The sequence below is a fragment of the Macrotis lagotis genome, chromosome 3 (assembly GCF_037893015.1).
Source record: "Macrotis lagotis isolate mMagLag1 chromosome 3, bilby.v1.9.chrom.fasta, whole genome shotgun sequence".
NCBI lineage: Eukaryota > Metazoa > Chordata > Mammalia > Peramelemorphia > Peramelidae > Macrotis > Macrotis lagotis.
The window spans coordinates 299,334,100-299,406,188 of NC_133660.1; the positions used below are offsets into that span (position 1 = coordinate 299,334,100).

At 33.2% G+C, this 72,089-nt stretch overlaps 4 protein-coding genes and 1 pseudogene across 4 annotated transcripts; 1 reads left to right on the top strand and 4 right to left on the bottom strand.

Moving 5' to 3' along the window:
* Nucleotides 1-13,604: 13,604 nt before the first annotated feature.
* Nucleotides 13,605-14,549, bottom strand: LOC141516925 (olfactory receptor 5D13-like). The gene has a single exon (XM_074227881.1). It carries the CDS (start codon nt 14,547-14,549, stop codon nt 13,605-13,607), a length of 945 nt encoding a protein of 314 aa, XP_074083982.1.
* Nucleotides 14,550-23,855: 9,306 nt separating this feature from the next.
* On the bottom strand, nt 23,856-24,800 carry LOC141516926 (olfactory receptor 5D18-like). The gene has a single exon (XM_074227882.1). It carries the CDS (start codon nt 24,798-24,800, stop codon nt 23,856-23,858), a length of 945 nt encoding a protein of 314 aa, XP_074083983.1.
* A 12,484-nt stretch (nt 24,801-37,284) lies between these two features.
* LOC141516928 (olfactory receptor 5D18-like) lies at nt 37,285-38,223 on the bottom strand. The gene has a single exon (XM_074227883.1). The coding sequence runs from the start codon at nt 38,221-38,223 to the stop codon at nt 37,285-37,287; it is 939 nt and encodes a 312-aa protein (XP_074083984.1).
* A 9,696-nt stretch (nt 38,224-47,919) lies between these two features.
* Nucleotides 47,920-50,051, top strand: LOC141519618 (mesoderm-specific transcript homolog protein pseudogene; annotated as a pseudogene).
* A 3,826-nt stretch (nt 50,052-53,877) lies between these two features.
* LOC141516929 (olfactory receptor 5D18-like) lies at nt 53,878-54,822 on the bottom strand. Its single transcript, XM_074227884.1, has one exon. The coding sequence runs from the start codon at nt 54,820-54,822 to the stop codon at nt 53,878-53,880; it is 945 nt and encodes a 314-aa protein (XP_074083985.1).
* Between the last annotated feature and the right edge of the window lie 17,267 nt (nt 54,823-72,089).

Genomic DNA, 72,089 nt, shown 5'->3' on the forward strand with positions numbered 1-72,089 from the left:
GTTTGGAATAAATGGATGGTTTTAAATTTATAAAATCTAGAATAAACCAAACTTTAAGAAAAGTCAGAGCAGAATGTCTTCACTTTCACATATGAACCTGGTAAATTGAATATGTGCCTGTATACATGCATTTATGTATGTATTTATATATACACACTCAAATGACAACATATGCATGTATACCTATAATCACATACTCATATATATATATATATATATTCATACATATAAACATATTTTTTTATTTTTCTTTAATATTTATTCTCATTTTGTACAAATTTTTTTACATTAATAAAATATTCTTGTCTAAGAGTAAATGAAATATCCCCTGACCCCCATAAATATAGACTTGCTTGAGCAATAAAGTAAAGGGGAGAAAAAATTAAAATTAAAAAATAATAGTAATAATTGTAGGTATGGCCAGGTGGTGCAATGGACAGAGCACCAGCCCTGGAGCCATGAGCGCCCAAGCCCACATCTGGCCCTGTACATTCAACAATCACCCAGCCCTGTGACATGCAAGCCACCTGAACCCCACTGCCCTGCAAAAACCAAAAAAAAGAAAAAAAGACCCAAAATAAAATAAAACAAAATAGTAATAATAGTAGGGGTGGCTGGGTGGCAGATTGGCCCTTGAGCCAGGAGCACCCGGGTCCAAATCTGGCCTCAGACACCCAACGATCACCCTGCTATGCAGCCCCAGGCAGGCCAGCCAGCCCCATCTGACCTGCACCCCCCCCCAAAATAATAATAATTATAAAAAATGTTCTTGAGTCTTTGTTCCAACACCAACAAGTCTGTCGCTGGTGGATCACATTCTTTATGATAAGTCCATGGCAAAAGTTACTTCCATATTTTTCCACTCTTTCCATTGCTGATCGCAACTCCCTCCTTTCGTATTTCTCCACTACCATGTACTATTAAACATATATTTAAAGAGTACAGAAATTGTTTAAGGAGATCCTAATCCTTAAAATATCTCTCTCTACTTTTTTCTAAGAACTGATGTCACAAGACAAATTAAAATGAAAACAGATAATTTTCTAAAATTGATGATGTTGAACATGATTTTTGGAGAATTTCATTAACAAGTGTCCAGTGAACTATGATTATATCCACCACATGCCACTAGTCTTCTTGGTATGTCAACAAAATTGAGTAATAAACCCATTAACATAAAAATTTGAATTAGTATTCCAGAGAAACACTTAAATGCTAGAGAACTAATATTTGAGTCAGAAAGACCTGATTTCATATCCAAGTTCGGACTTACTAGCTACATGAGGCTTTCTGAGTCTTCTCTTATTGAGCCTTCTGTTGGGTTCAGTTTCTTAACTTGTTTAAATGTGGAATACAATCTCCTGGCTAGGGTTGTTGTGTGGACCAAATGGGATAATATATGTAAAGTGTTTAAGATAAAATCTGACACATTGTCAGTGCTTTTCTAATGTTAATTATTATTTAGTTAAATGACTTCAATCCGAATTGTGTAACTTCATAACATTATAATCACTAATCAATCCCCTTGCTTCTTTGGCCTGAGTTGTATGCAGCACAGTATATATCCCAAATTGAATGTTAAGTTTTTTCTAATTATTATCAAAATTAGAATGTGATCCACCCGCGACAGACTTGTTGGTGTTGGAACAAAGACTCAAGAACATTTTTTATAATTATTATTATTTTGGGGGGTGGTGCAGGTCAGATGGGGCTGGCTGGCCTGCCTGGGGCTGCATAGCAGGGTGATCGTTCGGTGTCTGAGGCCAGATTTGGACCCGGGTGCTCCTGGCTCAAGGGCCAATGCTCTGTCTGCCACCCAGCCACCCCTACTATTATTACTATTTTATTTTATTTTATTTTGGGTCTTTTTTCTTTTTTCTTTTTTGGTTTTTGCAGGGCAGTGGGGTTCAGGTGGCTTGCATGTCACAGGGCTGGGTGATTGTTGAATGTACAGGGCCAGATGTGGGCTTGGGTGCTCATGGCTCCAGGGCTGGTGCTCTGTCCATCACACCACCTGGCCATACCTACAATTATTACTATTATTTTTTAATTTTAATTTTTTCTCTCTCCCCTTTACTTTATTGCTCAAGCAAGTCTATATTTATGGGGGTCAGGGGATATTTCTCAAATGAAGCACAAATGTTAAACTTGTACCCCAGAGCACAAAATATTATTCCCACTATTAGACACACTTTCCTCATGGAATATCTTAGATAGGTAACTTCATAGGTACTTATATATGCACATATATATATATATATATACACACACACACATATATATATATACACACAAATATGTTCATATGTGTGTGTGTTTATGTCGATGATGAACCTAATGTCTAGTCACTTTCTATATTATAAAATATTTCTTTCTTCTTTCACCTTCATGCCAAATTAAACATTTATCAAGTTTATGAATTTGGAGACATTTGTCGTCATTCGACAATGCAACAAACATTTAATAGGCACTGAAAAATTTTTCAACATTTCAATTCATTTAACAGATGCATTAGTGTGTTCAGATTTTGCAGGAGACAATAAGAAATAAATAACAAACCTATATTCCAGGTAGAATACAACCTCTTTCTTGTGTTTTATAAGGTTTTATTTTTTCTTTTATTAAATATTATTTTGAATTTTTCAACTTTTCAATTCCAACTTCAATCCCTCCCTTATACCCCCTCCATCAGTTTATCTGTTTATGTAAATCATGGAAAATTTATCTATTCTAATGTTTTGTAAAGGATTTGATCAAGAAGAAAGGAAGAAAAGAGGGAAAGCAGGAAGAAAAAAGGAGAAAAATAGCATCCTTTGTTCTCTATATAGACAATATTTATTTCCTCAATCCTCCTCTTCAACCAGGCAGATGGGATGTTTCCTCAAAAATTCTTAGATCATTGTATTGTGGAATACAGTGAAATCATTTGCAGTTTTTCATTGTACAAGTTTGATTTTACTATGCATAATGTCTCCTGGTTCTGTTCATTTAATTGTGAATCAGTTCTTTCTTTTTTTGAGTGACAATTTGGTTTATTTATTTTATATTATTACAGTAATCTTGTTGGGAGAGTAAACATAAACCCTTCCCCCCCAAAAAAACCCAGAAATCTCAAGAACAGTGAGAGAGAAAAGTGTACTTCAGCCTATGGTCAGATTCCATCAGTTATGTCTCTAGGATGAGTTGCCTTCTTTATCATAAGTCCACCAGAGAAGTTGCTTCAATATCATTTCCCACAATTGCTACTACTAGCTGTCATTTCCCTCCACTATTTCCTCCCCAGTCTTACTTATGATCTTCTCTCTCTCTCCTTTCATCCTTCCCTTCTCAGAAGCGTGTTGTATTTGAGTACCTTCTCCTATGATCTTCTCTCTCATCTATCAACTACTCCCCCTTCCCTCCCCCTTATTCCTCCCTTAAACCATTTCTTTCCTCTCATTTTTTCCCTAAGGTAAAATAGGTTTTGATGCCCTATTAAGTGTGCATGTTATTTCTTCTCTGAGCCATTTATGATGAGAATGAAGGTTCATTCATCCCCCTTTGCCTTCCCCAGTTCCATTCCATTGCAAAAGCTTTTTCTTGACTCTTAGGTGAAATATCTTAATCCCTTCTTCCTCTCCTTTACTCGTCCTCCAAGTACTTTCCTTTATCACTCATTGACTTTATCTTTTTATTATATTATATCATTATATTCTACTCCTTCCTGTGCCTTTTCTACATATGTTTCTTCGAACTGATCCTTTAAATGAGAAAGTTCATATGAGACATAAGTATCTTCTTCCCATGCGAGAATACAAACAGTTCAACATCATTAAGTTCGTCATAGTTAGTCTGTCTTATTCACCAACTTTGTGGTTCCCCCAAGACCTGTACTTGAGGATCACACTTTCTGTTCAGCACTGGTTGTTTCCATAGGACAGTTTGAAAGTCCCCTGTTTCATTGTAAGTTCTTTTCTCCTTAAAAAGGATGTTCAGTTTTTCTGGTTAGTTGATTCTTGGTTGTAATCCAAGTTTTTTTTTGCCTTTAGAAATATCATATTCCAAGCATTCCAAGCCTTTACTGTGGATTCTGTGAGATCCTGTGTAATTCTGAATATAGGGCCATGGTAATTGAATTGTTTGCTTCTGGAAGCTTTTAGTTTGGTTTTTTTTTTTCTCTTTGAATTGGGAGCTCTGGAGTTTGGATATAATATTCCTGGGAGGTTTTCTTTTGGGTTATCTTTCAGGAGGTCATAGGTGAATTCCTTCCATTTCTATTTTACCCTCTGCTTCTAGGATCTCAGAGCAATCTTGCTGTATTATTTCTTGAAAAATGAAGTCTAAGGTGTGGCTAGCTATTGCAGTGAATAGAGCACCAGGCCTGGAGTCAGGAGTACCTGAGTTCAAATCCAACTTCAGACACTTAATTATTACCTAGCTGTGTGGTCTTGGGCAAGCCACTTAACCCCATTTGCCTTGCAAAAACTAAAAAAAAAATGAAGTCTAGGCTCTTTTCGTGGTCATGACTTTCAGGTAGTCCAATAATTTTAAAATCATCTCTTGCAGATCTATTTTCCAGGTCAGTTGTTTTTCCATTGAGTCATTTCACATTTTCTTTTAATTTTGGTTCTTTTAGAATTGTTTTATTGTTTCTTGATTTATTACAAAGTCATTGGCTTCCTTTAGTTCCATTCTACTTTTGAAGGAGTTATTTTCTTCAGAGAGCTTATCTCCTTTTTTAGCTGGCCAGTTTTGCTTTTTAAGGTATTCTCCTCTTCGTTTGCCTTGTGGATTATTTTTTTTTTCCATTTTGCCTAAACTGTTTTTTAACATGTTACTTTCTCATTATTTTTTTTTATTGCTTTCACCAAGCTGTTGACTAGGTTTTCGGGATTTATCTGCATCACTCTCATTTCTCCTCCCAATTTTTCCTCTACCTCCTTTAATTGCTTTTCAAAAAATTTTTTTGAGTTCTTCTATTGCCTCAGCTCATTTTCTATTTCTCTTAGGGGCTTTGGATACATTAAATTAGACTTTGTCTTCTTTGTCACACTTCTTTGTCACATTTCTGAGTGTGTATTTTGATCCTCCATGGGACCAAAATAATTTTCTATGGTCAGATTCTTCTTTATCTGTTGTTTGCTCATGTCCTTAGTCTTTGACTGATTTACCTCACTTCTGAGCATTGGGGTTATTTTTGTGACATCCCATTGGGACCTTAATTCCCCCAAGGTCTTATGAGAGGCTCTGGTTGCCTTCTTGCCTGTGTTTTGGTATGTGGATGACAACAGCCCACCCCCTTCCACACTCTGGAGCCGTGAGGAGGGTCTCTGCTCAGCTATGGTAGTATGGGAGCCCAAGCTGTGGCCTGGATCTGAATGTGGGCATACAGCCGAGTCCTTCCCCAAGGAGAGCAGAGAGACCTCTGTAGTCTCTGCTGATCCCCTTATTGTCTGTGGGATGGAAGCTCTGTAATTGATAGGTGGCTTCTCTGATTCTCATAGCAGACTCTCATTGCAGGACTGCTCTGAGACCAGGACACCGTGCTCAGTCTGATGTGGCAGAGTCCTGTTGATCCCTGGGACAAGAAGTCTGGAAACAATCCCCTTTGCCTAAGATCCTGGTGCTTCACGGCCTGTTCCTGGTGGACTGGAGGGGGTTTGCTTAGACACAACTGTGCTGCACTGAGGCTGCACCACAACTGTTTCCAACCCCCAGTCCTAGTGGAACAGACCTTTCCTACAGAACTTCTAAGTTGTCTTGTAATAGGAAATTTTTATCACTCAGCCTTTTTGTGGGTTCTGCCCCTCTGTATTTTGACGAGAGCCATAATTTGATTGCTTTTGAGTTTGTTTTGGGAAAATGATTATGGGTATTCCTGCCTTCATACCACCTTTAAGACTGTGCCCCTTCATGCCACAATCTTGGAACTACCCCCTGAATCAGTTTTTGTAATTTAGTCTATGTTTTTTGTTTGTTTTTAATAAACTCTTTCTTTTGGTATATTTTTATTTCCTTAATAGTATTTTATTATTTTACCCATTTACAGGTAGAGATTATTTTCAACACTTATTTAAGTTAGATTTTAAGTTCCAAATTTTTATCCCTCATTTTCTTCCCCCTCCCCCAAGACAGTAAAAATATGATATAGGTAAAGGATATGAATATGGAAAATAATATTAAACATATTTCCATAGGCATGCTATGAAAGAGGAATAAAAAGAAAAAAGACTAAAGAAACATGGGAGAAGAAAAAGAAAAAATATTCTTCTATCTGCATCCAGAGGTCATAATTATTTCTCTGTTTATTATTTTCCATCAATAGACGTTTGATATTTTCTTGGATACACTGTACTGCAGAAATGATTTAAGTCGTCTATGGACTATTATTGAGTCCAATGTGCTTCTAGTTCTGCTCATTTCACTCAGCAGAAATTCATAGAAATCTGTCCAGGTTTTTCTGAAATATGCCTGTTCTCTTTTCTTGTAGATCAAGAGTATCTCATTATTTGTAATACATCACGAACTTGTTAAGTCATTCCTCATTTGATGGGCTTCCTCTCCTTTTCCAATTTTTTGCCATCACAAAAAAACTGCTATAAATATTTACGTTCATGTAGTTACTTTTCACCTTTTTTATAATCATCTTTTGGTGGATACACACCAAGAACAGGTATTTAGGAAAAAAAAGGTAATCATTGTTTTATAACTTTTGGTACATAGTTCTAAATTTTTCTTCAGAATGGTTCCATCAGTTCACAACTTCACTTACAATGCATTAGTGATACAAGTCTTCCAAGTGTTTGCCAACATTAATTATTATCCTTTATTCTCATATTATCTAATCTGATAGGTTTGAAGTGGAAGCTCAGAGTGGTTTAATTTGCATTTCTCTATCAATAGTGATTTAATAGAATATTTTTATGACTTTAGATAACTTAATTCTTCATCTTAATACTACTTTAAAAATTTATTAATCAGGAAATGTCATGTATGCTTATAAATTTAATTCTTTTCTCTATATATTTTAGACATGACACCATTATCAGGAACATAGAATGTAACTTTTATTCTCTCAGTATTCTTCTTTTCTAATATTGATCAAATTGACTTTATTTGTACAACTTTTTAATTTAGTATAGGCAAAGTTATCCATATTGTAATTCATACCATTCTCTAGGTATTGTTTGATCATAAATTCTTCTCTTCTCTAAAGATTTAATTGAAATGTTTCAGAAAACAAAGAAGCTGGGATTACAACCCAGAATTTACTAAAAAAAATTCAGCATATATATATATATATATATATATATATGTGTATATATATATATATATATATGTATATATATACATATATATCGTCTTTGGAAAAGATGGATGTTCAACAAAACAGAGGACTTCCAGAATTTCTAGACACAAAGATCTGATGTGAAGAGAGAATTCAATTACAAAATATACATTTCAAGAGATTCATAAAAACACTGAGTCTACATGGTACTAAAAACTGATTACAAGGAATTTCTATCATACCATTCAGTCCTTTTATGGTAGGACTCTTTCAATACATTTTCTACCACATCCAGGTGGCACAGTAGATAGAGCAATGGTCTTGAAGTCAGGAGAATGGGAGTTCGAATCCAGCCTCGACACTTGACTCCTACTAGATGTGTGACTTTGGAAAAGACACTTCACCCTGATTCCCTTACATCCAAGGTCATCTCCAATTACCCTGATTCATATGTCTCCATTGGACCAAGATGGCTCTGGAAGAGAAAGTGAAGTTGGTGACTTAGCACAGCACCCCATCACTTAAATCCAATTCATGTGCTAGTCCTGACATCTCCCTGATTTCATGGTCTCCTTCAAAAATGAAGGACAAACATTTTATCTTAATACTTTTAATTTGTGTACATTGTCCTTTCTTCTTTTAGAGTGCCAACTCCTTGTTCTATTTTATTTCACTTTTACTTTCTAAAATAAAACATTCATTTACATAACATAGAACAATAAAAAATGATTGAAATTGGAATTGCAAACCTACTTTGTACAATTAATTTGCTATCACATTCAAATATATAACAAAAATATGCAAAAAATTAATTTTAAACTATTTCTTGCCTATCTAATGTCTTTCAGTAAAGTAATATTCCATCAGAATTGTATTGCACTGCTTTCTCAGTCATTCCCTAAATGATGAACATCACCTCAATTTCCAATTTTTGGCCACCACAAAAAGAGTAGCTATAAATAATTTTTGCATAAAGAGTAGCTATAAATAATTTTTACTGGGGAGGCTAGGTGCCACAGTGGATAAAGCGCCAGCCCTGGAGTCAGGAGTACCTGGGTTCAAATCCAGTCTCAGACACTTAATAATTACCTTGCTGTGTGGCCTTGGGCAAGCCACTTAACCCCATTTGCCTTGCAAAAAAAAAAACCTTAAAAAAATTAAAAAAAATAATTTTACATAGAGAAGTCCTTTTTCTCTAAAAAATCTTTTTTAGGATGAAATCCTAACACAAGTATTGTGGTATGAAAAAAACTATTTAAAGGTGTTTCCATTCTAACAAAGAAGTAATATTAAAGGGATGTTTTATTGTAATACTTTTTGATTTATTAAGCCCTTTGCTAATAACAAAACTGAAGTCTACCCATATTTGCCAGGCATCATCTGAATATCCTAGAAATAGTAAACTTGTCATCAGTAAACCTGGAATCTGACATTTAATAATAATCTTGTATTTATTAATTTCTATGCTCCAGATACTATTCTAAATAGTAGGTTCATAAATATAAGCAGAAAGAAAGACAGATCCAGCCATCAAGAAATTTATATTCTAATGGGTGAGGACATCAGGAAAAGATAGTTGAAAGGACATTACTGGAAACTTTCCTCCTAATTCTCCCTAATCCTTGTATCAATCACTTCAGTACAGGCTTTTGTCAAAATATGGAAAACCTAGCAGAAAGTGAGTTATAGAAATGAAGAAGTTATAACAATATTTTCTTGAAAAGATTGTATGTGAAGGACAATGAAGGGAAAAATTGGTGGAATATGGCATCTAAACCCTACACATAATCACTAGTATCATCTAAAATGGCACTAAATAAACACCCAAAAGAAATACATTTGTAGGGAATTTACAGAAAGAAGGAAAAGTGAACCAAGTGCTTCATGAGTAACTTCTTTGCTCATCATAAGCTAGCAAGAGAAGAACTAATTAGATCAATGAAATAAAAACAAACCATGACAATGAGGGAATTCATCATACTTTCTAGAATTATATCAAAATAAACCATTAAATCCCTAAATTAAATAAAGCAGCCTGGAAATTTAAGGAAATTTTCACATCAGATAATTAGACCACTAATATTCCACTATATTTGGGTTATTTACTGAGGAAAACCTGCAGATAAGTTCATATCCTGAGTATTTGAAACCTGTCCATTTTTATTGGAAATGTTGTAAAATGAATGATGTATTAAATAAAAGAATTTTAAAAACATGTATCCAAAGACTTGAACAAGGGATGTAAACTTGTAATGTGAAAAAAAGTAGAAAATCCTTTATTATATGAATTATATAGAAAGTGACAAAAATTCCATGTACTTAAAATAAATGAATCATTTTTATTCATTCATTTGTGTTTTTGTTTGTATGTGCATGTGTGCATGTTTCCCAGACACTTCTCATCTCATGACTGTAGTTTTACCTTAGCACACTAGAATGCCTGGGACACTGCCTTGAATAGTTAAGGTAGGTAATTTGCATTTTTTTAATAAAATAAACTAAATAATGTTTAATTGCTCTATAACTCCTTTTTTGGGTAATTGCTAATTGTTTTTAGCAAAACTATAATCTGGATGATTAAATACGTGTTGTTTAATATCATTAATATTCTGTTATTACCTGTTATTTTTTTACTGGGGAAATAGGTGACTCAGTGGATAGAATCAGGGCTTGGAGTTAGAAAAACAAGTTCAAATTGGCCCCAGATAATCTCTATCTCTGTGATCCTTGGCAGGTTACTTAACTCTCTCTACCTTGGTTTCCTCATCCAGAAAATGGTTTTGAGAAAGAAATGACAAAACACTCCAGTATCTTCTAAGAAACCCTAAATAGGTTCACAAAGGATTGGATATGACTTAAAACACCATACACTGTTAATCAGTTAATTTAGAAGGGCAAGATTAAAAATTTCGTTTATTTCCTTATCAGACAGGGACTTTCACTCTCTTCAGCAAATTTGAATTCCTATGAAATGTGGAGATAGTCTTAATATAAATGCAAAATACACATACTATTTTGTGTCAGAAAAAAGTAACAAAGTAGATTTTTAAAAAAGAAAAACCATTAAAAAAGTAGAAATAAAGAATGCCTCAAATGTTCTTGACATATCCTTCTTCTCACCTATATCATCAAACCAGAGTTGATCTCTTCAGAGACTTATATATTGAGTGTAATGTAACAGTCAAGTTTTTGATGTTTGTTTTTAAGAACTATAGAAATTCAAATTCAAACTTCACAATATCACTTTGATCTTTTTTAAAATTCCTAAAAGCAGAATATAAATTCAGATCTAATAAATACTGTTATATTCGTATGCATTATAACTTTCAAAATGGATTCAAATATTTGGATTACAGAATGTAAATTCATTTAAGAGAAGAAATAAATTCACAGTTCCATTTTATGATCATATATTTTATTCTCAGCAACAACATACTATTGATCTAGGCATTAAATTGGTATTTTGAAATTGATGAACTCTTATCAAAATGAATTTTCCACAAGAATTACTGCTTAAAAATTTTTTCTTTGTGAAATGATTTTTTCTCATATTTAATAGCTAATTATTGTCTTAGAACTAAGGTTTTTCCCCTTTTCCACTTCCTCATCCAGAAATCAATATGTATTGGAAATTTCTCTTAGACTTTATTCAAGTCTAGATATAACCAGATAATTAAAAAAATTCTAAGATTAGTTTAAAGATTGTCATCAAGAACATTGTGCTTGTTCTTGCTATAAAAGTTAACACTGACTGGCTTGAAATTATTCCTATCATTAATCACTAAACATCTTGACTTTTGTCTTAATACTGAACTTTCTCAACTTTGGACTTGTTGAATTTGTAGTTCTGCCGTGGATAGACTTATCCAAAATAAAAAAAGTTAAATTCTAATGAACAGAACCAAGAGAATATTATATATTCTAATAGCATTATATTTTAAAGAACAAATTTGAGAAACTAAATCATTTGACTATTAAAAATACACAACTTTGAAGAAGTGCTCTCTGCATCTTGTGAAAAAGTTGATTAATAAATGTATGAATAAAATCATTCAACACATATATATATATATATATATATATATATATATATATATGTGCATATATGTGTTTGTCTAATATTGGCCATCTCTAGAATGAGGGGTTAGAGGAGAAGAAAGGAAAAGAAAAGGAAATCTACATGAAAAACTCTAGTATATATTTGAAAGGAATAACAAGTTGAATATAATAGATTGTAAATCATCTTTTCTCATTATTATGATGTTAGGTGAATTCTTGTTAAATTGCATTATTTAAAAAATTAGAACATATGATTGTATTCAAAGTCTTTTTAAATTATAAGAATTATCTGCATTTACTTTGTATTTTTTCAAAGTAATAATTGAATCCCTATTCATCTGTATTTAATGTGATCTGTCAACAAGTACTGTGGTGTCAGAAAGGTTATCTTCAGAATAGCTGCGTGTTTTATCCATGGTAATTAAAAAAATATTCTTCTGTCTGATGAACAAATGTGATAAAATCTAGGAATTTAATTAGTTTGTTATAATAGCTGGTACATTATAAGTAAGTCCTCTTTGGACAATGATCATTTTAAAATGTATTTGGAGGTTCAAGTTTTCCAAGCAATGTTTAACAAAGATTTCAATAATTAATCAAATGATTGCAATGTGGTGACATTCAGAAAAGCTAGTAAGAAGATTCAATGGCACTCTTCAACAATTTTTCCATTAAGTTGATTTTCCCCAACACAGTTGTTCCTCTTTCCTTGTGATATGGGTTTTTCCAGGATACTGGGCAGCTCTTCACTCAGAGGGGACTGAAAGCAATAGAACTCTCTTCAATACCCAAGAAAGTAATCAGATCATGGATCACTTCTTCCAACTTCCCACTTTATCATCCCTTGGGTCTGTCCCACTGGACTTCCCACCAACCCAGATGAGATATTTTAATTTCATGATCACAAGGTCTAAGAGACATGGGGAGGGGAAAAAGGAACCCAAAGTGTAAGTGAATGTTCATCATGTTGAAAGTGAAGAAAGACAGGATTCTGTCTCCCACTTCAAATTTTTAGATCTATCATGCATTTTTGTAGGCTTAAATCTGACTTTATAAAAATTCTATTAGTTCATTGAATTGATCTAGGTGTTAGTGACAGATTCTTTCAATTCTGTGATCTTGAGGATCACATTCATGTCCACTTTCCCCACAACAGTGACCGGATAGATGGTGAGGAAAAGGAGAAAGAGGGGCCTCTGGAATTCTGGAGAAATGGAGAATGCTAACTGGATGAACATAATCAATGTTCAGTTCTCTCCAACAGAAATCATGTTGAACAATGAACTCTGATTCTCTTCATTGTTCAACATGATTTCTGTTGGAGAGAACTGAACATTGATCATGAGGTGCCAAATATAAATTAAACTGAAGAATACAGGATAAGGCTAGAGTATGACTTAGGACAGGGACAAAGATCCATTAAGTTCCTAAAGGTTCCTTTTGTATCTTTGTTCTTTAGACTATATGTATATATATATATATATATATATATATATATATATATATATATATATATTAAGAAATTTAGCATAGGAATCACCAGAATATAAAGAGTTATATAGATAATGGTCTAAATTAAATGGATTCTAATAAATTCTTTTGTAATATGATATTGAATATGACAACTCTTCAAGGTATTTTTTTCTGACTGAGTCTGATCTTCAAATATCACCTTCTCATGCACAAAATGAACACATTAGTTTCTCTCCCCCTTTTCTGTCAAGTAGTAGAAATGTGAAAAGTGAAAAAAAGTAAAGAGACAACCAGTTTCCTAGAATCAGTGCTTTAATGAAAGTTTCTGAGGTTGTTTGTTCTTTATGGTGTACATTACTTTCTTGTTTAATCATTTGTTTTTGAAGAAGAACATAAATAAGGTCAATAAATGGACTGGGTTTGAATGAGGAACATGTTGGTGCTAATTCACAAGCCTCACTTTCTCCTTGGGACTATTGGGATCTGGTGGTCAGATTTGAACCAGTATGTTTGGAGATGGCCATGCATTTGAGGCAACCAGGTATAAAGCTTCTGAGGACAAATTTGAACTCAACTCCTGTTGACTCCTGGATTGGTGCTCTATTCACTGCACTTTCCAACTGGGATATCTTAATATTTGAAGCATTTTTGCTTTTATTTAGTGAAGAACTATCCTACATTTGAGATTGTTGTAAACACTAAAGATGTGACTGCCAAAGAAGGGAGTAACTGAATGTAACTTAGAATTAATTAAATATTACCAGAAATTGCATGAGATTAGATAGAGTTAGTCATATAAATGATCTTACTGAGAAATAGTTTTGAGATCCATTAATTTCCTGAAGGTTTCTTTGACATCTTTGTTCCTTAGACTGTATATTAAGGGATTTAGCATAGGAATCATCACAGTATAAAAAGCAGATCCTATTTTCACCAAAAGCCCTGTGTTTTTAGAATTTGGAATGCAATAGAGAAAGAGGATGGTCCCATAGAAGATGGTAACAGCTGTCAGATGGGAGGTACATGTGGAGAAAGCTTTATGTCTCCCACTGGCTGAATGCATTTTGAGAATTGTGCCAAAAATAAAAAGATAGGATGAAAGGATAATGGTGAGAGTACAAATAGCACTGAGACTTACAAAGATAAAAAGTATTGTCTCACTAAAGTGTTTATCAGAGCAAGAAACTAATAAGAAAACTAGATATTCACATACAAAGTTATCAATTGGTTTGGTCTCACAAAAAGACAAAATAAGAATCGAATAAGTGAGAATAACAGCAATAATTATGCCCCACGAATATGCTACAGTCACTAGAACAGAACAGACTTTTGGGGACATGGCAACTGAATAGAGCAAAGGATAACATATAGCAACCAAGCGGTCATAAGCCATCACTGCCAACATGACCATCTCTGTCATCACACAGGTGGTAGCAAAGAAAAATTGTGTGATGCAGCATTTGATGGAGATGGTTCTGTCTTCTACAACTAAGTTTTCTATTAATTTTGGTGTAACTACAGTGGAGCAACAGAAATCCACAAAGGACAAGTTCTTGAGAAAAAAGTACATGGGGGTGTGGAGCTTGGGACTGATATGGATGATCACAATCATGCCCCCATTCCCCACCACAGAGACTGCATAGATGATGACGAACAGTAGAAAAAGGGGCACCTGGAGGTCTGGATAATCAGAGAATCCTAGTAAGATGAACACGACTTCAGAACTCTGATTCTTGTCAGTGCTCACCATGATTTCTGTGGGAGAGAATTGGAAATTGATCATGAGAAGCGAAATATAACTTAAATTGAAGAAAACAGTATAAGGGCAGAGTACGATTTAGAAAATTATTATTGTTATTATTATACAGATAAAAATAGGAATGATATGATGTTGCTAATTTGGCACTTACTCTCAAGTTCTATATCTTTAGTTGAAAAAAATCATGGAGCATGAAACATGTCAGAGAAAGAGTTACAGACAGAATGGGTGGAATAAATGGATGGATATAAATTCATAAAAGCTAGTACAAACACTACTTTAAGGAAATTCACAGCAGAATGTCTTCACTTTCACATAGGACTTTGTAAATTGCATGTGTGTCTGTATAACATGCATTTATGTATTTATATATGCACTCAAACACATGTATATATCCTCATAAATACATACTCACATATACATGCACATGTAAACATATATTTAAAGAAAAAGAAAGATTGTTTAAGGAGATCCTAACCCTTTAAATATCTCTCTATTTTTTTCTAAGGATGCATGTTACAAGACAAATAAAAATGAAAAGATATAATTTTCCAAAATAGATGATGTTGGACATGATTTTTGGAGAATTTCAATAGCAAGTGTCCTGTGAGCTATGTTATATCCAACATATTTCAATACTCTCCCATGTATAGCAAGAAAATTGAGTAACATGCCCATCAACATAAAAAATTTCCATTTTGAATTAGTATTCCAGAGAAGAATTTAAATGCCAGAGAACTATGATATGAGTTAGAAAGTCCCAATTTCATATCCAAGCTCAGACATTTGCTACCTACGTGAGCCTCTGTTGGCTTCACTTTTTTTAACTTGTTTAAATGTGGAATACAACCTCCTGGCTAGGGTTGTTGTGAAGACCAAATGGGATAATATATATAAAGTGTTTAAGATAATATCTGACACATTGTCTGTGCTCTTCTAATATTAATTATTATTTGGTTAAATGGCTTCAATCCGATTTGCGTGATTTAATGGCTAGGTAATCACTGTTCAATCCCCTGAGCTCTTTGACCTGAGTATTAGGCAGCATGCTATATAACCCAAATTGTTTGTTAAGTTCTTTATAATTATTATCAAAATGATTCTCAAAACATTCTAGAGAGGTTGTTAAAATTATTATTCCAATTTTGCAATACCAAATTTGCAACGCTTCAGGCTGAGATTTTAATCTATAACATTATATAATGTGAGGTAGAGCAAGGAAATATTATCATTCTTTCTCAAGTATAGCATTTTGGCTCAAAAATTTTAAGTAATTTTCAAATCTATATATTGAAATATATGACAGACAGGGAAGCATGTTTAAAATGACTATACGTATATAATCTAAATTACATTACTTACTGTCTTGTAGAGGGTGACGGGAAGGTAGGGATGGAGAAAAATTTGCAACTCAAAATCTTCCAAAAATGGATTTTGAAAACTATCTCTACATGTAATTGGATAAAAATAAAATACCTTAAATAGAAAAAAAATCTGACAACCCTTTCCATTTTTGGAATGATGCCTAGATAAACAGATTATATTTTTATTCATTAAATTCATGATCAAGTCTCCTGAAGTTGCCTCTTTGTAGGTTGTGGCTATATTGAAAAGAAAGATATCATTAAGAATAAAAAGATGGGGGTGGCTAGGTGGCGTAGTGGATAAAGCACCAGCCTTGGAGTTAGGAGTACCTGGGTTCAAATCCGGTCTCAGACACTTAAAAATTACCTACCTGTGTGGCCTTGGGCAAGCCACTTAACCCCATTTGCCTTGCAAAAAACCCTAAAATTAAAAAAAAAGAACAAAAAGAGAAAATTGGGTCTAATGTGAATTGTTTTAGGGCTTTGATTAAATATTTTTCTTGCTAGGGATTACTAATATATATCCATTTACGAAAACCACATTGTGATAATTATCTTCCAAGCAAGAAACAACAATTGAAAAAGGTGAAAAATATAAAGAAAAAAATGGGGAGAGACAGACAATCAGATAGTAATATATCAAATGTGGTGGAAACCTAGCTCCTTGAGAGTTAAATTTCTCATGACAGGGTTGCATGGATTAGTATATAAGTCAGGGAATGTGAGTTAGCATTGCAATTTGAATTTCCTTTTTTTAAATATATGTTTAACAGAAGAACATTCCCCACTTTCATAAGTATCTGGGAACAATGGCAGTGGGAGAATGTTCTGTCTGAAACCTAAGAATTCCAAAATTGGTAATTCTGGATATATAGCTTGTTCCAATGTCACTTTTCCTTCCGGAAGAACACTTCTATTTACCAATCCACTCACAACTACTTCAAAATACTTGCACATGCTTTTTCCAACACATCTTTATATTTTCCCCTCTTTCTTCTTTAAATATGTAAAATTCAAATTGTCCCAATTAGGTATTCTTTTTTCCCTCTAAACCAAATTAATTCCCTAAAGATATTTTTCCTTAATTGGTTTTATTCAATTATACTACTTTGATCAATAGTTGGGCATTTCATCACCATTCTCATTTTTAAAATTTTTCTCATTTCTACATCCTCTTCTGATTGTCTATAAAGAATATGACTCCTAACTATGACACCTTCTCTGTCCCTGTGACTTTTTAAATGTCTACATCAAATTTTCAAATATATGATCAGAAATTCATTCTTATGGAATATTATGGAAAGCAAGATTCTTCATTGCAGTAAAATACCTACTTATAATTTAGAATTAGATTTCCCTAAGGCTTTCACACTTTTTTAGTCCTATCTCACTGTTTCATAGACTATTTGGAATTTTCATGGCTATTATACTAGGGTGGTCCATCATTTCCTTCTCCAGTTTATTTTATATTTTAAGAATTGGCATCAATAAGATTAAGTGACTTACCCACACAACTAGTAAACATATAAAGTAAATATTCTTCCCATGTTACTACCTAGTTTCCTCTTCCTTCCTATTCATACTTTTTTCCCACTCTTTTTGTATGTGGCAGAAGGTGGCTAAATGAATTATAAAGGTCTTTTTATTGAAATACTCTCTGTTAAGGTCTTCAAAGGTAGAGCTCAAACAAGGGTCTCCCTGACTCACTATCTTTACTATACCACACTGCTCTTTCTAGGTTTATTATTTATCTGTGTATGTATGTATATACATGTATGCATATGTATTTTTCTATGTATACGTTTAGCATATGTGCATATGGGTGTATATACAAACAAACATACAGGATAGTTAATAAAAAAGCAATCACAAATAAAAGTTGGTAGTTTATAGGTAAACTGTTACCCAAAAATATTTCTACAAACAATCTATGTATCTTCCTATATTTTTGACTGTTTTTTTCAACCTCACTCATTTCTTCTTTATTTTGATGCCATTGATGGATTTGTTGGTTCAGTGGGCAAAGTACATGCCTACAGGTTTATGATGCATTATCCTAGATGGAGGACTTGAAGGTTTCTCCCTCATCTGGTCCAGTCTCCCCATTTTATTCAAGAAGATCCTGATGCACATAGAGGATAAATGGTTTGTCCAAAATCACCCCTGTATTGAAAAGTAACAATCTGTTTCTGACATAGATCCTTCTGTTTCCACATCAGAACCTATTGTATCAATGTGTCTCATCTTCAAAATCATTTTCAATATCGTTGGTCTTTTCAAAATTAATTGAAAATTGGTAATTCTCTTTGAAAGTATAGTCAAAACCGAATAGTTTTGGTGTCCTTACCTGTCTTTTATAGCCTTGCTCTCATGATCTCTGATTTTCCATGAAAATTGTGCCTCTCTAGTTAGTATAATTTTCCAGTTAAACTGTATATCTTTTATAGCATAAATGCACTGTTTATTTGTGGCTCCACATAATTTCTCTCACCATACTTTATGCCTCAGTAACCACTTTCCGTTTTTCTAATGTGGAAGTTTTAAATTTTCATAAGTACTGAGCAAATCTTTCTTACTTTTCAAGCCATTCCTTGATTGTTCTGTCCATTATCTTCTCTCTCTATCAAAGATTAAGAAACTTTGTAACACATATTGTATTTTTACTTTTCTTTTTAATGTTAATATAGATCTTTTATGTAAATATTCTTCTTTATGATATGAATTATGATCTCCTTGATGTCAGGGAATGTCTCTTTTAAAACTTTGGAATTTTTATTTGTTAAAACTAATTACTCAATTGGTGAAATTAAGTATTAAAGGGAGGAGAAAGAAAAATATTTTTGAAATCTGCAGTTCATTTCATGAATTATGTCAATCTGCTAAACTTTTCATGAACTTTAATTATTCAGAAAGTCAATCTGATATCATGACTAGATTTCTCTCTTTGCAATTTCAATTTTTTTTGTTCGATACTATTTTATTGAAAACAGTCATGATTCTCTCTTTCCCAACCATGTCTCCTTGCAGGATTTATTTTTATCCCTCATACCTGTCTACACTATTTGCAATAATTTTGTATTGCATTCATATATATATCAAACCACTGCTTCATTGTCAAACATCTAAGTTTATTGAAAACTTTTGCTTGTTTAAAAGTTTAAATTGCATGTCACTCTGAAAATTTTTGGTCTTTAATTTCAATATTGTCTCTATATAGAATACTGTAATGGCAAATACTTAAGGTCAAAGCATATGGTCACTGCTATCTATTAAATGAAAGATTTTTGTGTTTATTCTGAGTTTTGGTTACAGATCTATAAGGAAGTTTAGACACCATAAATATCTCAATTGATTTATATTCAGACAATTTCTACAATTTATATGTTCAGATAATTCTTTCAGAATAGGAAGTTTAAGTCACTCTCCCCTTCTTTCCCATTTTTATTCAACTAGGTTGTTTCACAGGCAGAACATGAACTAAGGTTCTCCTCCTTCCTAATCCATCATTACACAGAACAGACTATGATTCTTTTCTGCATTTCCTTATTAATTTCAGTACGAAGTTTTGCTTTTATTTTTGCCATATATATATTTAATTTCATCTACATAAATATCTTCCAACAATTTTCACATGTGAATCCACAGATTCTATCAAATTGGTAAGATCATTATTTTCTGAAGATAATATATTTCTGACTTTCTGCTTTTGCACATTTCTTTTCCCCAAAAACTGTAATGCCTTCTCTCCTTTTCCCTACTAAATTTAGTCTAGTCTTCCATACAAATCTTATGCAAGCTAAGCACTTCCATAAAAATCATATTTTATTTACTTACAGACATTCTTCTTTCCTCTCAATTTCTGTAACCTTCATTGTAATGGCCAGTGGACCTTTAATATGAGCTACATGATTTTAGTATTGGTCTTTGTATGCACTATTACATCATCCCTCAATGTATTTAAATGCTCTTGTGGGAATAGGAATTCTGAAACATTCTATTAGTGTTCTGTGCATTAATTTCTGATTCTCTGAAGAAAAATTCATCAGTTATTTTGATGACAATGACAATTATATTGAAAAAGTGTATGGTTGATGATGATGATGATGATGATGACTTCAGAGAAGCTGTCCCTCTCCTTTTTGTCATTCTCTTTCTGATTCACTTATCAGGAAACTTATGAAAGTAATATTCTTGTTTTCAGTAAATAAATGAGAAAAAATTAAAAAAGGATGAAATTTCCAGACATATGTACTCACCAGGATAGAAACACTACTGGCCACATCATTTGCTAGATCTATATTACCAGTGGTATATCTTGAGATATAATAATTTCATGATTGGCTGTTTTCCCAACCTCTCCACTGATATATAATATTAACAGAAAATCTATCTTTCTCCCTGATTCTACAAGTAGAATGTGGATAGCTCCTTCTTACAACAAATCTCAAAATCAGAGAGATATTTTTTCTAATCTATATGGAAGAAGTTGAGCATGGTACTTAATCTAAGATCTTAAATTTGCTTCTAAGACCTTTGGGACTCAGACCTTAGAGACTCTCTACTAACTCCACATATGTGGTCTTGAAGAATATTTTTTTTGAAGTTTCTGTTATTTAGCTTTCCATACATGGAATCATCTAACAATGTAATTTGTTTTGAAGTTTTAGTTTTTCTTCCCTTCACAAATATGATCATAGATATTCCATAAGGTTATACAATGCACATTTAAATGCAAGTTATCACATAACTGAACAATTGACTCTCAGGCAACTTGGGCTAAGGTTTGGCCAGCATCATTTTAATAAAGGCTTATTGGCACAACTTGATAAATACTTCTTGACTTTATCTTAAACTGTACAGTAAAGTAACTGTAGAAAAATAGACTTCAAGATGCAGAATTTATCCCTCACTCTAGCTCCTGGATATGCCACTCAGTAGCTAGTATGATTCTACTTGATGATCTGAAATCACTCAACCTTCAAGTTATAATTTCAACTGTAGGGGTGCTGCTACTTTGATCTCTACATACGCGTTAGTATCTTGTACAGGGGAGCTAGGAGACACAGCACATAGAGCACTAGTCTTGGAGTAAGGAACTTCTACACTATATTAATCAGGAATTCAAATCCAACCTCAGATACTTTACACTGACTAGCTGTATGACCTTGGGCAAGTTACTTAACCCTGATTGCCCCATGTCCAGGACCATCTCCAGTGATTCTGATTCATATATGGCCATTAGAACCACATTACCCTGGAGGAGAAAGTGAGGCTGATGACTTAGCTCAGCACACCTAACTCAAATTCAATTCAAGTGCCTGAATTGGCATGACCATCCTGATGTTTTCTTCAAAACTGAAGCACAAATGTTTAACTTGTTCTGCAGAGCATATAATCTTTCCCCCCACTATTAGACACCTTTTTCCTCATGGAATGTCTTGGATAGTTCACTTCATAGGTGCCTATATGTCTAGACAAAAATGTTCATATATACATATATATATATGTATATATGTTTATCTTTTGATGATAAGCTGAGTGTGAAGTCACTTTCAGATTTATAAAATGTTTTTTTCTTCTTTCACATTCATGCCCAAGAAAGTATTTATCAAGTATGTGAATTTGGAGACATTTCTCAGTCATTCATCAATGCAACAAACATTTAATAGGCACTTAAAATGTTTCAAGCATTTCAATTAATTTAATGGACGCATGAATGTGTTCAGATTTTGAAGGAAACACTAAGAAATAAATAGTGAACATATGCATTCCAGGTAGAATACAAACTTATGTTTTACAATGTTTTATTTTTTCTTTTATTAAATTTTATGTTAACTGTTTTCACCCTTTGAATTTCAATTTCTATCCGTCTGTTACAACCCTGCCCATCATTTAATCTGTTTATGTAAAACATGGAAAATTTTTCCTTTCTAATGTTTTTAAAAGATTCGATCAAGAAAGAAGGAAGGATGAAAGAAAATAGGGAAGGCAGGAAGATAAAAGGAGAAAAATAGCATTCCTTGGTCTGTATATAGACAATGTAAATTTCATCAATTCTCCTCCTCTTCATCCAGGCAGATGGCATGTTTCCTCCAAAAGATAGTGAATTTGTTACATCATTATGTTGTTGAATACAGCTAAATAATTTATATTTCTTCATGATACAATTTTGATTTTATTATACAATGTATCCTGGTTTTGCTCATTTAATTTTGAATCAATTCTGTCTTTTTTTTGAATGACAATTTGGTTTATTTATTTTATATTACAATTATCTTATTGTGAGAGTAAGCATAAACCCTGCTCCTCCCAAAAAAGATAGAGAAACCTCAAGAATAGTGAGAGAGAAAAAATGTACTTCAGCCTGTATTCAGCTTCTATGGGCTCTATCACTTGATGACTTGCCTTCTTTAACATAAGATCAGCAGAGCTTTCATGATTTGTTTTCACCACTCTCATTTCACCTCCCAATTTTTCCTCTACCTCATTAAATTGCTTTTCAAAAATTTGGTGGGGCTCTTCTATTGCCTAAACTCATTTTTTATTTCTCTTGGCGGCTTTGAATATAGAAACTTCAACTTTGTCTTCTTGTGAATGTATATTATCATCCTCCATGGAACCAAAGTAATTTTCTATGGTCAGATTCTTCTTTTTCTCTTGTTTGCTCATTCCCTCAACCTATGACTGATTTACCACAGTTCCAATGATTTGGGGTTTGTGGTGACAGCCTATTGGGACCTGAATTCCTCCAAGGTCTTATGAGATGCTCTTATTGTTCTCTTGTCTGTGTTTTGGTATGTGGATGGCCACCATTGCTCTCCACCCCCTGGAGCTGTGAGGAGGGTCTCTGCTCAGCTATGATAGTATGGGAGCTGAAACTGAGACCTGGATCTGCATGTGGGCATATAGCAGAGTCCTGTCACAGGGAGAGCAGAGAGACCTTTTCAGTCTCCCCTGACCCTCTTATGTTCTTTGGCCTAGGTGGCTCCGTTTATTCTCACTCCAGGGCTGCAAGGCTATTCTGAGGCTGGCACTCCATGCTCAGTCTGATGCAGCAGAGTACCAGTGCTCCCTGGGCCAACAAGTCTGGAAATGATCCCCTCTGCCAAGGATCCAGGAGCCCCATGGTCTGTTCTTGAAAGCCTGGAGCTAGTTTGCTCCAGCCTAGCTGCCCTAAACTGAGACTGTACTAAGGCTGTTTCCTGCCCCCCAGTCCTGGTGGAACAGACCTCTAAGCTGTTTGGGACTGGGAAATTTTATCACTCAGTCTTTCTGTGTGTTCTATCCCTCTAAGTTATGATAAATCCCTTGAGCCTGTCCAACCAACCAGATAAGATATTTCAATTTCATGGTGACAGGGTCTAAGAGATATGAGGATGGGAAAAAGCCAAATTCTAAGTCAAAGCTTATCATGTTGAACATGGAGAAAGACAGGAATCTGTTTCACAAGAAGTTCCTTTCAATATTGTTTCCCACAATTGTTATTAGTAGCTGTATTTCCCTCCACTTTATTCCTCCCAACTCTCATTTATTCTATTCTCTCTCTTTTTTTCAACTGTACCTGCTTAGAAGTGTGTTGTATCTGAATACACTCTCCCAGGATCTTCCCTCTCTTCTACCACCTACTTGCCCTTACTCCCCCATTTACCCTTTGAACAATCCCTTTCCTCTCATTTTTTTCTAGGGTAAGATAGATTTCTATGCCCTATTAAATATGCATGTTATTTCTATCTATTGGACCTTCTGAGATTTTTTTTTTTAGCATTTCAATCTTTTTTTGTTTTTATTTAATGAAGAAATATCATGTCTTTCAGATTGTTGTAGAAACTAAAGATGTGATTGCCAGAGAAGGCATTAACTGAATGGAACTCAGAATTAATTAAATATTATCATCAACCATGGGAATAGTTAGAAATTAGTCATATAAATGATCTTACTGAGAAATGATTTTGAGATCCATTAATTTTCTGAAGGTTTCTTGCACATCTTTGTTCCTTAGACTGTATATTATGGGATTTAGCATCGGAATCACCACAATATAAAAAACAGATCCTACTTTGACCACGAGCCCTGAGTTTGTAGAATTGGGAATACAATAGAGAAAGAGGATGGTCCCATAGAAGATGGTAACAGCAGTCAGATGGGAGGCACAAGTGGAGAAAGCTTTATGTCTCCCACTGGCTGAATGCATTTTGAGAATTGTGACAAAAATAAAAATATAGGATGAAAGGATAATGATGAGAGTGCAAATAGCACTGAGATTTACAAAGATAAAAAGTATTATCTCACTAAAGTGTTTATCAGAGCAAGAAACTGATAAGAAAACTAGATATTCACATACAAAGTTATCAATAGTTTTGGTCTCACAAAAAGACAATACAAGAATTGAATAGGTGAGAATAATAGAAGAAGTTATGCCCCATGAATATGCTACAGTCACTAGGAGGGAGCAAAGTTTTGGGGACATGGAAACTGAATAGAGCAAAGGATAACATATAGCAACCAAGCGATCATAAGCCATCGCAGCCAACATGACCATCTCTGTCATCACACAGGCAGCAGCAAAGAAAAACTGTGTGATGCAACCCTTGATGGAGATGCTTCTGTCTTCTACAATTAAGTTTTCTAGTAATTTTGGTGTTACTATAGTCGAATAAAAGAAATCCACAAAGGACAAATGACTGAGGAAAAAATACATGGGTGTGTGGAGTTTGGGACTGATCTTGATGATCACAATCATACCCACATTCCCCACAACAGAGGTTGCATAGATGGCAAGGAACAGTAGAAAGAGGGGCACCTGGAGGTCTGGATATTCAGAGAATCCTAGGAGGATGAATATGACTTCAGAACTCTGATTCTTGTCAGTGCTCACCATGATTCCTGTTGGAGATAATTGGAAATTGATCATGAGAAGCAAAATATAAATTAAAGTGAAGAACACAGTATAAGGACAGAGTACAATGTGTAAAATCATTGTTATCATTATGGAGATAAAAATAGGAATTACAATGTTTCTAATCTAGCACTTACTCTCAAATCCAATGTATTTCTTTGAAAAAAAAACATGGAGCATGAAACTTAAAAAAAGAGAGCTACCTGGAGAATTGTTTGAATCAGTGGATGGTTATAAATTCACAAAATCTAGCATAAACTAAAAATTAAGGAAAGTCAGAGCAGAATGCCTTGACTCTCACAAAGCAACCTTTTAAACTTCATGTGTGTCTGTATACAATCATTTATGTATGTGTACATATACACTCAAACACATACATGTATGCTCCTAAATACATACTCACATATATATGTGTATATATATATATATATATATATATATATATATATATATTTATATGAAGAATGCAAATTTGGTTATGTATATCTGAACCCTTAAACTATCTCTCTACTTTTTCTAAGTGATGCAGAGGAAAGATGAAGAGAATTCTGAATGTAACAAAGAAAATTAGGTGGAGATATAAATTGACTAAGACCTACTTGTGAAATGTAAATTGACTAGAAGTAGAGAATTATGGTTGTAGCAGAAACAATTTTTAATCTTAAAGGCTGCTTAAATTGGGTGGAGATCCCCATTCTTGATGTACCATTGATTCATTGTTTAATACAAAATTTGTATCCTGATCTCCTTAGGCTTTGCCCTCTATCTAATTCCTGGTCCAGTAAGAGAAAGTCAGTCCACCTTTTGCCCCCTGGATGAGAGACAAGACATGAAAACAGTCTTTTCTGACCATGGCCCAGCCAACACTGCTTGGCTGTTCTCTTATCTCTGTCTCTCTGTCTCTCTGTCTCTCTGTCTCTCTGTCTCTCTGTCTCTCTGTCTCTCTGTCTCTCTCTCTCTCTCTCTCTCTCTCTCTGTCTCTCTCTCTCTATCCCTCCTTTGTCTTGTAACCTTTAAAATAAAATTTTCTTTTATTTCCACCCTTGCTTTCCCAAATCTGAATAATGATTCCTCATAAGCAGAACTGATCAAGTAGCCAGAGGCTACATACGCACGGAAGTCACACGATAAGTAAAAGTGAAAAGTGTTAATTTTCTAAAATAGATGATATTAAACATTATTTTTTGAGAATTTCATTAGCAAGTGTCCAGTGAGGTATGTTTATAGCTAACATACTTCAATAGCTTTCCTAGTATGGTAACAAAACTGAGTAATATGTCCATTAACATAAAAATTTCCCTTTAGAATTAGTGTACCAGAGAAATGCAAGAGAGCTAAGTTTTGAGTCAGGTAGAACTAAGTTCCTATACAAGGTCAGACACTTACTAGCTATGTGATCCTGAAAAAGAATATTGAAGCTCTGTTTGCCTGAGTTTTCACATTGCAAAATGTGGACTACAACCTCCTGGCTAGATTTGTTGTGAAGACAAAATGAGATAATATGTTTAAAGTGGTTAATAAAATATCTCACACATTTCTAGTGCTCCATTAAGGGTAGTTATTTTTTGTCTAAATGGCTTCAATCCAAATTGTATAACTTAATGACTGTATAATCACTGATCAATCCCTTTACCTGTTTTCCCTGAGTTTTATGCAGCACCTTATATATCCCAAATTATGTGTTATGTTCTTTATAATCACTATCAAAATGGTTCTGCAAAATAATCTTGAAAGGTAAGGATGATTATAATTCCAATTTTGTACTATTGGAAAATGATGGACACAGAGATAGAAATGTCTTACTCAAAGATACACAGATAGTAATCTCAAGGTCAGATTTGAATACAGGCCTTCCTCACTCCAGGTTGAGATCTTTATCTCTTGCATTATATTATATTGAATGAGGAAAATATTAACATTCTTTCTCAAGTATAAAATTATTTGTTCTATCTTTTTAAGTCATTTTCAGATCTATGCACTGAAATATTTTATTCTTGACTAATATGGAAAGATGTTTAAGATGATTGTACACATGTAATCCAAATCAAATTACTTTATTGTCTTGTAGAGGGTGACAGAAAGGTAGGGAGGGAGAAAAATTTGCTACTCAAAATCTTCCAAAAATGGATGTTGAAAACTATCTTTATGTGGAATTGAAAAAAATAAAATACTTTTATTAGAAAAAAAATCTTATGACACTTTCCATTTTTGGAGTGATGCCTAGATAAAGAGTATCTTATTATTGAATTCGAGATCGAGACTCCTGGAGTTGTGTCTCTGTAGTTTTTGGCTATAATGAAAGAAAGATATCATTGAGAAGAAAAAGGGAAAGTCTAAGGTGGGGTGTTTTAGGGGTCTGATTAATTATCTTTCTTGCCAGGGACAACTTATATCTATAACTTTGAAAAAAAACCACATTATTATAATTACCTTCCAATCAGGAAACAACAATTGAAAACAATAACAAAATATAAACAACCAAATGGAGAGAGACTGACAAGCAGACAGAAAGATGTCAAATGTAGGGGAAGCCTAATTCCCCGAGAGTAAAATTTCTCAGGACAGAGTGTGTGGATTAGGATATAAATCAGGAAGACTATGTGAGTTAGAATTCCAATTTAAATTTCTTTTTATAGGAGTTTAACAGGAGAACATTCCCCATTTTCATGAGTATCCAGAAACAATGGCAGTGCAAGAACGTGCTGCCTGAAAATTTAAAATTGCAATATGGGTAAATCCATTTACATACTTGATTCCATTGTTACTTTTCTTCCAGGAAGAACACTGTTCTATTTTCCAATCCACTCATTACAACTTCAAAACATTTTCATATATTTCTTCCAATAGATCTCTAAGTTTCCTCCCTTCTTTAAGTACACAAAATTCAGCTTGTCCCACTTAAGCATTCTTTTTTTCCCTACAAACCAAAGTTAATCCCCCCCCTAAATATGTTTTCCCTTAATTGTCATCATTAAGCTGTATTCAATTCCTTATTTGTCTAATTTTTGCAACCTTTCCTCCTCATTCATAAAGAATGTGTCTCCTAACTATGACAACTTCTCTGTCCCTGCGACCCTTTAAATGGCTACGTCAAATTCTCCAATATATTCTCAGACATTCACTATTATGGAAAACAAAATTCTTCATTGCAATAAAAGACGTGCTTTTTAACTTACAGTTACAGATTCTGAAGTATTCACTCCTTTTTTAGTCATATCTCACTGTTCCATAACCTTTTGGGAATTTTTATGACTAATATACTGAAGTTTATCATTGCCTTCTTCAGTTTATTTTACAACGTGGGAATTTGCATTAATATGAATAAGTGACATCTACACAACTGGTAAGTGTCTGAGGCTCATCTTCTTCCCACTTCACCACCTAGCTTCCTCTTGCTGCTTAGTCATATTTTTGCCCAATCTTATCGCATGTGGCAGAAGGTGGCTAAGTTGTACAAGTTCAGTTTATTAAACCACTCTATCTAAGGTCTTCAAGGTAGAGCTAGAATAAGGCTTTTCCTGTCTCAATCTCTTTACTCTACCACACTGCTCTTTCTAGTTTTATTATTGATGTGTGAAGGTGTGTATGTATGTATGTGCATATATATATATTTTTTTTCTATGTATACATTTAATATATCTGCATATGAGTATATAAACAAATAAAAATACAGGATAGTTAAGATAAAAAGCAATCAATAATAAAAGTTGGTAGTTCAAAGGTAAATCACCACCCCAAAATTTTTCAGCAAGCTCTCTTTTTCTTCCTATATTTCTAACTGCTTTTTCAATCACACTTGTGACTTCTTTAATTTAGTGCCATCAGTGGATTTGATGCATTTCTTGGATCAATGGTTCAAGTACATAGATAAAGGTTTATGATGTATTATGCTAGATGGAGGATCTGAAGACTTCTCCACCATCTCTCCAGTTCCACATTTTATTCAAGAGGGAACTGATGCACAAAGATCTTAAATGATTTGTCCAAAATACCCCTGTATTCAAAGCAGAAATGTCTTTCTGACATGAAACTTCATTTCCACATCTGAACCCATTACTACATTGTGTCTCATCTTCACAATGAATTACAATATCTTTTGTCTCTTCAAAAGTAATTGAAAACTGGTAATTATATTTGAAAGTATAGTCAAAACCAAATAGTTTTGGACGCCTTAGCCTGTCATTTATATACTTGCTCTCATGATCTCTGATTTTACATGAAAATTGTCCCTCTCCAGTTAGCACGTTTCCAATCAACTGTATATCTTTTATAGCATCAATACACTCTTATTTTTGACTCCACATAAATTCTCTCAACCTACTTTTTGCCTCAGTAACCGCTTTCTGCTTTTCTAATGTGGAAATTTTAAGTTTATAAGTACCGAGCAAAACCTTCATATTTTTTTAAACCATTCTTTACTATTCTGTCCCTCATCCACTCTCTCCTCTCAAAGCTTAAGATAACCTTTGTAACACATATTGGACTTTTACTTTTCTTTTTAATGTTAATATGGAATATTTTGTGTAGATATTTGCCTCTATGTTACAAAATATTAGCTCCTTGATGTCAGGGAATGTGTATTTCAAATCTTTAGAAATTTTATTTTTTGAAACAAGTTATGCAATTGGTAAAATAAATATTAAAAGGAGGAGAAAGAGAAATATCCTTGTAACCTGCAGATCACTTCATGAACTGAATCAGTCTGTTCCCCTTTTCATGAGCTTTAATTGTTCAGAAAATCAGTCTGACATCATGTCTAGATTTCCTTCTTTGCAATCTCAACTATACTGCTTTTTGTTCTATACTATTTTATTGCAAACAGTCATGATTCTCTCCTTCCCAAACACGTCTCCTTTCTGGATTTATTTTATCCCTCATTCTTGTCTAGACTAATTGCAATAATTGTTTATTGTATTCATATATCTCAATCAATAAAACCATTGTTTTATTGTCAAACATAGAAGTTGATTGCAAACTTTTCCTCGTTTAAATTTTACAATTGCATGTTACTCTGAAAATTTTTGATCTGTAATATAAACATTGTTGATCTATTTATCTATATAGAATTCTATAATATCAAAAGTTTGAATGAAAGCATATGGTTATTCTGCTATCTATTAAATGATATATTTTTCTGTTTGGTGTGAGTCTTTGATTGCAGAGCTTTAGTGAACTTTGGATATCTAAACTACTTCAAATCATTGTCAGACATCTTCTGCAATTTATAGGTTTAGATAATTCTTTCAGAATAGAAAATTAAGTTCCCTCTCCCTTCCTCCCCCATTTTTATTCACCTAGTTTCTTTCACAGGACAAATATGAACTAAGGTTGTCCTCATTCCTAATCTATCATTGCACAGACCAAACTATGATTCCTTTCTGCATTTCTTTATTAATTCCAGTATGCATTTTTTTTCCTTTTATTTTTTGCCAATATATTTTAACTTCATCTACATCATTATCTTCTAAAAATTTTCCTATGTGAAGGCACAGTTTCTGTCAAATTGCTAAGATCATTATTTTCTGAAGATAATATATTTCTGACTTCATGCTTTTGCACATTTCTTTTCCCTAAAAGTATAACTTCTTCTATCTTGGTCCCTACTAAATTTAGTCTAGTCTTTCATACAAATCTTATGCAAGCTAAGCACTTCCAGAAAATCATACCCTCTTTACTTACAGTCATTCTTCTTTCCTCTCAATTTCTGTAGCCTTCAATGTAATTGCCAGTGGACATTTAATATGAGCTACATGGTTTTAGTATTGGTCTTTGTATACACCTATGACATCATCCTACATATATTTCAAAGCTCTTGTGGGAATAGGCATTCTGAAATCTTTTATTAGGGTTCTATTCATTAATTTTAGATTCTCTGCATAAAAATGGCAATCAAAAAGTAACTCAGGAAAATGATGATGATATTGAAGAAGACTATGATGATGATGATGATGATGATTTCAGATAAACTGTCCCTCTTCTTTATGGCAGTCCCTTTCTAATTCATCTTTCAAGAAACATAAAAGTATTTTTTCTGGTTTCCACTCAATAGATGAGGAAAATTTTATAAAAGAGGATGTTTCCAGTATGTACCCACCAGAATATAGACACTGCTGGCCACTTTGTTTTCTAGGTCCATGAGATAGGTGGTATATCTTCAGATATAATAAATACATGACCGGATATTTTCCCAACCTCTCCTTAAGGATCCTACTATGAATTAATCCACTGATATATAACATTAACAGAAAGGTTGTCTTTTTCACTGACGCTACAAGTAGAATATGACTCACTTCTTTTTACAGCAAATCTCAGAATCAGAGATGTTTTTCTACTCTATATGGAAGTTGAACATGGTACTTAGGATATTAAATTTGCTTCCAAGACTTTTGGGAATTGGGCCTTAGAGACTATCTGCTGACCCTACATATGCATCTTGAAAGAATAATTTTTTTTTAAAAAGGTATCTGTTATGTATCTTTCAAAACATGGAATTATCTAAAAATGAAATTGGTGTTGCATTTAGAATTTTTTCACCTTCAGAAACATTAAAAAAAATTCCCCAAGATTATACAATATACATTAAGATGCAAATTATCACATAACTCAATAATTTGCTGTCAGAGAACTTAGAATAAGGCTTGACCAGCATCTTAATACAGACTTATTAGGGCAACTTAATAGGACAGTTCAATACATAGTTCTCTACTTCCTCTTAAACTGTACAGTAAAGAAACTATAGAAGATAGGCTTCAAGATGCACAATTTATCCCTCACTCTAGCTACTGGAGAAGCCACTCACTATCTAGTCTGTTTTTACTTGGTTATCTGATATCACTCAACTTTCAAGTATGACTTTCTACTATTGGGATGCTGCTTCTTTGATCTCTAAACACCTGTTATCTTGCATAGGGGAGGTAGTAGAAACAGCACATAGAGCATGGGCCTTGGAGTTAGGAATTTCTACTCTATATGGAGTAGGAGTTTGAATCTAGCCTCAGACACCTGTACCTGACTAGCCATGTGAACTTGAGCAAATTACTTAACCCTGATTTCTTCATGACCAGAGCCATCACCAGTCATCCTGATTCCTATCTGGCTTCTGGAACTAGATAGTTCTGGAAGAGAAAGTGAGACTGATGACTTTGCACAGCATCCCTCACTCAAATACAGTTTATGTGCTTGTCATGGCATGACCTCCCTGATGATGTTTTTTTTTTTTCCAAAATGAAACACAAATGTTAAACTTGTTCTACAGAGCTCATAATATTATCAACACCATAAGATACCCTTTCATCATGGAATGTTTGGTATAGTTTAATTTATATGTACATATATGAATAAACATACATGTTGATATATATGTATATACATTGATGATGAGCCTAGTGCCAAGACACTTTCAGGATTTTAAAATATTTCTTCCTCCTTTCCTCTTCATTCCCAATGAAAGGTTAATCAAATTTGTGAATTTGGAAACATTTATCATGCCACAAACAAATAAAAGGCACTTAAAATGTTTAAACAATTCAATTAATATTGGTGATACAGCAATGTGTTCAGATTTTGAAGGAGACAATAAGAAATAAATAACAAATATATGTTCCAGGTAGAATACCATATTTTCTTATCTTGTATAATATTTTATTACTGCTTTTATTAAATGTTAAAACAATATTAGTTTTTTTTTCAACTTTTGTATTCCAACTTCTATCCCTCCTTTACTTCTCTCCTCATCATTTAATCCATTTTTGTAAATCATGGAAATTTTTTCCTATTCTAATATTTTATAAAGGGTTCAATCAAGAATGAAGTAAGGAAGGAAAGAGGGAAGGCAATAAGAAAAAAGAGAAAAATAGCATCTTTTATTCTGTATACAGACAATATCAGTTTCCCCAATCCTCCTCCTCCTCAACTAGGCAGATGGCATGTTTCCTCAAAAATTCTAGGGAATATCTTAGATTGTTGTTTGAGGAATACGGCTAAATCATTTACAATTCTTCATTATTCCTATGTAAAATGTCTCCTGGATTCTGATCATTTAATTTTGAATCAATTCTTGGAATTTATTCTAGTTTTTTATGTTTCTAATAAAATCTTTCTTTTCATATTTATTTTTAATTTCCTTACTAATATTTTATTGTTTTACACATTTACAATAGAGATAATTTTCTACATTCATTTATATAAAATTTTGAGTTCCAAATTGTTATCCCTCATTGAAGACAATAAAAATATCATATAAGTTATTCATGGACAGTAATATTAAACTTTTTGTAGACATGCTGTGAAAGAAGAATCAAAACAAAATGGGCAAAACATGAGAAAAGTATAAGTAAAATTGAAAAGAGTATTCTATCTGCATCCAGACTCCATAGTTCTTCCTGTTTATTATTTTCCATCAATAGACCTTTGATATTTTCTTGGATCCACTGTACTGCAGAAACTAAGTCACATATGTGCTGTTATTGGGTGCAATGTTCTGCTAATTTTGTTCACTTCACTCAGCAGAAATTCATAGTCTATCCAAGCTTTTTTGAAATATGCCTGCTCATCTTTTCTTTTAGAGCAATTGTATTCAATTATTTTTAGTATGCTGTAACATGTTTCAGCATTCCCCATTTGACTGTCATCCCCTCATTTTCTAAATTTTTGCCCCCACCAAAAAAAGCTGCTATAAATGCTTTTTGTTCCTATAATTTCTTTTCCCCCTTTTCAAAAGCTTTTTGGGGATGCACACCAAATACGGGTATTTACGGATCTAAAGGCAGTCAAGATTTTACAGCTTTGGTGACGTAGTTCCCAATTTCTCTTTAGAATGTTTGGGATCAGTTCACAACTTCACCTGCACTGCATTAGTGTTACATGTCTTCCAAGTCTTAACCATCATTAATTATTATCCTTTTCTGTCATGTTATCTAAACTGTTAAGTGTGAAATGATACCTCTGAGTGGTTGAATTTACTTTTCTATAATCAATAGTGAGTTAGTAGAATATTTTTATGACTATAGATAACTTTAATTTTTCATCTGAAAACTCCTTTGAACATTTATCACCTGATAATGACATACATTCTTATAAATTTGATTCAGTTCTGCATATATTTTAGAAATAAGGCCTTTATCAGACACACATACTATTTTTTTCCTCAATATTCTGCTTCTTTTCCAATCTTGGTCACATTGACCTTGTACAACTTTCAAATTTAGTAAAGTCAAAATTATCCATTTTGGATTTCGTAATATTTTCTGGATCTTTTGTGGTCATAAATTCTTCGCTTTTCTTTTTTTTTCTTTTTTTTTTTTTTTTAGATTTTTCAAGGCAATGGGGTTAAGTGACTTGCCCAAGGCCACACAGCTAGGTGATTTTTAAGTGTCTGAGGCTGGATTTGAACTCAGGTACTCCTGACTCCAAGGCCAGTGCTCTATCTACTGCACCACCTAGCCACCCCCTATTCTTTGCTTTTCTAAAGATTTGATTGTAAACTCTTTTTTTTTTTTTTTTGCTGGCCTAACTTTCTTATGTATCATTCTTTATGTAGAAATCAGGTACCCATTTCAATCTTATCATGATATCTGATCTGATTGACAATTCTGTCAGCAAATAATATTCTATCAGAATTGTATACATCTGCTTGCTCAGTTATTTCCCAATTAATTGGCATCAAATCAAGCCCCAGTGTTTTGCTGCCATGAAAAGAATAACAATAAATTATTCTGTACAGAGACTTCCTTTTCCTTTAAAAATGTCCTTTATAGGATGCTGAATTAGGGTGCTTAAATTCTACCATAGTAGTAATATTAATAGAAACTCATATTATAATACTTTTTAATTTTTTAAGTGCATTGATGATAGCAAACCTGAAATTTACCCATGTTTGCCAGACAGCAACTGAATGTTCAAGAAAGAGTAAACCTGTCCATCAGTAACCCTGGAATCTGACATTCTAAAATAAACTTGTATTTATTAATTACTTTCTATGTTCTAGACACTTTCTAAGCTGTAGATTTACAAATGCAAACAGAAAAAAATACAGATCTGCCTTCACGGAGCTTATATTCTAATGGGTGAAGTCATCAGGAAAAGGAATGAAAGGGCTTAAAAGGAAACTTTTCTCCTAATTCTTCCTGAGCTCTGTATCATTAATTTCAGTACAGGCTTTGGCGATAATATGAAGAGTCAACTAATATCTGGGAGTTGTAAACTCAACACACAATCAGTATCATTTAGCAACTAAAATGTCACAAAATAAATAATCATAAGGAACACATATGTAGAGAATTTCCAGAAAGAAGGAAAAATGAACTACCAAGATCAAATCTAGCCTCTTTGCATAATCATAAGTTAGTAAGTGATAACTAAATAGATCAATGAAATAAAAGCAAACCATGGAAATGAGGGAATTATCACATTTTCTATAATTATATCAAAACAAACAATAAATCCACAAATTAAATTAAGCAGCGAGGAAATTTAATGAAATTTTCAGATGAGATTATTAGAATACTAATATTCCCTGTATTTGGGTTACATACTAAGGAATACCTATACAAGAGTTCACTTTTTAAATTTGAAATTTGTCCAGTTCCTATTGGAAATGATATAAAATGAATGATATATCAAAGAAAGGGAGTTTCAAACAATGTAACCAAAGATCTGAACAAAGGATACATGTTGTAATGTGAAAATAAAAAACAAATCCTTGATTCTAAGAATTTTATACAAAATATCAAAAACTCCATATACATTCAATACTGAAAAAGAATGACTCTAATTCATTCAATTGTGTTTGTGATTATGTGTGTGTGTATATGTGTGTGTGTGTGTCTGTGTGTTTCCCAGACACTTCTGTTCCTCTGATGACAATAATTGTTCCTTAGTTCATCAGAAGGCTTAGGATATGTCCTTGAATAGTTAAAGTTGTTAATTTGCATTTTTGAATGAAATAAAATAAATTATTTCTCCTTAATTCCTTTTTGTGTAATCACTAATTGTAGCAAAACTATGATCAGAATGATTAAAAATGTGTTGTTTCAAAATCATTAATATTCAGTTATTGCTATAATTATCTATCATTTTGATCGGAGAGGTGACTCAGTGGATCAAGAGGGAGCATGTAATAAGAAAGACTTGAATTCAAATTGGCCACAGTTAATCTCTAATTCTGTGACCTTTGGCAGGTTGCTTAACTTTCTCTTCCTTATTTTTCTCATACACAAAATGGTCTGAAGAATGAAATGACAAAACACTCCAGTATCTTTTAAGAACACCCAAATAGGTTCAGAAAGAATTAGACAAGACTGAAAACACCATAAAATTTTAATTGGTTAATCTAGAAGAACAAGATTGCAAATTTCATTTAGTTCCTTATTCAGACAGGGACTTTCACCCTCTTCTGCAAAATCACAAGCACTATGAAATGTACAGTTAATTTTAATGTAAAAGCAAGATGTGTGTAATGCTTTAATTCAGAAAAAGTGTAACAAAGTAGATATTTTTCCAGAGAACTGTTACCAAAAAAAGGAAATAAAAAATGTCATGAATGTCACTGACATACCCTCCTTTTCACCTCCATCAGGAAACCAGAGAGCAGGTAATACCTTCAGTTTCTTAAATATTGAGCATTCTGCAAAAGTCAAGTATTTCATGTTTGCTTGTTTTTTAGAGGTGTGGAAATTCAAATTCAAACTTAACATTATCATATTGGTAGTTTTTACCTCCTAAAAGCAGATATATGAGTTAGGAGTTAATAAATACTATTTCACAAATATGTATATGACTTTCAAAATGGACACAAATATATATATATATATATATATGTATACATTAACAGAATGCAAATTCATTTAAAAGAAATATTAAATAAGTTGTTGCCTTTTGCCATCACATTTTTCCTCTCAATGACATTATTTTATTGGTCTAATTATTAAATTGATGTTTTAAAATTGATGAACCCTTATTCAAAAAGAATTTTCCACAAGAATTACTTCTTGAGAAATTTTTCTTTGAATGAATATTTGTCTCATATTTAAGAGCCAGTTATTGTTTTAGGACTAAGGTTTTTCCCCCACTTCCCACTTCCTCATGCAGAATCGATGTGTTGGAAATAGTTCTTAGAGTCTACACAAGTCAAGATATAATCAGACAATTTAAAAAATTCTAAGTTTAGTCTAGAGGTTGTCTCCCAGGTCATTGTATTTACTCAGATAGTTGAGGGAAATGGTGACTCTTATCAATTTTTAAGACAAGTAATATGGAAAGTGCAATCCCTTTGATCAAGTTGCTAAAAGTCAAAATAGCAGATGAGGATAAGACCTATAAAAACTGTTTTTTATCTAGGGGAATGGAACAGTCAATAAATATGTCTATTCAATATGCATATATTTTGTTGTTTTGTAGGTATTGTCATTGCTGTTTTTATTAGTAGTGGTGGTAATGTGATGATGATGTGATGATTATAGTAAAAAATTTAGTGAGAAAACTTCTTTTCCATTAAATTCCTCAGTGTTTCCTTCACATCATTGTTCCTCAAACTGTATATTATAGGGTTCAGCATAGGGATGACTGTTGCGTAGAAAACAGAGCCCACTTTGAAGGTGAACCAGGAGCTTTTCGTATTGGGTATACAGTAAAGGAAAAGGACTGTCCCATAGAAGATTCCAACAGCAGTTAGGTGAGAGGCACAAGTGGAGAAAGCCTTATACCTTGCTCTAACTGAATTCATCTTCAGAACAGTTACAAAAATAAAAATATAAGAAGTGAATATGACCAAGAGGGTGCTTAACATATTAAAATTTGCAACTATAAACTGTACCATCTCACCAAAATGCTTATCAGAGCAGGAGGCAGAGAGTATGCCAGAATAGTCACAGACAAAATTATTAATGATGGTAGTGCCACAAAAAGATAATACAAGAAGAGAGTAGGTGTAGAGAAGAGAGAAGAGTATGCCCCAACAGTAAGCTACAGTCATCAGCAAGGCACATCGCTTCTGGGACATGATAACCATATATAATAGGGGATTACAAATAGCCACAAAGCGATCATATGCCATCACTGCCAACATGAATGTCTCAGTCAGAGCACAGTTAGCAATAAAGAAGAACTGGGTGATGCAAGCAGGGATAGACATTGTCCTGTCTTCTGCAACCAAGTTTTCCAACAGTTTTGGTGTTACAGTAGTAGAGTAACAGAAATCCACAAATGACAAGTGTTCAAGGAAAAAATACATTGGAATGTGTAATTTCGAGTTCATCATAATGATTGCAATCATTCCAAGATTTCCCATTATGGTGATCACATAGATGGCCAAAAAAACTAGAAAGAGAAGAATCTGATATTTTGGGTGGTCAGAGAATCCCAGGAGAATGAATATAATTGCAGCACTTTGATTTCTGTCAGAGATCATGACTGAAGTTTAATGGAATTTGAAAATAAATCCTGAAAAACAAAAGAGTATGATGAGAGCAGAGTGCCAGGTTTTTAGATAAAGGGAAGTTTAAATCCATGATAACAATTAAAAAAGCATTCAATGGAGTTAAACATTTCCTCTATGAATGACAATGTTTTCCAAAATAGCTAAAAGGTCATCCTTCTAGACAGAATGTTCTAAATTCTTATCTTACTGTCACACATAGTAACTTGTGACCCTGGATAATCTTGGTGCCTCAAGCAACTCGATAATACTTGAAGTTATAGATGGTCACATATCAATGTACTTTATTTTTTTAGGTTTTTGCAAGGCAATGGGGTTAAGTGGCTTGCCCAGGGCCACACGGCTAGGTAATTATTAAGTGTCTGAGACTGGATTTGAACCCAAGTACTCCTGACTCCAGGGCTGGTGCTTTATCCACTGTGCCACCTAGCCGCCCCCAATGTACTTTAGAAAAAGCTGATTTCACAATGAAATCTTTCTTACAAAGAGATTTGAGGTCTAGTCAAAAATAAAAATAACTCATATGGGAAATTAATATTTAGTGAAAATTCAAATCAAATTCAGTTTTGTGAGAATTTCTAAAGGACTGATGAGGAAAAGGAAACATGATAAACTTACAATTTAGAAAAGGTGATAGAAAGGAGAGGAGAGGAGAACAGAGGAGAGAAGACAATAGAGAAGACAGGAGATGACAGGAGTAGAGTTAAGGGGTGAATTAAGAGCCTGTGACAAAATCTTACACTACTGTGATCATGTTAGCCACAGAATACAGGAAATGATGCAAATGGGAGCACTGTCCAAATGCTGAAAATTCTGGAAGAAAATTCAAAGAATTAAACTTCATTACTTTTACCCTAGCAGTTGATTGCAGCGAGTAATAAAGCAAAATAGTCTTATACTCTAATCTTTGTTTATTTTCCTTTTTCTTTGCGTAGACTAAAGATTTTATATAGGCGATCTTCAACTTGTATAACTACATCATCATTTGTCCCCCAAGTGCTCCATATTTCCTTTAGACTTTCATTTTACTTCATTCTCCAGGTCTTAAATAATTTTATTTTTTCTTGCTTTTCCCTCTTCTTAGTGAATAGTTATGTAATTTCTCAACTTTGAGTGGATCCCATAGGAAACATTTGAAATAAACTTGAAACCTCATATTTCTGACTTTCAAAAATATTCAATATTGTTCCATGATACAGAGAATAAATAGACAACTCTGACTAAGATATATGTTAAATGTGTTTGTTAATTTTGAATATATTCCGACAACTCATTAGTCATCTGCTTTATAAAGACAAATGGTTGAGGAAGTGGGGAAAAATGTTGCTAGATAATCACACTCCCGAAATAAAATCCATTAATCTCCAATGTAATCTTCCATTTGAAACCTTTCAAACACTTTGTTGCATTTTTCTTTTATGTAAAATTTTTCTGCTTTCTAATGTAATTCTCAGAGACTAAAATCCTTCCTCCATCTATTGTGTTGGAAAAAGGAAATTTCCAGGAGGTTAAAAGAAAGACCAAGGCGGGGGAGAGAGACAGGCAGACAGCCAGCCAGCCAGCCAGAGACTGACAGAGACAGAGACAGAGTGACAGAGAGAGACAGAGAGAGAGAGAGAGAGAGAGAGAGAGAGAGAGAGAGAGAGAGAGAGAGAGAGACACTTCTGAAATAAAGCTCTTTAAACTTCATTATCATCTTCCATTTGAATCCTTCCAAACACTTTATAGGGTTTTTCTTTGCTATAAAAATTTTACATTGAAATTCTCTTGTAATTCTCATAGACAAAAAAAAATACATCCATCTAAGGTGCTGGTCCATGGCAATGTCCAAGAGGGGAGAGAGAGAGAGAGAGAGAGAGAGAGAGAGAGAGAGAGAGAGACAGAGACAATCCGACAGATGGACAGACTTCAGAAATAAAGCTCTTTAACCTCCAATGTCATTTCAATTGGTTTCCTTCCAAACACTTTGTTGTCTTTTTCTTTGCTGTAAAGATTTTGCATTGTAAGTATATAGTAATTCTCATAGACAAAATACTTCATCCATCTAATGCTCTGGTCAATGGCAATGTCGAGGAGGGCAGGAGGGAGGGAGGGGGAGAGAGAGAAATTGAGAGAGAAACAGAGAGAAAAGGAGAAATAGATGCAGATACAAATATAAATATAATAAATATATAATAAATAATATATAATATAATAAATATAAATATAAGACAGATACAAAGATAAAAATAGTCAGTCAGTGGAGGGGGGGAGAGTCATTGCCGGCAATAGATCTATTTTCTACTATTCAAATATTGACATGCATAGGAGTTGAATTTAAACAAATTTTAGCAGACTGGGGGGGGAGGGGATAAGAGACCCAGAAGTTTCCCTAATTGAAAAAAAATCAAAGGTTTATGTGGAGTATCAGAATATTCTGAATCAGAAGCTTGAGATCCCGATCTCTGATCTGAGGCTTGATGGAAGAAAAGTCTGGTCTTATCTGTTTCAGTATCTCTGTACCAGATTATCAGGAAAGCTAAAAATAATATATCTCTCTCTGTGACATTAAAATCTTGCTTTAACCTCAACAGTACTAACTTCTACAAACTTATCCACATAATTTTTTTTTTCCTAAATGAAGTTCATGTTTCAGTCAAAGAACACTGGTCATAAAATCCCTGAAATACATCATGAATTTCCTCCTTCCTCCTTCTACACAATTACTCCTGCCTGAAATTCCTTCACTCTTCCTACCTACTTTCCTTCAGTGTCTCTTCTAGTACACCACTTCCACAAGTGTTCTCTGATCAGTTCTTTGAGTTTTCACTTAAAATCAAATAAGCAAGTTATCTTTAAGAATCTATGGATATTTATCATGTTTACTCTGACATCTGAATTTGTTTCTTTTCTGTGGATCTCTCTTCTTTTTCACATGGACTGTGAGATCTTCAATTCAGAAGCTGATACTTGCTAAATTCCTTGGAACACAGCACAGTGCTTTAAAAATATCTATCCACTAATTGTGTAGTGATGTTAGTGAAAAGGATGATTTAGGAGTAGTACCTACCTCCTTTGCCTTGTAGTTCCTTTCAGATCAAGGAATTGGCAGAAAAATTTTGGTACCAATCATATTTCTGAAAAATAAAAAGAAGGAATTTTCTAGGCACCTGATTATAGAGAGTTCTTTCCTAGATTTATGGAACAATGAATGCTAAACTTGGACCTGGTGGCAAGCAATGGTCATTAGTATAAAATGTTTCCTTATCCCCAATTTGATCAGATTCAAATTGTCTTTTATGATTATGCATAGTCTATGAAAATATAAACTTAAATAACTTTTTAAACTGTCTTCAGCTAGACAAGAAATGTTTCTCCCTCAAACATCAAAACTAAGAGTAAAAGATATATTTTCCTATCAGACCAGTAACCTAATTCTGGGAAGGATGCTCTCTGTTTTGCTTCTCTCTTCATGAACATTAGGGAAGAGATGCTAAAGAATAATGACCTTGTCTGCCTAGGGTACAAACAAGTAATCAGTGGAAATTTTGCCTTTAGGGAATAGCAGATCCTCAAAGTCATAGGGGATGGTTATTGTCAGAAGTTTATTTTCAGCCCATGTTATTTGCTCTTGGCTAAAATCTCTTTTACTAATATTAATGAAGAGGTCTCCCAAGATGAAGCAACAAGAGACTATTTCATTTTACAATATTGTAACTAATAACCTAGCTCCATAATTGTCCCTCAGAGGAGTTGCATGGTGAGTCTGCAGCATAAATATCTTATAAAGAGGAATACTAAAACAGGATCAAATGAATTTTAGGTATAGAATTACTTCCTCCCTTACTTTGACCTCTTGCTTCTGTGGCTTATTTCAAGTTCCAGTTAAAATGCAACCTACTGAAATATTTCCTGATTCCACCTCCATGTTAGTTCTTTCTGCCCTTTAATTATCAGTAATTATTTTTATATGTATGTATATACACATATGCACATACATGATAATAATATGTATGAATAGATATATCCATGTATAGCCAGATATGAGATATCTACTTTTATGATTTCTTTCTCTTTTTCCTTTAATTCTCCCAAGAACCTTGTAAAGTGGCTACTATAATCATCCCCATTTTGGAGTTGGGGCGCAGACAAATTCATTGGATTGCTCAGATTCCCACAATTAGCTTCAAAGGCAAGAATTGATCCGAGGTTTTCCTGCCTGATCCTTGACTACGCAGAACTCTCCTCCAGGAAGGTGATAAAGCATCAACATAGTTTCCAATAATAATAATAATAATAATAATAATAATAATAAACAATAAGCAAACATTGAGTGAAAGTTTTACTTCTGAGAGATACAAAATAAGTGCAATGTGAGTTCCACGGAAGAAGTTTATTTCCAATCAGATTCCCCAAAGGCTTGATGGAAGAGATGGGGATTAGGCTAAACTAAAATTCTCTGCTCAAGACTGGAAGTGTACCTCCTAATTCACTGATATGCTCAGCAAATTTAGATCAAATTTTGAAATATTGTTAAAATACTAGACTAATGTACAGAAAAATGAGTCTTCTCACTTTTTAATCTGAAGGAACTTTAAGTTAATCACTCACTCTTAAAATGTTTTCATCTTTATAGACTTTATTTTATAAATTTAATAATTTAGTATTTTATCTATCCTGTTATATACAAAAAATATTTTTATTATTGTATAAATGTTTGCTTTCCAATTATGTGCAATAGTAGTTTCTGCCTATCATTTTTGTAAGGTTTTGAATTTTACAATTTTTCACCTACATTCCCTTCCCTCCCCTTCCCCCCACAGATGGTAATATGATAATCTTTACACTGCTACCATGTTATGCATTGATCAAGATTGAATGTGTTGAGAGAAAAACAAGCATATCCTTTAGGAAAAAATAAAATTTTAGAGATAGCAAAATTATGTAGTAAATAAGAACTTTTTTGAAAACCTGAAGATAATAATCTTTGCTCTTTGTTTAAATTCTACAGTTCTTTCTTTGGATACAGATTGTATTCTCCATTGCACATACTCTAAAATTGTCCCTGATTATTGCATTGATGGAATGAACAAGCCCATTAAGGTTGATCCTCATGCCCATGTTGCCATTAGGATGTATAATGTTGTTCTGGTTCTGCTCCTCTCACTCAGCATCAATTCATGCAAATATTTCCAGGCTTCTCAGAGATCCCATCCCTCCTGGTTTCTAATAGTACAATAGTGTTCCATCACATACACATATACCACTATCTGCTTAGCCATTCCCCAATTGATGGACATCCCTTTGATTTCCAATTCTTTACCAGGACAAACAGAGCTGTTATGAATATTTTTTGCACAAGTGAAGTTTTTACCCTTTTTCATGATCTCCTCAGGGTATCGACCTAGTAGTGGTATTGCTGGATCAAAGGATATGCACATTTTATTACCCTTTTGGCATAATTCCAAATTGCTCTCAGAAAGATTGGATGAGTTTATAGCTCCACCAACCATGCATTAGTGTCCCAGATTTCCCATATTCCTTCCAATAGTGATCATTGTCCTTTCTGGTCATGATGAGCAACCTGAGAAGTGTGAAGTGGTACCTCAGAAATGCTTTAATTTGCATTTCTCTAATCAGTAATGATTTAGAACAATTTTTCATATGAGTGGGATAGCTTTGGTTTCTGCAACTGCAAATTACCTTTGCATATCTTTTGACCATTTGTCAATTGAGGAATCAATTTATTCTTATAAATTTGACTCAGTTCCCTCTCTCTCTCTCTCTCCATATATACATACATATATATATATATATATATATATATATATATATATATATATACATATGAAATTTTCAAGGCAATGAGGTTAAGTACCTTGCCTAAGGCCACACAGCTAAATAATTATTAACTGTCTCAGGCTGGATTTGAACTCAGGTGCTCCTGATTTCAGGTCTGGTGCTCTATCCACTGTACGATCTAGCCACCCCCTCTATATATTTTAGAAATGAGTCCTTTGTCAGAAATATCAGTTGCATAAATTGTTTTCCAATTTACTACATTTCTTTCGATCTTGGTTTCAGTAGTTTTGTTAGAGCAAAAGCTTTTTAACTTAATAGAATAAAAGTTATCCGGTTTTTAGTGATGTTTTCCATCCCTTCCTTTGCCATAAACTTCCAAACATTTGACTTATAAGTCATTCCTTATTCTCCCAGTTTACTTTTAATGTTTTCTTTTATGTCACATCCTGCATGCATATTGATCTTATCTTTGTATATTGTGTGAGATGATTTTCTCATACAAGTTTCTACCACATTATCTTCCAATGTTCCTAACAGATTTTATGGAACAGTGAGTTCTTATCCCAGAAGTTGGGCTCTTTGGGTTTATGAAACAAGCAAATCACTATATTTATTTCCTGCTGTCTCTTTTGCACCCAGTCTATTCCACTGATCCACCACTCTATTTCGGATCCTTTATCAGACAGTTCTGAAGACTAATGTCCTAAAATTTAATTTTAGGTTTGGTAAGAATAAACCACTTTCTTTTTCACTTTTTTCTTTAAATACCTTGATATTCCTGACGTTTTGGCTCTCCATATGGATTTAGTTATAATTTTTCCTAGCTCATTAAAGTAATTTTTTGGACGCTTGATTTGTAAGCCACTAAATAAGTAGTTTAATTTAGGTAAAATTGTCATTTATATTATATTAGTTCAGCCTATCCATGAGCAGTTGATATTTGTGCAGTTCCTTAAATCTGATTTTATTTGTGTGAAAAGGGTTTTATAATTGTTTTCCTAGAGTTTCTGAGTCTTCCTTGGTAAATACACTCCCAAGTATTTTATTTTGTCTGAAGTTATTTTAAAGAGGTTTTATCTTTCTAGCAATTGCTGCTGTGTCTTGGTAGTAATATATAGAAGTGCTAAAGATTTCTGTGATTTACTTTATATTTTTTGACTCTGCTAAAGTTGCTAATAGTTTCTAGTAGTTTTTTTAAGATGATTTTTTAGGATTTCTTTAGGTATACCATCATGTATCTGCAAAGAGTGACTTTGTTACTTCCTTCCCAATCCTACTTCATTCTATGACTTTTTCTTCTCTTATTGCTGCAGCTAACTTTTCTAATACACTATTGGAAAGTAGTGGTGATAATGGGTTTCCTTGTTTCATGCCAGATCTTATTGGGAAAGCCTCCAGAGTTATCCCCATTGTATTTAATTATTGTTTATGGCTTCAAATAGATACTGTTAATCATTCAAAGGAAGATTCTATTTATTTCTATGATCTCTAGTGTTTTTAGAAATAGGTGCTGTATTTTGTCAAAGGCCTTTTCAGCATCTATTGAGATGATGATATGATTTCTGGTAGATTTGTGGATGATATAGTTAATTATGCTGGCAGTTTTCCTAAAATTGAACCAACCCTGCATTCCTGGGATAAAATCCTGCTTAGTCTCAGTGTATTATGCAAGTGATAACTTGCTGTAATAACTGCTAAGATTTTATTTACTTCTCTGTTTTGACTCTTCCTGGTTTAGATATCAGCACCATAGTGGTGTCAAAGAAAAAGTAATGCAGAGTTCTATTTTCACCTATTTTTCCAAAGAGTTCATATAGAATTGAAAGCAATTGTTCCTTAAATATTTGATAGAATTCACTTGTGAATCCATCTGGCCCTGGAGACCTTTTATTAGGGAAATCATTGATGTCCTGTTGAATTTCTTTTTCTGAGATTGTGTTGTGTGTTTTTAGTTAATTAATTTCCTCTTCATTTAACCTGGACAACTTGTATTTTTGTAAATATCCATCCATGTCACTTAGATTATCAAATTTATTGGCATACAGTTGGGAAAAATAGTTCTGAATTATTACACACACACACACACACAAACACACACACAGACACACAGACACACAGACACACACACACACACACACACACACATATATATATGAATGAAATGTAATTTTCTTAATAATTTCTTAAGGTAGAAATCATTTTTTAATGCACTTCTAACTTATACAGTGTTGATGTTTGGTTGTTTCAGTCAGAGTTGACTCTTTCTGACCCCATTTGGAATTTTCTTGAAATAGATGCTTGATTCATTTTCCATTTCCTTGTTCAGCTCCTTTTATGAATGAGGAAATCCAGGTAAACAGAGCTAACTGATTTGTCTGGAATTACATAGCTAGTGAGTGTCTAAAGCTTAATCTTTAAGACACAAAAATGAGTCTTCATGAGTCCAGGTTTGATATTCTATCTTCTACACTATTTGTCATTAACACATAGTGATCTTTGATAAAGTCATGAAAATATATTGGGATAATGGTCATAATTAGTGACAGAAGATTAGTTACAAATGTTTTTTTGCATTCTGAGGTGATCCATTAATCTAGTAACTGCAAAAAACCCAATGTTTTGCTTAGCTATGACATAACCCCTGATCTTCTGAAGTTTATAACCTATCAGGGGGGATAGAATACATATATATATATATATATATATATATATATATATATATACATATATGTATATATATATATATGCATGTAAATGCATTTATACATGTAAGCATATGTGCGCATCCACATACTTATATGAACCTATATACATATGTGTATAATAATTACTAAAATAATATCTTCTGGTAAATAATTATTTGAAAGTGATTTTGAGAGATCCATAAAATTTATTTAAGAAAGAATATTTTATATACATACATATATAACACATATATATATATACATATTGATTTTAGGTCATTTTAGTTTTAAAGGTATATGAAATTTGACAAATGTGGCATTCAGTTAATTTGTTATTGTAAAATGGAGTCCTTATTTTTATTTTTTTACAATTCCCCAAGTTTGTCTGAAGACTAGGCTAAAACTCACACTCACAAAATCATATCAATTGATTAATATTTATATGGATATACATATATAATGTACATTTATATAATTATGCAGTGACCCATGATGATGATGATTGTATTTCCTCTTTGTTCCTTTTTTTTAAGTATTTTCAAGGCAATGGGGTTAAATGACTGGCCCAAGGCCACACAGCTAGGTAATTATTAAATGTCTGATGCTGGATTTGAACTCAAGTACTCCTGACTCTAGGGCCGGTGCTGTATCCACTGTGCCACCTAGCTGACCCCTGTTCATTGTTTTTTTTTTTTTTAGATTTTTTCAAGGTAATAGGGTTCAGTAGCTTGCTCAAGGCCACACACTTATGTAATTATTAAGTGTCTGAGGTCGGATTTGGACCCAGGTACTCCTGACTCCAAGGCCAGTGATCTATTCACTGCGCCACCTAGACGTCCCAGCACCTCTTCATTCTTAAAACTATGACATAAGGGAGGTGATGCCATGACAAACATATGAATTAGATTTATTAATGAGGTGTGGTGTTGTCACCAATCTCACTTTCTCCTTCAAAATCAACTGAGTTCCATGGTGAGATATGAATTATGACAATTGGAGATGGCTATGGTCATGAGACAGTCAGTATTAAGTGACTTAGCCAAGGTCATACAAAAACTATTGAGTCAGGTGTTTGAGATCAAATTTGAACTCAGGTCAACGTTCCTTTATTGTTGGGTCATTTCATTAATTTCTGAATATTGGTGACCTCATTTTGTGTTTTTCTTCACAATGATGCTAGTGTAGTGTGACATTTCCTTTGCCAATGCATTTCATTGGTGAAGAATTGGGTAAATAGAATTAAATGAGTTGCCCAAGTTCACACAGCGTAGTAAGTGTTGAAGTCAGATTAGCACCAAGGACCCTGAGACTCCAAGTCCACATTCTACTTTATCTCTTAGCCATCCTTTATGAGTTTTGCTGAAGGTAGTAAGGACTACTGCCTGAGACAAATTGTTGTTGTGTCATTCGGTCATATCTGACTCTATATGACCCCATGATGCATGGGGCTTTCTTGGAAAAGATATTGGAGAGGTTTGTCATTTTATTCTCCAGTATATTCCCATATTACAGATCTGTGGCAAAATAGGTGTTAATTACTTGCCCAGAGTCACACAGCCAGTAAGTGACTAATGTTGGATTTAAATTCAGATTTTTCTGATTCCAGCACTGGTGTTTCTACCACATCACTACCAAACTGACCCCTTTGAAATTTTATGATCACCATTAAAAAAACCACAAACAGATTTTACTCAGAGCTTCCTCATAAACAGTCCTCTGGAACATAGATGCATAAACTATGAAGATTCAGGTAGATTCCTTTTAAAAAGAAGAGAGACAGACAGACAGACAGACAGACAGGCAGAGAGAGAGAGAGAGAGAGAGAGAGAGAGAGAGAGAGAGAGAGAGAGATTTTATTTGCCTTCATTTTAAAGATGATCTTATCAGAAATTTCACAATTATTTCAGAATCTTATTACTATCAAGGAGTGTATATATTATTTATACCTTAAAAGAATTAAAGGGGGCAGCTAGGTGGTGCAGTGGATTGAACACTGGCCTTGGAGTCAGGAAGTACTTGAGTTCAAATCCAGCCTCAGACACTTAATAATTACCTATAGCTACGTGGCCTTGGGCAAGCCGCTTAACCCCATTGCCTTACAAAAACTAAAAAAAAAAAACTAAAAAAAAGAATTAAAGTAGGAGCTGCTTTAAAATCAGTTGGAGGCTAGATTCATTTTTTTTTTTTTTTTTTTTTTTTTTTTTTTGTTTGAGGCAATTGGTTTGAGGCTAGATTTCCTTAGGAGATCTAGACTTTATTGCTGCTTGATTTCTTAACTTCTTTCTTGTTACTTTTAAGCCATAGCAATATGTAATAAACTTTCGTGTCACTACGAGTCAGTCAAGATTTGTGTGTGAAATTAATTCTCAAAGATTCATATATTCCTTCACGCATTCATCATTGTGACCCTGGCATGATGGAGTGGTGTACCTTCTTCTCTCCCCGCCCCCCCAGCTCTCCCCAGAACTTCACTCCTGGTGTAGTTCAGGTCGGCTTTTCACATATAAAGTCTTAAAATTTTCTACCAAGATGCATGGGGTATGGTTGGGAGCTCAGAAATCATCCTTCTTTTACATAACTTTCCAGCATCTAACTCTGAGTGGTACAAGAACTGGGGAGGCCTGACCCATCATTTAAATTAGGTTAGGATTAGTGATAAACCAAGACTTCATCATTATGACACCTTTGAGCAGTCCAGCATCAAGAAGAGGCTGCTGGGACACCTGGAGCTTCAGAATCAGAGACTTATCTTCTATCCTCCAACTGTGGAAATTGTGGATTAGGAGCTCCTTTACAGCATAAGCATAATCAGACTGATCAGAATCTCATCAAAAACCTTTTCCTGTCCAATGGAGATTCCTTTCTTCAGACTCACCACCCTACTTTATTATAGAAGATACTTAAAGATGGAGGCCTGATGAGTCCTGTCTTTAGTGTCCTGATGAATTTCTTCTTTGTAATGGGTCTTGTTTTGCAGTCATAGCCATAATACCCAGAAGCTGAGATGCGGGATATGTGAGCTGGGATGTTGACAGCCTCCTACAGTACATCAACCAGAAAAAGGAGCATTGAGGCTAATGAATAGAAGCTCTCATCTCCGTGGTTGTTCCCTTTCATTTCATCTGTGGGTCATTAGAACCCATGAACACTCATTCAGAATTTTTGAATCAGTATGAGAAAATATTACCACAATCCACAGCATTGTTTCTGGATGATCACATTAACCGCTATCCACAGTATGAAAATCTTATGGGTTTTCTGAATGTACATTTGATTTTCATCAACTTTTTTCCAAAGGGAGAAGTGTTGTTTACTTTGCTCGATATTGTTTTTTAGTCATAGTTTCAAATTAGGAACTGATGCCTCAAAGAAGTCATGCTTCACATCACTGAGTATTTTCCCCCATAGTACCATTGACTTCAGTGGAGTTTTTCCTGATGACCCATCCTCCTCCTTGTTATCTTTAGGATCAAAAAAGAAACTGCCCTATATAAAATTTAAAGAACTTTGCATTTCACGATGAGCCCTTTTTTTAGATTTACTATCCATGATTCCCCTTAAGAATTCTATGGACTGGACAAATTGTCCTCATTTTTATTTCAGATATTTATCAATTTATTGCCCAACTCATAGCCTATGCAAATAATATTTTGCACTGTCAAAATATACTCTTTTGAAACTCACATCAGAAAAGCTTCCTATAAAGATTCCCTCCACAAAACCCCTCACATTCTCTCAATAAAATTATCTTTCACAATCTAGTATTATGTTGTATATCATTTTTATGTTTTCTCCAATATGTTCTCATTATTGTATCCAAGAGAGAAGGGAAAATCCATAAAGAAATGGAATATTCTTGCTCGTTTTAGTAAATCCAATAAATCACTAAGAACTTACTGCTTAATAGATCAATAATAACCTAAAATTTGTTTATTAACTTTATAGCCCTTCAGATACATGAAAGCAATTATCAGTGAATCTGTCTTTGTTCTAGCATGTGCATATCCAATACCTTAAGAGATCTTCATTTGGCATGAATTCGAGGCCCTTCTTTTTGCAGATCACCATGGTCTGCGTTCTCTGCTTTTTATCTATGTCCTTCCCCGATAAGGACTCAGATCTGAAGTTTATATTCTACATATTGAGCTACAAAGCAAAAGTGCTGAAGGATTTCTCCAGTCAAAGAGAGGCTTACTGTGCCTCTTTCAAATTACCTCACATTTGGCAATCTTGTGCTCTATGAAGTGATATATATATATATATATATATATATATATATATATATATATATATATATATATATATATATAATAGAAAATGAAATTTGATATTCTCAAATCGCTTCTCATTACATATTGAGAAAAAAAGTTAATCTCTCTATAGCGGCCTTCAAATTAAGGAAACTGCTGTTTCAATGAATGAATAATTTCTAAATTTAATTAATTTTCTTTGAATAATTTTGGATAATTTCTAAATCTGTTCTTCTTGTAAAGGTTAATATTGACTGATAATGAAATGATGTCAGTTGCTTTAAAATTATTTTTATGGGTAATCATGAGTCATCTAAACTTTTGTCTGCAAACTGCAATTTTTCAAATCAAGAGGGAGAACTGAATTTGGTTAATTCGCATTTTTTTATTTTTTATTAAATTTATTTAAGGCAAATGGGGTAAAGTAACTTCCCCAAGGTCACATAGCTAGGCAACTATTAAGAGTCTGAGGGCAGATTTCAACTTAGGGACTGCTGACTCCAGGGCTGATGCTCTATCTACTGTGCCACATAGCTGCCCCCTCAATTTGTATTTTCTGCCAGGTATAGACTATCCAAAATAAAAAGAGGAAATCAAATTCTAATGAGCAGATCCATGAGAATATTATTAGCAGTAACATCAATATAGCTTTCAGAGTAGCCCTGAACACATAATTAATTTTGACTATTAAAGTGCTCACAAAGTAAAAATAAAAGGTGCTATCTACATCTAGTGAAAGAAGTGATATATAGAAGTTTCAATAGAATCATTTGGCATATATTTTTAAATGTGGATAAATGTGTATCTAATGGTAACCATCTCTACAGTGAAGAGGCAGAGGGAGAAAAGGGAAAAAAAGGAAATTTAGATGAAAATCTTTATATAATAGGAGTAACAATTTGTACAAAAGAGATGGTAGTTTCACATGCAATCATCTTTTCCTTGTTACTTTTATGAGAATATTTGCTTTGTTGCATATCAAAATTGACAATAAATGTATTTTGGAAGCCAGATTCTTTTTTAAATTATTAGAATTATAATATGCACTTTACTTCTCTTTGTTTCAGAATATTGATTGAAGCCTAATGTGTCGATATATAGTATGCTCTTTTTAAGAGCAGTGAAATGTTAAATTTGCTGGAGTAAATGTTAAAAAATGTTAAAAATGTTAAAAAAAATTGATCATCAACCTTATCCAGAGTAATTAGAAAATGTTCATTCTGTTCACAAAATGTAAGAAAATTGAGGAATATTGCATATATTTTTAATAGGTGATACTTTATAAGTAAGTCTTGTTGGAAAATGATCTTTTAAAAAAGTATTTGGGGGACAGCTACATGGCATAGTGGAAAAAACATTGACCCTCAAGTCAGGAGGATCTGGGTTCAAATTCCACCTCAGGAACTTATTACCTAACTCTGTAACTTTAGGTAAGACACTTGAGCCCATTTCCTTGCAAAAAAAAACCCCAAAACAAACAAAGAAACAAACAAAATGTATTTGGAGGTACAAAATTTCCAAGCAATTTTTGCCAAAGATTTAAATAAATGGATCAAGTGACTTTTAGTCAATGTAGTAACTTTTAGCAAAGCTGCTGATCAGGTTCAGTGACACTGTTCAACAATTTTCTGTTAGTTTGGCTTTCCCCAACTAAGCTTCTACTTTCTTCTTATCATTATTTTATTTATATCATTTTCTGTGGTAGTAATTCCTTCTTAAAAGTAGTAGATGTCTGACTCATCTCATCACTGCAGTTTTACTCCTAAGCAAAGCCTGTACATCTCTAGACCTTTCTGTTTCATGATCCAAGTTGTTGGGCATCTCTCCACTCCAAGGGGCCTGATAGCCACAGAACTCTGTTATGTTCCTGCTCCATCATAATCTGTCTCACTAGAGTGAAGGTCTTCCAACCAACCCAGATGTGATATTTCAATTTCATGGTCACAAGACCTAAGGAATATGATGAAGGGAAAAAGGAAGTCAAATATTAAGATAGAGTTTATCATGTTGAAAGAGAAGAAAGTCAGGAATCTTTATTTCCAAAATATGAGTGATTCAATCAACCCCCCAATTATTAAGACTTTGTTATATCAGAAGGTCTACCATGCATTTTATGGGATTGAACTTGGCTTTATAATAAATCTGTTAGTTCATTGAATTGTCAGTGATTGTTATTCTCTAACAATATTGAATATGGTCACTCATCAAGGTTTTATTTTTCCTGTCTGGACTTCAAATAGTACCCTCCCACCCACTAGATAACATCTTATTTTCTTTTTATTCTTCTCTTTTCTGTTAAGTAAAAGAAATATAAAAATTGAAAAAAATAGTAGAGAGGAAAAAAAGGTATAGAATTGATAGATTTATTTTTACAATAAATTGTCTAGGAGCTTTAATGAAATGTTTTGAGGCTGTCAGTTCATTATGGAGTCCATTGTGATGCTGTTTGATCCTTCTATTTTTGAAGAAGATAGTGATATCAGGGAAGAGATGCAATGATAACAAAGTAAATTGTATTTTAGTGCTCCACAGCTATGGTAAGTCACCAGACTGACTTTCTCCTCTGGAAACATCTGAGTCCAATGATTGGATGTGAATAAGAATGACTGGGAACAGCACTGAATTTAAGGCAACAAAGTTCAATGACTTGCCTGAAGTTACACAGATAAGAATAATATTTCTGAATACAAATTTGAACTCAGGATCCATTGATGCCTTGATTGGGACTCAATCCACTGGAAAACAAGTTGTGATTTTTTTCTGTTTCATGAATAATGTTCCTATCTTTCATATTGTTCTGGAAAATAAAAGTGCAGTCACGAAAGACTGGAGAAACTGAATAGAACTCAGAGTCAATTAAATATTACCATAAATTCCATGAGATTAGTTAGCATTTAATCATATAAATGATCTTACTGAGAAATGGTTTTGAGATCCAATAATTTCCTGAAGATTTCTTTCACATCTTTATTCCTTAGACTGTATATTAAGGGATTTAGCATAGGAATGACCACAGCATAAAAAACAGATCCTATTTTGACCACAAGTCCTGTGTTTTTAGAATTGGGAATGCAATAGAGAAAGAGAAGGGTCCCATAAAAGATGGTAACAGCAGTCAGGTGGGAGGCACATGTGGAGAAAGCTTTATGTCTCCCACTGGCTGAATGCATTTTGAGGATAGTGACAAAAATAAAAAGATAGGATGTAAAGATAATGATGAGGGTGAAAATTGCACTGAGATTTCCAAAGATAAAAAGTAGCATCTCACTGAAATGTGTATCTGAGCAAGAAACTGATAATAAAACTAAATATTCACATACAAAGTTATTAATGATTTTGGTCTCACAAAAAGACAAGATAAGAATTGAGTAGGTGAATATAATAGAAGTAAATAATCCCCATGAATATGCTACAGTCACTAGCAGGGAACAGAGTTTTGAGGACATGGAAACTGTATAGAGCAAAGGATAACATATAGCAACCAAGCGGTCATAAGCCATCACTGCCAACATGACCATCTCTGTCATCACACAGGCAGCAGCAAAGAAAAACTGTGTGGTGCAACACTTGATAGAGATACTTCTGTCTTCTACAACTAAGTTTTCTATTAATTTCGGTGTAACTACAGTGGAGTAACAGAAATCCAGAAAGGACAAGTGCTTGAGGAAAAAGTACATGGGTGTGTGGAGTTTGGGACTGATCTTGATGATCACAATCATGCCCACATTCCCCACAACAGTGATTGCATAGATGGTGAGGAATAGTAGAAAGAGGGGCACCTGAAGGTCTGGATAATCCGAGAATCCTAAAAGGATGAACACGACTTCAGAACTCTGATTCTTGTCAGTGCTCACCATGATTTCTGTTGGAGAGAATTGGAAATTGACCATGAGAAGTTAAATAAAAATTAATTGAAGAAAACTGTGTAAGGGCAGAAAATGACATTAAAAATTATAATTTCTGTTATCATCAATATTATTATTATTATTGAGACAATAATATTAATGGAGCAAACAATTTAGCACTTACTCTCAAATCTGTGCATTTGGGTTGAAAAAATCATGGAGCATGAAACATGTCAAAGAGTTACATATAAAATGGTTTGAATAAATAAATCTTTATAAATTCACAAAATCTAGGATAAATTGAACTTGCAAGACAGTGAGAACAGGATGTCTTGATTCTCTTTTATATAGCAACCTTTTAAAATGTGTGTTTACCTGTATACATACATTTATGTATCTACTTACAACCAAACAATACTTAGGTATTATATTTATTCACACATATACACATACATATTAAGGCACATAAATATATATATATATATATATATATTTACATATATTTATATCTATATCTATATCTATCTATCTATCTATCTATCTATCTATCTATCTATCTCTCTATATATATGCAGCAGAGAGATTGTTAAGGATATCCTCAACCTAAAACTATATCTGTACCTCTTTTGTAAAGATTGATGTCAAAAAATAAATGTAAAATTAAAAGTATAATTTTCTGAAATTGAAAATGTTGTACATGATTTTTGGAGAATTTCAGTAGCAAGCATCCAGGGAGCTAAATTTATATCCAATATATTTCATTCGTCTTCCTGCAATGGCAGCAAAATTGAGTAATATGTCCATTAACTTAAAGTTTTCCCTTTAGAATTCATATGCCATAGACACAGTTAAGCGTCAGAGAGCTAAGTTTTGAGTCAGGAAGATCTGAATTCAAACACAAACTCAGACATTAGTGATGTGATTCCGATGTGATTCGTGAACCTCTGTTTGCTTTAGTTTCCTATTTTTTTTTTTTTTTTGTTTTTGCTAGGCAATGGCGTTAAGTGGCTTGCCCAAGGCCCTAATTTTTAACATCTGGGAAACGACCTATTGCTTTGGGTTGTTAGGAAGGCTAAATGGAATAAAATTTGTAAAGTGCTTAGGACATTATCTGACACTTTGTCAATATTGCTTTAATATTAGATATTTTTGTTCAAATGGTTTCAATCCAAGTTGTATAACTTAATGACTGTACAATCATCAATCACTGGTTTTAGCTCTTTTGACTGAGTTTTAAAGAGTAAAAACGGTTAAAATAGCTAATGTTTATGTAGTACCGTATATATCCCAGTGTGTATATTAAGTTCTTTACAATTATTGTCAAAATGGTTCTCAAAATAATATGGAGGTGTCGGGACAATTATTATTCCAATCATGCAACTTGGGTAAAAAGATGCTCATGGGCTAGAAATTAATTACCCAAGGTTACACAAAGAGTAATCTCTTAAGGTCAAATTTGAATTCAATTCTCCCTCACTCCAGACTGAGATCATTATCTATTGCATTATATAATATGAGGCTAAACACAAAAATATTAAATTTTTTTTCTCTGGGAAAACATTATTTGTTCAATATTTTAAAGATATTTTCAAAACTATACACTGAAATCTTATAGTCATGACTAATATGGAAATATGTTTAACATGACTGTAAATGTATAATCTAAATCAATTGACTGTCTTGCAGTGGGTGAAGGGAAAGGAGGTAGGGAGAAATCAAAATCTTTCAAAGATGAACGTTGAAAACTATCTTAAAATATAATTAGAAAAAATAAAATATTTTTAACAAAAAAAATCTTATGACCCTTTCCTTATTTTGAAATGATGCATTTATAAACAGGGTATATCTTTATTAATTGAATACAAGAGCTAGTCTCCTGATGTTGTTTCTTTGTAGTTTTTGACTATAATGAAAAGAAAGTTATCATTAAGCTATTTGAAAGAAAAAAAAAAGTCTAATTTGAGATGTTTTAAGTATCTGATTAATTATCTTTCTTCACAGGGATTTCTTACATCTATCCCTTTTTAGAAACCAGAATGTGGCTTCCAAGCAGGAAACAAGAATCAAAATGGTACAAAATATAAAGAAATATATATAGACAGACAGACAGACAGACAAATAGAAAGATGTCAAAGGTAGTGGAACCCTAGCTCCTTAAGGGTTAAATTTCTCATGTTAGAGTTCTGTGGATTAGGATATAAGTCAGGGAAGACAAAGTGAGTTAGTATTCCAATTTGAATTTCTCCTTTTTTAAATAAAAGTTTAACAGAAAAACAATCCCTATTTTCATGAATATTCAGGAACATTTGCAGTGGGAGAATATGCTTCCTGAAAACTAAAAATTCCAATTTTGGTAAATCTAGATATTTCACTGGATTGTCATTTTCTTCCAGGAATAACACTGTTCTATTTTCCAGTCCACTCATTACCACTTAATAGCTACACATACTGCTTCCAAACTATCTATGTTTTCCAACTCTTCCTTCTTTAAATATGCAAAATTCAGCTTGTCCTGCTTATGCATTCTTTTTTTCCCTCTAAACCAAAGTTAAACCCCAAAGATATTTTTACTTAATTGTCATCTTTCATCTGTGCTGCTTTGAGCAATAGTTGACATTTCCTAAATTCTAGTGAATTCTAATTTTCTTATTTTTCTAATGTTTACATTCTCTCCTAATCATTTATAGATAATGTTATCTCCTAGCAATATGAACTTCTCTGTCACTGTGAAAGCTTAAATGTCTACATGAAATTCTCATATGTATATATATATATATACACATATATCTGCCTATATATATATCCATATATATGATCAGAAATTCATTGCTATGGAAAGAAAGATTCTTCATTGTAGAAAAAGCCCTGCTTATAACACACTATTAAAGTTTGCTGAGGCTATCACTCCTTTTTTAGTCATATCTCACTGTTTCATACCCTACTTAGAATTTTCTTGATTAATATTCTGAAGAGTTTTACCATTTCCTTCTTCAGTTTATTTTACAGATTAGAAATCTGCATCAATAAGATTAAGTGACTTACCCACACAACTAGTTAGTGTCTAAGGCAAAATTTGAACTCAAAAATTCCCAAATCCCAAGATTTTCCAAAGCTTCTTTCCTCTTCATTCCTACTTTACTCTTGCTACTTGGTCATATTTTTCCTCCAGTCTTATTATATGTCGCAGAAAATGGCTAACTGAATTGTCCAAGATCATTTTATTTAAATACTCTCTATTAGGGTCTTTGAAGATAGAACTGGGAATAAAGCAATTCCCTGACTCATTCTCTACAACACCACACTGCTCTTCCTAGATTTATAATTTATGTTTGCATGTGTATGTATGTATGTGTGCACATATACAAATGTATTTTTCTCTGTGAACATATACTCTATATGTGTATGGATGAATATACAATCATATAGACAGGATATTTTAGAAAAAACAATAAAGAATAAAAGTTCCCAGGTATACTACCACCCCAAAATCTTTCTACTTACTATTTATCTTCATAGATTTTATCCTTCTTTTTCAACCTCAGCTATCTTTTCTTTTTTCTTGGTGTCATCATTGGAATTTTAGAATCAATGCTCCTGGTACATGGCTATGGATTTATTATTTATTATCATAGCTATATAAATTGAAGACTTTTCCACCATCTAGTCTTGTTCATCATTTTATTCAAGGGGAAGTTGATGACATTAAATGATTTGTCCAAAATCAGCCATGTATTAAAAAAAAAAACAGAATTGTGCTTCTGGCATGTGATTCTGACATCTTCTGTTTCCACATCTGAAGCTATTACTACAATGTGTTTCATCTTCCATATCACTTTCTATCTTTTGTCTGTTCAAAATCCTTTGAAACCTGTTAAAAAAATTTGCTTGAAATTATGGTCAAAACTGAAGAGTTCTGGAATCCTTAGCTTTTCAATAATTTCCTTGCTCTCATGATCGCTGATTTTTTCATGAAAATTGTGCCTCTGCACTCAAAGTGTATATCTTTTATAGTACCAATACCTTGTATTTTCTTGGTTCCCATATTTTCTCTTACCATACGTTATACCTCAGTAACCACTTTCTGCTTTTCTAATGTGAAAATTTAAAATTTTTGAAAAATACTGAACAAATCTTTCCTACTTTTCAAGCCATTCCTTGACTGCTCTGTCCACTGTCCACTCTCTCCTCTTGAAGCTTAAGACAATTTTTGTAACACATATTGGACTTTTACTATTATTTTCAGTATTAATATGGTATTTTTCATGAAGATATTCCCTTACATGATCTGGATTATGAGCTTCTTGATGTCAGGTTATATTTGTTTTATATATATATAGAATTTTTATGTTTTGAAACAAGAGACACAATTGGTGAAAATAAGTATTGAAAAGAGGAGAATGAGAAATATCCTTGAAACCTGCAGATCTCTTCCTAAATGGAGTCATTCTGCTCCACTTTTCATGAACTTTAATTGTTCAGAAAGTCTATCTGACATTAGGAATAGATTTCCCTGTTTGTAATTTCAACTACACTACTCTTTCTTCTATACTACTTTATTCAAGACAGTTATGATTCTCGCCATCTCATACATGTTTTCTTTCAAGATTAATTTCATCCCTCATACTTATCTGGACTAACTGGATTATAGTTTTTTATGGAATTTATATACCTCAATCAATAAATCAATCAAGCATCTAAGTAGTTTTCAACCTTGTGCTTGTTTAAATTTTATAATTGTATGTTACTCTGGACTTTCCTTGGTCTGTAATATCAATATGTCAATCTATCAGTATAGAAATCTACAATGTCTAAAATTTAGGATGAACGAATATGGATACTGTGCTATTTATGAAATTATAGATTTTTGTGTTTGGTCTGGGTCATTGATTGCAAAGTTATAATGAACTCTGGATATTTAAATTATCTTGATGCTCATTTGGACATCTGAAATTTATAAGTTCATATTATTCTTTTAGAATAAGAAATTTAGTTCACTCTCCCCTCCTGCACCATTTTTATCCTGCTAGGTTTTTTCACAGGCAAAATATGAACTCATGAGTTTTCCTCATTCCTAATCTTTTACTGCACAACCCAAACTATGATTCCTTTCTGTCATTCTTTTTTAATTCCAGTATGCATTTTTCCTTTTATTTTTGCCAGATATATATTTTGGTTCATCTACAACAGTATCTTCCAACAATTTTTCTATGCAAAGTCATAATTTCTACCAAATTGCTATGATCATTATTTTATGAAGATAATAATATATTTCTGACGTAATGCTTTTTGCACTTATAATTTCCCCCAAAGTATAATACCTTCTATCTTCATCCCTACCAAATTTAGTCTAAACTTTCATACAAAGCTTATGCAAGCTGTGCACTTCCAGAAAATCGTATAAAATTCATTGGCATTCTTTTTTTCCTGTCCATTTCTTTAGTCTTGATTGTAATTGCCATTGGATATTTAACAGGAGCTACATGATATTAGTATTGGGTTTTTTCTGCACCTAAGGCATCTTTCTACATGTACTTAAAAAACTGTTCAGCAGAGACATCATGTGATACATTCTATTAGGAACTTATTCTTTCTGTCCATTAATATTAGATTCTCTGTACAATAATTTGGGTTTAAAAAGTGACTGATGAAACTAATGAGAATGATGAAGATTATGGTGGTGATGATGATGATGATGGTGATGATGATTTCACATAAACTGTCCCTCTCCTTTTTTGCCAATCCTTTTCTGATTCATCTTTCAGGAAACTTATGAAATTCATTTCCATTCAATAGACGAGGGAAAAAAGTATGTGAGAGGAAATTTTCAGACATATTTACTCACTAGATCATCGATATTGCTGGACACCTCATTTTCTAGATCCATAATTCAGGTGATATATCTTGAAATATAATAATTTCATGAGTGAATTCTTTCCCAATCTTTCCTTCATGATCAAATTATGAATTAATACACTAATATATATATATATATATATATATATATATTACTAACAGAAAATCAGTCTTTTACAATGACTTCAAGGGTAATATCATTTGCTCCTTTTCACAGTAAATCTAAGAGTCAGTGAGATGATCTACTCCTTATGAAAGCTGTGAATGGCACGTAAACTAAGATCTTAAAGTTGCCTCAAAAAGCTTTGGTACTCAGGCCTTAGAGAGACTCTCTACTCACCCTACTTATGATATTTGTAAGAATATTTTAATATTAAAAACAATAGTAAAAGTACAATATGTGTTGCAAAAATTTTCTTAACCTTTGAAGACAGCTCATGAGTTCATGATTTGCCTGTGAAACAAACTAGCTGAGTAAAAATGGGGAGGATGGGAAAGTGACCTAAACTTTGAGATTCTGAATAAAGTTTCTGTTAAGTAATTATAAATACATGTATTATCTAAAAAATGAAATGTCTTACAGTTAGAACTTTTTTCACCTTCACAAATATAGAAAGCTGGTTTCAAGATAACAGAGTTATTTAGCCCTCACTCTGTCTCCTGATGAGAACCTACTGAATAACTTAAATAATTGTACTTGGGGACCTGATATCCCCAACATTCAAGTATGAATTTCTACTGTAGTGATGCTGCTGATGCTTTGACCACAAGATTCTTGTACTCTTGTATCAGATAGCTAGGAGATATAATTGAACACTGACCTTTGGGTCAGGCAGACCAGCCTCCAAATTCAGTCTCAGACACTTGATTCTTACTAGCTGTGTGACCTTTGGGGAAGTTACTTAACCTTGATTGGAGACATTTCTAGTAATTCCTAAATGCAAAAAAAATTTAAGATACATAAAATTCTATAAACATTACAATTAATATTGGAGATTCTATAATGAATTCAGATTATGATGATTGTTATAGTAAGAATATAGTGAGAAAACATTTTCCATTAAATTCCTCAGTATTTCCTTCACATCATTGTTCCTCAAACTATATATTAGGGGGTTCAGCATATGGATAACTGTTGCATATAAAACAAAGCCCGTTTTAAAGATGAAGCAGGAGCTTTTAGTATTGGGTATTGAAGAGAAGAAAATATATAGTTCCATAGAAGATTCCAATAGCAGTCAGTTGGGAGGTACAAGTGGGAAACAAACTATACCTTGCCCCAACTGAATTCATCTTCATAAGAGTTACAAAAATTAAAATATAAGAAGTGATTATGACCAGCAAGGTGCTGAACATATTAAAATTTGCAGCTATAAATTATACCATCTCACCAAAAATGCTTATCAGAGCAGGAGTCAGAGAGTATACTAGAATAGTCACAGACAGAGTTATTAATGATGGCAGTTCCACAAAAAGTTAATACAAGAAGAGAGTAGGTGAAGAGGCAAGAGAAGAGTATGCCACAACAGTATGATGCACCATCAGCAAGGTACAGTGTTTCTTGTACATGATAACTATATATAAAAGGGGAACACAAATAGCCACAAAGCCATCATATGCCATCACTGCCAACCTGAATTTCCCAGCCAGAGCAATAACGTTAGCAATAAAGAAGAACTGGGTAATGCAAATAGGGATAGACATTGTGCTGTTTTCTGCAACCATGTTTTCTAACAGTTTTGGTTTCACAGTAGTAGAGAATCAGAAATCCAAAGAAAACAAGTTGTTAAGGAAAAAATACATTGGAATGTGTAATTAGGATTCTTTGGAATGATTGCAATTATTCCAAGATGCCCCATCACAGTGATCATCAAAATGGCCAAGGAAACAAGAAAGAGAAGAATGTGATATTGTGGGTGGTCAGAGAATTCCAAGAGGATGAATATCACTGCAGTACTCTGATTTCTCTCAGAGATTATCATGGTTATAGTTTAATGGAATTTGAAAATAAATCTTGAAAACCAGAATAGTATAATGGGAGTTGACATAGATATTGAAGTAAAGGAAAGTTTAAATCAATGATGACAATTAAAACTAATTTAATGGAGTTAAACATTTCCTCTATGAAATATAATCTTTCAAAGTGGATAAAAGATCATCCTCCAAAACAGAAAGTACTAAATTCGTATCTTACCAATAACACATACTAAGTTTGACCCTGGATAATCTTTTGGTGCACCAAACAACTTGATAATCCTCTGATTACATAGTAGATTACAGGCCAATCTCTTTTTAAAAAGTTGATTTCACAATGAAATTTATTTGTTACAAAGAGATTGGAAGTCTAGTCATAAATACAAATAATAGTTCACATAGGAAATTAGTATTTACTGAAAATTCAAATCAAAGTCTATTTTGTGAGAAATATATAAGCATAGATGAAGAAAAAGGGAAATATGATAACCTCCCAATTAGGAGACATGACAGAAAGGAGATGGGAGGAGATGATAGGAGTAGAGTCAGGGGCAGAATTAGCAGTATTTGACAGGCTCTAACATTATTTTGATCCTATTAGCCATATAATAGAGGAAATGATGCAAATAGGAACACTGTCCAAATATTGAAAATTCTGAATGGAGAAATTTCAAAGAATTAAACTCATTTTGCCCTAGCAGCTGATTCCAGAGAGGAATAAAGCAATATAGTCTTATACCTTAATATCTGTTCCTTTTCAATTTTCTATGTATAAACTAAAGATATTCTATACGCATCCTTCAACTTGTTATACTATATCATCATTTCATTCTCCAGTTTTAAAATATTTTTATTTTTTTTCCTTTTCCCTCCTCTTTGTTAGTAGGTATGTGATTTTTCAACTTTGGATGGAACCCATGGAAAATATTTGAAATAAACTTGAGACCTTGTATTTCTTATTTTCAAAGAGATTCCATATTGTTCCAAGCTAAAGGGAATAAAGAAAATCGACAACTCTGATTTATATGGAAAATATTTTGTTAATTTTGAATATATTCTGTGAATTCATTAGTCATCTGCTCTCTAAAGACAAATGGTTGATTAACTGGGGAAAAAAAATTGCTACATAATCACACTTCAGAAAGAAAATCCATTAACCTCCAATGTAATCATATATTCTTCCATTTGAAATATTTCAAACACTTCATTGCCTTTTTCTTTGCTAAAAAACTTTTCTGATTTCTAATATAATTCTGATAGCCCAACAATCCTTCCTCCACCTAACGTGTTGGACTATGGCAATATCAAGGAAGTTAAAAAAAAGAGCCATGGGTGGGGGTGCAGGGAGAGAAAAAGGGACAGGCAGAGAGACAAAGACAGACAGAGACAGAGATAGACAAAGACAAACAGAGACAGACAGATACCGAGAGCCAGAGGCAGTGGGGACAGGGGTATGTCATTGAACACAGTAGCACTGCTTTCTACTTGTAAAATATTGACATGTATCAGTGTAGAATTTGTACAAATTTTAGCAGACTGAGGGGAAATAAAAGACCTAGAAATTTCCCTAATGGGAAAAAATAAAATGTTTATGTGGAATACCAGAATATTCTGAATCAGAAACTTGAAGCCCTGATGCCTGATCTGAGGCTTGATGGAAGAACACTCTTTGTTATTACCTGGTTCCATCTCTGTGACAGACAATCAGGAAAGCTAAAAACAATATTTATTGCTGTGACATTCAAATTTTGCTTTAATCTGAGCAATACCTACTTCTACACACTTATCTCCATAAATTGTTCCTAATTGAAGTTAATTTTTCATCCAAAGAATGCTGATAATTCCCTGAAATACATTACGAATTCCCTCCTTGCCCTGTAACACTCACAGTTATCCCTGCCTGGAATGCTTTTCTTCTTCCTTCCAACTTTCTTTCAGTGTCTCTTCTAGTACACCACTTGCACAAACATTGTTTGAGTATTTAGACCTGACCACTACAGATTTTCTTAAAATCTAGTAAATAGGTTATCTTTAAGCGTCTATAGATATTTACCATGTGGTTTCTGATGTCTAAATTTTTTTGAGTTTGTGTGTGTGTGTGTGTGTGTGTGTGTGTGTGTGTATCTAAAATTCAGAGGCAGATACTTCCTAAATTCCCTGGGACACAGGAATATATAGCACATGGTGCTATACAAATATCTATCTATTAATTGTGCAATGATGATAGTGAAAAGAATCATTTAAGAGTAGTACCTACTTTTCTTCCCTGATAGTTCCTTTCACATGAAGGAAGTTGCCAAAAAATTTGGGTTTCTACTCATTTTTCTGAAAAGTAAAAAGAAGGAATTTTCCATGCATATCTACAGAAATCACCAGATTATACATAGTTGTTTCCTAGATTCATGAAGTAATGAATGATGACCTTGGACCTGGTGGCAAATAATGGTAATTATTAGAAAATGTTTCCTTCTCCCAAATTGGATCAGATTCAAATTGTCTGTTATGGATAGACATAATCTATGAAAATGTAAACTTAAATAACTTTTTGAACTGTCTACAGCAAGACATGTTTTTCCCTTTAAACATCAAAACTCAGTGTAAAAAATTATATTTTCCTACCAGAGCAGTAATCTACTTCTAGGAAGGATGATCTCAGGTTTACTTCTATCTCCATGAACTTTAGGAAAGAGATGCTAAAGACTAAGGTCTATGTCTGCCGTGAATACAAAAAAGTAATCAGTGGAAATTCTGCCTTTAGGGAATAGAAGATCCTCAAAGTCATAGGGGATAGTTCTGGTCAGAAGTTCATTTTCAATTCATAATATTTGCTTCTGACTAAAATTTCTTTTATGAGATATTAATTAAGAGGTCTCCCAAGATGAAGCAACCAGAGACAATTACATTTTAGCATATTGTAAATTATATTCTAGTTCAATAATTGTCCCTCAATGGAGTTGGATGGTGGCTCAACAGCATAAATATCCTGTAACTAGAAATCCCAAAATAAGGTAACAAGATGATTTTAAGGTATATATAGACTGACTTCCTCCCTTATTTTGACCTCTTGCTTTCATGGTTTATTTCAAGTACCAGTTAAAAATCCTTCCTTCTACATAAGCTTTTCCTGATTCCACCAACTCCAATAATATTAATTGTTTCTCACATTTAATTATCACCAATTATTTATATCTGTCTATATATATATAAATATATACACACAACTAGACATACAGTAAGATACACACCCATGTAAAGTTAGAAATAACATATATAATTTTTATGATTTTTATTTCTTTTTATCCTCCTAAGAACCTTGTGAAATGGCTATATAATGATCCCCATTTTACAGACAGAGCTGAGATAAATTCATTAGATTGCTCAGGTTCCCACAATTACCTTCAGAGGCATGAATTGAACCCAGATTTTTCCTGTCTTATCTTAATTTCACAGAACTCTTCACTGGGTGTGAGATAAACCACCAACATAGATTCCTACCATAAAAAAACATTCTGCGAAAATATACTTTCAAGAGATACAAATTAGTGCAATGTTAGTTCTAAGGAAGAAGCTTATTTCCAAACAGATTGCCCAAAGGTTTTATGTAAGAGATGTTGCTTAGGTTGAATTGAAATCCTCTCTTCAATGCAGGAATTATACCACCTGGTTTGCTAATATACTCGGAAAATGTTTATCAAATTTTGGATTATTGCTAAAGTATGTGACCTAGACAAATGAGTCTTCTGACCAATTACTTTGCATAAAGCTTAAGCATGTCACTCACTTTTAAAACTGTATAAGTGCTATAGATTTTATTTGATAAATGTAATTGTTTTCTATTTTATCTTTCCTCAGTTATATACAAAAATATTTTAAATGTCATTTTCAAAGATTTGAGTTCCAAATTCTCTCCATTCCTTCATCCTCATCCCCACCCACATTGAGAGAGCCTACAATATGATATAGGGTACAAATATATAGTGGCGGAAAACACTTCTATAAAAACCATATTTTGAATGTAATCATATAGAAGCCCTACCAAAAAAAATCTCAAGAAAAATAAAGTTAAAATGTACTTCCATCCATATTTTCAAAATTATCCCTTTATCATATGATGGATAGCATTTGTCTTCATAAATCCTTTAGACTAGTCTTGAGTCATTGTATTGCTGAAAATACCTATCATTCATAGATGATCTTAATACAATATTGATATTTCTTTGTATACAGTTCATTTCACTTTGGTTAGGTTCATGTAAGTCTTTCCAAGTTTTTCTGAGAGCATTCTGTTCCTCATTTTTACAGAAGAAATGCATTCCAACAAAAACATACCATAACTAATGGGCATCCCCTCAATTTTCAGTTCATTGCTGCCAGAAAAAATATCATTTTATATAAACACACTCATTTATTTATTTATTTATTTGTCTATTTTTCATTCCCCTTTTTATTTTATTTATTTATTTATTTATTCATTTTTGTTTTATTTATTTTATTTTTGTTTATTCATTTATTCATTTATTTACTTTATTTCCTATTTTATTTTTTTTATCTCTTTTGGAATACCGGACCTAGGAGTGGCATAAATAGATCACAGTGAATCAATACATTTATAAACTTTTAGACATATTTCCAAATTGCTCTACAGAATATTTGGAACAAATCTCTACCAACAGTGCCTTAATGTCTCATTTCCCTTACATTCATTTCAACATTTATCACTCACTTTTTCTGTCCTATTAGCCAATCTAATAGGTATAAGTTAGTACATCAGTTGTGTTTTATTTTATATTTCCCTTATTGTTAGAGTTACAAAATTTTTATATGGAAATAGACAACATTGATAGCCCCATCAGAAAATTGTTCATATCCTTTGAGCATTCATCAATTGGGGATTGACTCTTTTTCCATAAATTTGACTAAGTTCCCTATTTCTTTGAGAAATGATGCCTTTATCAGAGAAACTTGCTTCAAAATAGTTTTTCAAGCAGTATTTTTACCCCATCATTCCTCAAAAGTCTTGTTTATTATGGCCTTCTACCTCAATCTGCCCTCCCTTATATGAGTTCCCCCACCCCGGTAAACTTTTCCCCCTCCATCTTTCCTGTATGGTATATATATGGTTTAGATAGGTTTCTATACTCAATTGAGTGTGTATGATATTCCCTCTTTGACCTAATTCTGTTTAGAATAATGTTCATTTACTCCCCTTCACCATAAATTCACTCTCTTCCCTTCAATTGTAATAGTATTTTTATTCCCTCTTTTCTTCCCTTTTACCCCATTTTACCTCCAGATTTCCTTTTTTCTTAATACATTCCTCTCTCACACCTTAACTTTGATTTTCATATATAATCCCTCCATCATCAAATTAAATTTGTGCTCTCTTTATATACAACAATCTGTTGACCATTGTAAAAATGAGAAAGTTCTCATGAGTGACCACTATCACCATCCCCTTTAGGAATGTAAATAATTTAACTTTATTAAATACCTTTTGATTCTCCTTCCTGCTTCCGTTTTGTTAAATCTCTTCTTGAGCCTTGCCTGTGAAGATCAAATTTGCTATGTAGTTCTTGTTCTTTCCTTATTAAAGTTTGAAATTCCACTATTTAATTGACTGTCAATCTTTACCCTTGTTACAGTATACTCAGTTTTACTGGATAGTTGATTCTTTGTTATAATCCAAACTTTTACATTTTGGAATATAAAATTCCAAGCTGTACAATTCTTTAATTTAGAAGCTGCTAAATGTTGTGCTATCCTCCTTGTGACCCCTTGTTTGTATGAATTGGTTCTTTCTTGTTATTCACGGTATTTTCTCCTGGCCCTGATAATTCTGGAATTGTGCTATAACAATTTATTGGAGTTTTCATTTTGGGATTGCTTTCAGCAGTTATTTGGTGAATTCTTTCTATTTGTATTTTCCCCTCTGATTCTAGATATCTGTGTAATTCTCTTAAATAACTTTTGAACGACGATATTTTGGGCTTTTTTTAACTTCCTTTTTCAGTTGATCAATTCTGATTTTTAAAGAATTATTTTCATCATTGGTGATTACGATCTCTTTTACTCTTTGACTGAGTCCTTTTACGATTTGTTATACTCTATTTAAATTTAATTTTCCTTCTTCCCAGTTACATCTAAAATATTTTTTACCATTCATTTTAAAAATTTTGAGATCCAAATTCTCTCCCTTCTTCCCAACCCACTTTAAAATAAGCAATCATGCAAAACATTCCCATAATAAACATGTTGTGAAAATTCCTAAAAAAATCATCAAGAAAAATAAAGTAAGCAATAAAGCATGAACGAGTCTGTATTTAGACACCGTCAGCTCTATCTTTAGGAATCTGTCTTAATCCTAAGTGATTTAGAATCTTGGTTCACAGCATTGTGCAAAAAGGTATGTTAAGCTACAATATTCCTGCTGCTACATATATAATACTGCTCTAATTGCATCTTCTCATGTAGTCTTTCCATGTTTTACTGAGCCCATTCTGTTAATCATTTCTTATAGCAAGAAACTTTCCATAATAACCACATATCACAAGCTTTTCGTTCATTCTCCAAAGTGTTGGACATCCATTCAGTTTCCAGCGAAGATTTCCTATAAATATTCTTAAATCTATAGGACCTTAAATATATAGTCCTTTTCCCTTCTTATTTTTCATCTCTTCTGCAAAATAGAGCTGATAGTGGCATCGCTAGATCAGAGGGTATGCTCTTTGTCCATGGTTCAAATTTATTCTACAACATTGCTAAATCATTTCATAACTTCTCCAACAATGCATCATTGTCTCATTTTTCCTACATCTTCTCTAAGAGTTATCATTTTCTCTTTCTGTCTCAAAAGGCAATTCAATAAGTATATCAGAGTTTTCTAATTTGCATTTCTTCAACCCTTAATGATTTAGGACATTTTTTAATATGGATATAACCTCATCTGAAAAATGTTCATATCTTTTGATAATATTTAGTTGGGGAATGACTGCTATGTTTTATAAATTTGCCAATTCAAAGTTTGAGAAAGAAGTTCTTTGTCAACATTTTCCCAAAATTACTTATGCTAATTAGCATTTCCTTCCATCTTATTCCTATACCCCATTTATTCTATTCTCTCCATCATATCACCCTGTCACTCCTCAGAAGACTTTTGGATATAACTACCTGCTCCCATAATCTTCCCTCTTTTCTATCTCCTCCCTCTGTTTCTTCTATCCTCTTTATCTACTGATTTCCTCTAGGGGTTTCTACATCCAACTAAATGTATATTGCTTTTCCCTCTTTAAGCCATTATGAATGAGAACAAGGCTGGCTCACCCATTCTCAGTTCCTTCCTCTCCCATTGCACAGTAAAAGCTTTTATTTGCCTCTTTCATGTGAAATATCTGATCCCATTCGACCTCCCAACTTCTCTTTCTGAACCCCATAATGCCTTGATCTGATGCTTGATGGAAGAAAAGACTAAGGTATTTTGTTGTTTAGTTCCTGTACCAGATGATCTGGAAAGTTAAAGACAATCTTCAACTAGATTGTTTTGCATTCAAGTATTTCTTATATCTCAACAATACGTAATTCCACAAACTTATCTCGGTATTGATTTTCCTAAAAGAATTAATTTTTTCAGTCCAGGTATATTTATCTTACTTCCTTGAAATAGAACATAAATTCCTTCCTTCCTGATGTAACTCACACTTCAATCTGATTTGTCCGCATTCTTTCTGCTCTGATTCTTTCAATCTGTTGTACAACAGACTTTGTTTCTCAGTTTAGGTTTCTCTAAAAATTCTCAAAATACCATCTAGACAGATTTTCTATATAAGAATCAACAGGCATTTAACATGTGACTCTGACATCTACATTTTTCCTCTCTTCCACCTGGACTATGAGTTCTTGAGTTCAGAAGATGATTCTTCCTTGAATCCTTGGAACTTAGCACAGTGTTCTTAAAATAATAACAATGAATTAAATGTACAATGGCAGTTGTGAAAATGAGAACAGAATCTACTTCTTTAGCCTTGTAGTTCCTTACAAATCGTGCATTTGCAGAAATATTCTGGTACTAATTCTTGCTTCTGAAAAGAAATATTAGGAATTTCTAAATGCATTTACTGTAATCACTAGATTATGGATAATTTATTCCTAGATCCACAGAGGAATGAATGTTGACCTTAGACATGGTGGTAAACAGTGGCTATTAGTAGGGGAAAAGACACCTTCTGCCAAATTTGATCAGACTCAATTTAATTGTTAGTAAATGGCATGTATGGTTTATCAAAAATAAAATTTAAATCACTTTTTGAAGTGACTGTAGCAAAACAATACCTGACTCTCTTTTGCACATCAAAACTCAGTGGGAAAGACATAGCTTCCTACTTTACCAGTCAACTGAGTCTGAAATGATGTTAGTTTTCAATCTGTATAAACAAACTTTGTGAAAGAGATGTCAGAAACAAATGACCATGCCAAACTTGGTCCTAAACAAGTAATCAGAGGAATTTCTGCCATAAGGGAATAGTGTTTCCTTGAAATCCCGGGGATCAGAGGGGGGGTAGTTATGGTTAGAAGCTTATTTTCTATTGGTGTTATTTGCTACAGACTATAATCTCTTTTACTAATATAAATGAAGAAGTCCACTGAGATAAATCATTAGGAGACAATTCTATTTTAAATTATTGTAAAAATTACACACCCCAATAACTGACTCACAGCAGATTTGGATGGTGGCTATACAGAATAAGAATAACATATGTAGGAAACTCAAAATGGAAATCAAATGGGGTTAAGCCCTTTATGCCCATTACTTCAATTGTTTCTCATAACAGCTTTGAGAAATAGCTACTATTAATATTACCATGTACAGATGAGAAAATTGAGACAAACAGGAGTTAATTGACTTTCCTATGATCATGTAGCTTGCAAAATGATGGGGACACTTTTGAACTCAGACATTCCTGATACCAGGTTTAGCATTATTAACATTTATTTGAACTCCTGTCTGTCACTAGTATAAGATATGAATGAAATAGAGAAGATACATTTCAATCAATGGGAAAAAAAAGCAACACAAATGAAAATTTACATAGCAATATTCTACTAGTAAATTTATAGTCCATTTCCATGTCATTTCCCTAGGAATATCCCTTGAAGGAGCTTGAATAAACCCCAAAAGAGTGGCAGAACAAACTGATAATCTCCTTCACTCTAACAGTACAATTATATCTACTTTGACAATCAAGCCAACAGTGAATTTGATAATTGAAAATAGTTAAGCTTTAATTGCTTAAACATATATTTGTTCAGCAGATACCACATTGAGAGGGAGCAGAAAGGTTATTTATGATCTCAATCCTTTTCCACAGGAAGCATGTAATCTAGTAAAGGCATGGCAGTAAACTACACCGAGATTTCTTTGGTGTTTTAAGATTTATGATAAACTTTCTGTAAAAACA

Bases quoted from the DNA above. Each gene is read 5' to 3' on its own strand.
- LOC141516925 (XM_074227881.1), bottom strand. From the start codon at position 14,549: ATGGTGAGCACTGACAAGAATCAGAGTTCTGAAGTCGTGTTCATCTTA.
- LOC141516926 (XM_074227882.1), bottom strand. From the start codon at position 24,800: ATGGTGAGCACTGACAAGAATCAGAGTTCTGAAGTCATATTCATCCTC.
- LOC141516928 (XM_074227883.1), bottom strand. From the start codon at position 38,223: ATGATCTCTGACAGAAATCAAAGTGCTGCAATTATATTCATTCTCCTG.
- LOC141516929 (XM_074227884.1), bottom strand. From the start codon at position 54,822: ATGGTGAGCACTGACAAGAATCAGAGTTCTGAAGTCGTGTTCATCCTT.